The 72089-nt window shown below is 37.2% G+C and overlaps 2 protein-coding genes across 2 annotated transcripts; one reads left to right on the forward strand and one right to left on the reverse strand.

Moving 5' to 3' along the window:
• The first annotated feature begins 6544 nt into the window (after positions 1-6544).
• Positions 6545-29950, forward strand: LOC121413961 (recQ-mediated genome instability protein 1-like). The gene is made up of 15 exons (XM_041606985.1): positions 6545-6593; positions 6826-6857; positions 9774-9890; positions 11515-11661; positions 12593-12703; positions 14194-14313; positions 16332-16465; positions 18403-18576; positions 19086-19458; positions 21331-22045; positions 23709-23794; positions 24484-24591; positions 25231-25272; positions 25772-25840; positions 29628-29950. The coding sequence occupies exons 3-15, from the start codon at positions 9783-9785 to the stop codon at positions 29781-29783; spliced, it is 2343 nt and encodes a 780-aa protein (XP_041462919.1). The 5' UTR covers positions 6545-6593; positions 6826-6857; positions 9774-9782; the 3' UTR covers positions 29784-29950.
• Positions 29951-43283: 13333 nt separating this feature from the next.
• LOC121413962 (metabotropic glutamate receptor 2-like) lies at positions 43284-49066 on the reverse strand. Its single transcript, XM_041606987.1, has 2 exons — positions 46546-49066; positions 43284-46212 (listed from the first exon to the last, which is right to left on the reverse strand). Exons 1-2 carry the CDS (start codon positions 48607-48609, stop codon positions 45532-45534), a joined length of 2745 nt encoding a protein of 914 aa, XP_041462921.1. The 5' UTR covers positions 48610-49066; the 3' UTR covers positions 43284-45531.
• Positions 49067-72089: the final 23023 nt, after the last annotated feature.

The raw sequence follows: 72089 nt of genomic DNA on the forward strand, positions 1-72089 counted from the left end.
CCCTCTCACATACACACACAAAAACAAATGTTCCCCCCCCCCCATTAAAAAGTAAGGACTCCCCCCCCCCAGTGCCCCCCCCCCCCTATATTCTTTGAATATCATTTTGACCTAGGACCGGGACGCGCGTTTCCGTTTTACACCCTGGCGAAGGCATTTTCGGAAAAGTAGCCAAAAAGCGACTAGTGAAGAGTCTACACACGTCGCTGGTTGCATGCAGCGTGCGACACACGTAACAGGCGAGTCCACCACCGCATGCAATTTGCACAGTTACTGAGTTCCTCGGCACTTCATGTACAGAGAGAGCGGCAGTCAGGAGTGAAATCCCGCTTTTGCAGTCGCGTTGTTTATGATAGTTTTTTTTTCTAAAAATAAAGTATTAACTAAATGAATAGAATGACAGACAAAATCAAAATAAACAGATACTTATAATGGAAAGACAAATTGAAGTTTGATGGATTGATACACTTAGAAGCTGCCGAAAGATAGATATAGAAGACTGATAAATAGATAGAGACACTGATAGACAGATAGATAGAAATAGATAGGAGAGAGAGAGAGAGGTGGATAGATAGATAGAAAGAGAGAGAAAGAGGGAGAGATGGATGGATAGATAGATAGAGAGAGGGGAGAGACAGAGAGGTTGATATATAGAGGGAGAGGGGGAGAGAGAGAAGGATAGATAGATAGATAGATATAGAGAGCCGGAGAGAGAGATGTTGTAGATAGAAATATGGAAGGACAAAGAGAAAGAGAGAAAAAAGACAGATGCTAGAGAAGGAGAGAGAGAGAGAATTTGAGAGACAGATAGATAGATGTTAGATAGATATGATTGAGAGACAGAGAAGATAGACAAATTAACAGATAGATAGATACATATATAGATAGAGAGAAATAGAGAAAGACAGACAGATGGATAAATAGATAGATAGATAGCGATATTAAATAGATAATTAAAGAATGAGAGAGACAGAGAAGATTATTAACAGATAGATAGATACTCTAGTTAAAAAATAGATAAAGAGATAGAGAGAAAAATAGAGAAAGACAGATGGATGGATAGATAGAGATAGAGAATTTGAGATAGATAGATGTTAGATAAAGAATGAGAGAGACAGAGAAGATTATTAGATAGATAGATACTGCAGTTACATAGATAGATAGAGATAGAATTTGAGAGATAGACAGATAGAGAGAAATTAAGACAGACATCAGCAAATCGGCAAGGCAAATGATCAAGGCAAACATTCGTATTGAACCTGGAAAGTATAAGCTCAGCTGCATTTGCAAGTACGGTATGTTCTGCGGATAACTTCGGTGCGGACTTTGGATCGCGCGCCCAGCTGATAATGTAAACAAACGTAGACGTAGCCTCTTCACTAGTCGCTTTTTGGCTACTTTTCCGGAAAATGCCTTCGCCAGGGTGTAAAACGGAAACGCGCGACCGGGACATTCAAAGGAAATTTTGTCATTAGAATATTTTCTTATCATTCCTTAGCGCGAGATCAAACGTGTCGATATTCCATTCTGAAAAAAGGGCCCATATTAGGAATACATGGAAATGCTGCTTTTATTTATCAATCTAATGAATTATATGCTGAAAACCGGACATTTCAAGCGTTTAGTGATTATGAATAGAAAGTAATATGTTTTTAATGACCGTCGATTAATGCAAGCGCAATATCATGGTAATGAAAAGGGGATTTTAAAAGTAGCTTGTTATAAATTAACATCGAGGGATCGAAAGATATAACTTACCAATCAAAATGCGACCCGGACAAAATTCCAATTGAAACAAATTGAACACCCACTGAATTTCAAATTGGTTTCAATTACATAGTTTTAAATTTGATTCGATTGGTATCAATGGGTTTCAATAGGTCCAATGGGTCCAAATTAGATGCAAATTGAGGTCCTATTGTAGGGCCAATTTGCCCCATTAGAATTAAATGTGGGGACCAAGTGAAGTCCAATTTACGCCAATGAATTTTCAATTTATTTCAATTTGGATTCAATTAGACTAACATCAATGCTGGGTTTCAATAGGTCCAATGGGTCCAAATTAGATATATTGTAGGGTCACTCGGTCAAACTAGCCCCGTTAGAATTCAATGGGGAAAAATTGAGGACCAAGTGATGCATAATGGGGCCAATTTGTCGCAATGTGTCTTCAATCATTGTTCCCGGCCAATGGAATTATAATAGGACCCCTGCAAAAGCCCCATCGGTTTCTGACTCGTTTTGATTGGACCCACGTACTGGGCCACTTGGTCCCCGAATTGCCAACTCACCATGCTCACTGCATGGGTTCAACTGCATGGGACAAATATATGAATGTCATGTCATACCGAGGTTTTTACCTGACTGATAGAAAGCACGAATGCCTGTGAGCAAGCAACCAGGGGACCGACGACTTAAGGTCCTCTCCGAGGGACCTCGTAACGAGGATAAATGCCTTACCAAAGGGCACTAGCGCACCACTTGGGAATCGAACCCGGGTCACCGGAATCCGAAACCCCCGCTCTACCGACTGAGCTATCGCGCCTCCCTAAAATTTATTGGTTTCAATTGGTATTCATGGGAATCATGATGATCAACTTATTTGCAGAAATAAAATTTTATTGTTTTTGGCAATGAATGTACTTTTTAATCATTGACCATTTCCAGTGATACATTAGTTTAAGAAAACAAGTAAATAATGAATAATGAAACAGTGATAAATGGCTCAATTGCAATAGATTAAAAGTTTATTAGAAGAACACACTAACCATTACCAAACTACACCAAACAAGATACATGCTTCAAGCAACTGCTCTTCTCCGAATGGAATATAATATATTGTATATATATATAAATGCAGAGAGACAGAGCATGAGCAGATATTGGGAAAATTTCCTCATTTCCTTCTGAGATGATATTTTTCTACTAATTTTAATTGTGTCAAGTAGAAGTTCCCATTTATAATTGATTCCATGCAATTGGTTTAAATTGGTGTTCAACCAATAATGGGGACCAATTGAGACCAAATGGCTAATTTATTTCCAGTTGAAACCAATTGGTTCCAATAGGGACCAGTATAAGTCAATTTGTTTCAACGGGTACCCATTGTTTCTTTTTCCTTGTACTAAAAATTGAAACCAATATTGCCAATTGGTATTCAATTGGAAATTTGTCCTGGGGAGCGCGCAGCGCTAGCTGATATGCCTACGTTTCGACAATCACACCTGAAAAAGGATATTTTGAGAACTTCATGGAATACAAGAAGACAATAGGAACTTAGCAAATCAAATAATGCGACCGCGCATCGTGAGCAGAAAATGTTGATAATAGTCCATAAAACGGATAGTTTACAGAGCACTTAAAAAACTGTATATTTTGTATATTGACCCCTCCCCCTTGGATCAGCCTTTTATGTGTGAAAAAACATAGTGATTGTTATTATTTTCCCCGTTTCAAAAAAATCTGTGCTCTCACTGTCAGAATTTGTATAACAAGCAAGAAATGTAAATGATGCTGTAACAATTAGGCCCTACCAATTTTTTTCCAGCAGAATATTTTTTCTCGGGGGGGGCACACATAATCTCTAGGCACATGCCCCCCGCCCAAGCTACACCCCTGCACTCATCCAAGTTTAGCTTCCAGTATGACATGTATGATTCCTTCATGGGTTCAAGCCTGGACCCCACATGGTTCAAGCAAGGAATCAAAATACAAAAGCAAAAGCCTAGCAAAATCAATTATGATGGGGTGACCATAATTTGCGCACATTTTCAAAATAATAATGAAGTTGATTTTCAATCAAAACTTTTTCACAGTTCACACAAAATTAATCGAAATCATAAATACCAGAAGCATGTGACCAGAATGAAGGCAAGATCCCAAAGTCAAATTAGCTTGACAGAATTATAAGAATAGGTCAAGGGCTTCGCTTATTAAAGTATCGCGATCTTAAAATTCCATTGCGATCGACTGGTGCGCGCTTGGCTGAAAAAGTTTTATAAGAAATGTGTGACCTTAATTTGCGCACGATTATTTTGCAAAGCTTTAGAAAAGAAATACCCCAGACAAAAGTAAGGTCCGGGGGGGGGGGGCACTCAGTATATAATGCATAGTGGGTATATGTCGCGGAGGGGACCCCCATTTTTACACTCAAATTTGCGTTCCGGCCGGCAAGGCATAGCATTTTTGTTTTATTGAGAAAAAGAACAAAGAAAGCCTCTCCAAACCGGGGGGGGGGGGGAGGCCACTTACATTGACGAGTGGATACCATGCGCGACCAAAAAAAAACACGTAAAAAGGATGTCTTTTTCACGATAGGGCGCGTTACGTACGTAACGTGATAAGGGTGTCAAAAACACAAAAATAATGAAAAAAGAGTATCTTTTTCACTGGGAAAATTACGTGTTTAGGGTCGATTTTGCGGGGATGATAAAACAAAATTAAAATGTTTTATAAAGGATGTCCTTTTTGCCCCAATACTTCGTGTTTAGAGTCCGATTTGTGCGAGGTGTAGTCGTACTAAACCAAATAAGGTAAAGCCGACGACCAAAGGACCCTTAACAATAAAACATTCCTGTACTTGTTTAGGGGTTCATTTCAAGGCGGAATATTTGCCAAGAACGGTTTTGTTTCCAATACTTGTTAAGGGTAGGATTTCACACGCCAATACTTGTTAAGGGGTGCATTTTCAGAATTTGGAAATTACGTGTTTAGGGTGCTTTCCGAGACCCCATGGTCGCGCATGGTATCCACTCGTGAATGGAAGTGGCCCCCGGGGCTCCAAAGCGTAGTATTTTCTTCTTATCGAGAAAAAGAAGAAAGAAATCCGCTCCAAAGCTTCGCATATCTTTCGTTACGCCGTTCCGGTCGCAATGATCCGCTACAATGAACTGCAATTTTGGTGAGAAGCGGCCGCAGAGCACTGTCCGACCATCGCTTCTGCGCGAGCACACCCGGTGGCCGTGCCGCCGGACTAGCTGCATCATACACGCATACCCGTTCCATAGGGATGCATACGTACTCACACGCTGTCGATCCGTTCCAAGGACCGGGGCCGTCGCCAGGGGGGGGTGCGGAGGGTGCGAACGCACCCCCTTCAGAACCAAAAAAAAAATAAATAAATAAATAAAAAAAATAAAAAATAAATAAATAAATAAATAAATAAATAAATAAAAAAATAAAAAAACAACCGGAAGGGGGGGTAGGGATACTTGAGGGCTCTTTTGAAAAAGATCTGGCCGGCGGGCTATATAACTGCATGAAATTGAGTTAATACATTGTTTTTTGTGTTTTTGTGTTTTTTTTTCATAAAAAGCACCCCCCCTAGAAAAAAGCTGGTGACGGCCCTGGGACCCCCGTTTTCACAAACATTTGTAGTTCTGCAGCCCGTTCCCGAGGACCCTACTTTTTACAATAAGCCAGCTCCAAGGCCCCCGTTTTTTGTATCGCCCGCGGCACACTTTTTTGGTCGAGTGCCCCCCCCCCCCGGGTAAGATAATATCAGATGGAGGTTAAAATGCCATAATTTCGGTTGGTATCATATTTTACTCACTTATTTGGAGACCGTCTGCTAGTTTGCAAACTGGTGATTTCTTGTTGGCCCGGGGTGCACTTCCATTGACGAGTGAATACCATGCGTGACCATGGGGTCTCGAAAAGCACCATAAAGACGTAATAACTACATTCTGAAAATGCACCTCTTAACAAGTATTGGCGTGTGAAACCCTACCCTTAACAAGTATTAGGAACAAAACAATACTCTTGGCAAATTTTCCCTGAAATCCTAAACAAGTACAGGAATATTTTATTGTTATGTCGCGGGTCCTTCGGTCGTCGGTTTTCATATGGTTATATATAATAGTACCCATCTTCCACACCTCGCACAAATCGGACTCTAAACACGTAGTGTTGGGGTAAAAAGGACATCCTTATTTGTAAAACATTTTAATTTTGTTTTATCATCCCTGCAAATTTGACCTTAAGGGCTTATAAAAAAAACACGTAACTTCCCTAGCGAAATAGATACCCCTTTTTCATAATTTTTGTGTTTTTGACACCCTTATCACGTTACGTACGTAACGTGTCCTATCGTCAAAAAGACATCCTTTTACGTGTTTTTTTGGTCGCGCACAGTATCCACTCGTCAATGTAAGTGCCCCTCCCCCCGGGAATTAAGATCGGATTTTCTTGGAGCGGACGCAAAAGGTAACACAATTTGCCGATGTTTTTCCAATATTTTGACAAAGTGAGACCTTACCTTAAAAAATTTGAGTAATTTTGGTGATTTCAAGGGTTTCAATTAAGTTGGCGATAATTTTTTCAAGATTTTGATTCGATAAAGAGATATTCGACCGTGCGCAAAATTAGGTCACGCGCGAAATAAGGTCAGACCGCCATACTATTGTTTGTGCATCTGACCCGATCTGACCCATTGACTTGTTCCACCACTTCTCCCCACTGATCTCTCCTTTAGGGGAGAGATTAGTGCTTCTCCCCCCTTTCCCTCCAGACCTCCTCGATCCTCCTCATTTTTCAATTTTGATTAGACATTTTAACGCCACCGACTGTTTACATGCGCGCGAGATTCGATTGGTATGTGTGAAAGGGGTGGAATACCTGAACAAGAACCAGACTTCAGACAGGATAGTTTTAAAGTCACACAACATTAAAAGGCTTTATTCTATAGATAACTCATAACCAAGACCATAGCTTTAGCAGCTTTCCCAAAAGTCGCACTCCCCTCCCTTACATGTATCAAGCAGTCCTCAGTAATATATATGAAAGCTTCTAGTGCAAACAATACTGTGTATGTCTGTAAACCCTTACATGTGTGATGGTCCAAAATTCTAACGTTAAAGGTAAGCCTTTACTTTTTTGTGTTTTACTCTTCATTTTTTGGGGGTGCAAAATACTCCCGCTAATACTAGTGCACAAAAGTGTGAAGTTATGACCGAACTTAATGTTGTCAACTTGTGATGAAGCAGGTCTGACGTCTGCACAGTGGCGGCACCAGGATTTTCAAAGTGGGGGGGCAAATGGGGGCAAGAGACATTATTGGGGGGGCAAGGGCAGTCAAAAAATTTTTTTGCATGTGTGGAAAAATCGAGCGCGAAGCGCGAGTTTTAGTGGCCCCAATAAACATTTTTTTGTTACACTTGATATAAACAGAAATTTTTGTAAAATCAGGTAATGCTTAATGGAGCAAAGTTATTGATCAAAACTAGATCATGAACTGAACATTTACATATATGTAATCTTAAGGCGTAGACCTATTCTACTTTTACATTTTTGTATCACATCAGAAAAAATGCATGATCGCATTGTAAAAGACTTCAATATTTAATTTCTGTTCTCTTTTTCATATCTTATTTTTTTCATACATAGGCCTAATAATTTTCTTCCGAAGACAGGAAAGTTTTTAATACACAGGGTAAAGTTTATTTTCAAATATACTATAGTTGGGTGTCTTGTTATGAGAATATAGCCTAATAGATACAGACATTCCCCTCGTGGAAAGGTCAAAAATTTAAGAGGGAGGGGACAGAACACCCATCGCAGATTGCACATCTTTACATAGCCTATTTACTTTTTCACTAAAAACCATGACGGTGACAAATTATGAACGAAGAGTTCAAGCATTCTTATTTGTTAATGAAGCAAATCGATGAGTTTAATCCAAATTTTACATGAGTAGATGCATATTTATTTCAAGGAAGGGGGCAGACTTTGAGTATTTGTCCTCCACGCCCCCCCCCAAAGAATAAACATTGCTGACGACAGAATACACGCCATGTACTGTAGTTTAACACTTACATTAGCTTGTGTATCACACATTGAAATGTCTGCCTTAATGCAAGATATAACAAGCGATATAAACTTATTACAAACTAATAGTGTGCGAGGAAGCCAACAGCGACTAAGTGAGAAAATTTTCAAGTTTTGAAGAGCAGAAAATGGTATTTTAGAGCACTTCACAGCTGAGCTTGAATATGTAGTACGACAGCATCTACTTATTTACAAATTACTGTATAATTTTCTTTTAAGTCCTCAAAATTTCTGGGGGGGCAAAGCTTCTGAGTGGGGGGGCAAATGCCCCCCCATGCCCCCCTTGGTGCCGCCACTGCGTCTGCATACTCTGCCTCTGCTACCGTGCATGTGCTATGCTAGGGATTCGCCGCGCCGGCCTGGAGCTCGCTTGCTCCCCCGGCAATGCGGGGCGGCACGGGCTTCTCGCCCCGTGACACACGTCGGTAGGATGGCCGATGGTGGTGAGTAGTGCCCGCCAGTACTAGTAGTGGTACTGGTAGGATGGGGGGGGGGGGGGGTCGGTGCCGGACACTTAATATTTTTGAAGCCTTCTTTTTTGTCTTTGGATTACACTAAAAAGTATGAATTCAATACTCTTCTATTTTGTTCTCTATTACTTATTAGGCCCTATATATTTCCTTACTAACATGACTAACATTTTAGAGTATGATGTAAAAATTGATGAAACTTTACTTGTAAATTCTTCGAAATGACTTTCTAAATGGATTGTCCGGGGGGGGCACTCGACCAAAAAAGTGTGCCGCGAGCGATACAAAAAACGGGGGCCTTGGTTGGAGCTGGAGCGGGCTTATTGTAAAAAGGAGGGTCCTCGGAACGGGCTTCGGAACGACAAATGTTTGTGAAAACGGGGGTCCTTGGAACTGATCGCCAGCGTGTGAGCGCGTATGCCTCCCTACGGAACGGTCATGCATGCATGATGCAGCAAGCGCGGCCTAGCTCCGTCGAGCTCTGCGGCCGCTTTTCACCAAAATTGCAGCTCATTCAACGCGATCGGAGCGGCGTAACGAAAAATATGCGAAGCTTTGGAGCGGATTTCTCTCTTCTTTTTTCTCGATAAGAAGAAAATGCTATGCATTGGAGCGGCTTTCTGTGTTCTTTTTCTCAACAAGGCAAAAATGCTATGCCTTGGAACGGAAATTTGAGTGTAAAAATGGGGGTCCCCTCCGCGGCACATACCCACTATGCATTTTATACTGAGTGCCCCCCCCCGGTGTCCGGAGACACTGCAACTGGGTATATAGTAATGGTAAGTTCCCCCAAGACTGCGTAGTCCCCCTTGCATTTATATTAACTGAAAAATTTTGTGAAACATAGAAGAAATTCATGTTAAATCTTGTTAGGTGCGCAGACTTTGGGCCCAAACTTAGCGGACGGTCATTGTCTAAAAAATAGCCAATATCTTTGAAATTTGTGAAAAGCGACCTACATTTAGCTTTGGCGTACGTGTCAGCATTATCCTGATTTTTTTTGTTTAGATTAAAAATTAAACTCCACAAAAAACTTTTGTCTGCGGAGTTAGCTCAGCTTTTGACCAAAAGATTCAGTCTGTATTTTGGTTGTTCCCTGAACTGCGTTGGCTCCACTCACCAATACATAGACTGAAGAGTTGGCCTGTACATGTACGTACAGCCAACGTGTTAGATCTAACTGATTGCTAAGAACTTCCACCAAATTGATTTGATATTAATAAAGAATATGTCAACAAGTTGATACACAGATAGCTGATATGGCAAAATGTGCGCTATTGATTTATTATAGAATTTGTTTGCACAATTTTGTTAGATCCAAATGCAAAATGTGGGGCACTCCTTCAGCCAAACCTCAGAATGCCTTCAGTTGTAGCAAATACATGTTCCTTGGAGAGGACCAGATTCATTGTAGTGTATGAAGTCATGTTTATTGTGCATGGTATTTATATTCATTTTTTAAATATATTTTCTTTGCAGAATGATAAAATGGGTGTTAACTGTGATGGTGTGAAGGCTTGGTTAAAATCTCGTCATATCTCTGTTCTAGGAGAATGGGTAGAAGCCTGTATTGAATGGATACAACAAGAACATCAGGTAATTTTACAGGGATCTTCAAACTAAAGGAGTATAAAACCTTTGCAACAATTTAGCCTGCTTGAATTGAAAACAGAAAAAAGGATCAAAGAATGAGATCAGTAAATTGGACAATTTTGACATATAAATGATGAGAAAATTATAAGCATTGGATGTCAAGATCATTAGATTTAGATTCTCCCATCAGTAATGTAACCAATTAAAGCCAATTGGTGTTGCAAAATGGACGATGAGCATTACATGGCCATTCTGTTGAAACTTGGGGCTCGTTTTTCAACACCTGGACAAGTTCAATATCCCTGGAGTTAGTTCCAATCTTACTAAACCTGTTTCACGAAAGGCTTCCTAACTACATGTAGAATCCCTTGATATCGATAGAATCGGAAAAAAGGGCAGACGACACGTAGCCTTAGTCACTGCCACTCACAAAATGGCATAATTGTCACGAAGTAAATTGTGAGAAAACTGCAAGTATTGTGATGAATTTGGAAATACATCTAATCAATAATAGCAGAGGCAAAATATGCATCATACATACTTCAACCATGTAGATGGGAGCATTCAATTGTTGAGAAAATGAAATTATGAAAAATTTATTTCATGACTAAAAGATCACATGTGGACATTGAGATGGGTACCCCGGGGACATCAAATTTCAATAGTTTACTTACGGAAGTAAAGCTTAAAGGTTTTTTTTGTAAAATGATGATAATTATACACTTTATTATGATTCCAAACATCATCAAAATTATAGTGTAACATAAATTGTTTAAATCTTTCGATAAAGAAACATGCAATTTTACAAATTCTCTGCATAAATTAGAGATAACATTTATTAGAATACTGATGATAAGGGTCTGAAAACTACAAATATGAGTCCAGTTATGGATGACCTGATGTGGTAGATTCTTTATCCATTCAATTATTTTACTATTTCAAAATGAATGGTTTTGTGGCATTTTACCAACAGTTTTTAAAGTTTCTGTACATTACAATTATTAGTTAATGATCTATCCCACTTGTTTTGCAATGTAATTTCAACTTCTATGATAGATTATGTAAGATTATAATTTCAAATTTCGAGGCACTTTTGCATGTCATAGTCTACCCACGTGATAACACTACGTCATTAAGAAAGAAGTTGTGACAGGTTCGTAGGTGTCATAAATAATTTAGTGAGGTTGTTGTACCCGATCTTGGTAAAGAGGGCTTCGTGAAACGTTCAGCGGACAAGGAGCTCACCATCTCCAATTTAGTCAAGAAGTTAGACTTATGATGGTGTTGAGAAACGAGCCCCTGTATCCTTCTATGTATTATGTACAAAATGATTTCAAGGGGCAAAGAAACCAGTGTTATTTTCTGATTTCCAGTGAATCTGTTTCTAATAATAGCGGGGCCTGCTGGGAAAATGGTTTTCAGAACTGAAGTGGGTTTCCTGGGTAAATATAGCGATATATTATTATAAATTCATAACACTTCTAAAAGAGCACATGATCTTGGTTTTGCAAGGAATTAGGGAACTTAAAATTCATTTTATATTTTTAAAAGTTTCTTGAAACGCTCTGTCATTGAACATGTATCTCCTCAGGAATTCATATTGCCAGACTTTTATTTTTTTCTGCAGGGTACAGCATTTTCTGGGAGTCAGCTATGTAAGATGGTGTATGAGCAATGGTTAGATTCAGACCTAACTGAGATTGCCACCCCATGCCTGCCAGCTGGGATCAAACAAGCCAAGAAAACACAACTCAAGGGAAACTATGCCCTACAGGTGAGAAACATGTCACAACTCATGAACTTTAGGCCGTTTTCATACTAAAGGTGAAGTGTAGTTACTCCAGAATAACTTTGGATTGAGTTGACATGCTTGTATGCGGACTGACATTACACCCCCTTTCAAACTGGCAAGCTCCCCAGCGGAGTATTTGCAGTGGTTTCCAGGCATGTGACGCGGAATCTCCCCCTTGCGGACATGAATGAAGTTGCCATAGGCGATACCGCACTACCGGTGCGGACTAACTCCATTTGTATTGTAACCCTCTTCTTGAAGTGGGTTGAGTACTCCTTGAATCCTGATCAAAATAATCCTAGGATTTTCCTGCTGCCCTCCAAAGTGGAGTAACTTCTTCTGGACTCCGGAGTAACTCAACTTTTGCTGTCAGTATGAAAGTGGTTAGTGATATCAAACAAATGAGCTCACTTATGCTTTTAAGGACAGGTGGTGTTCCACAAAGAGGTACATGTAAGTCTGACCCAAAAAGAATCATATTGAATACACCTCCACATCAGATACGGTCCTAAGGGGGTTTTTCACAAAAATTTTTAAGTATGACTTAAGTCGCACATAAATGCCGACGTGAACATCATATGCAAGAGACAATCTTCTTTATTGATAGGCAAATATACCCAAATTAACCAAAACTGTTTCATGTTTGTCTTTAATATGTTTGAATGTTTGCATAGCTGCATGTTTGTTTTAGTAGATTTATGATAATATGTAATACTTTAACTCTGTATACATTGATTTTGTTCTCTATCTATATTGCAGATGATTTCCAACCATGTATATGCCCTATTCATGTGCTTCGATGCATGCAAGCATGTTGTTTATTGGTTTTTTTTTTTAGTTTTTCAATTTTCATTCTCATGTAATACTCTTACTTATGTAAACATTGTATTTATTTTGAATGAATATGTTTTAGGTGAATTGTATTCAAGATATTTCCAGCCCAGCATATGCTCAACTCACCAAGCTGCAGGGTCGAGAAAATGAGAATGCCTTGATCACAGCGGCCCCACCTACTCAGGGAAAGGTAAATGTAGATGTACAGGGACAGTACCTCGAGCGAAGTTAGTGCAGGCTCCACTCCACTTCACTAACGCTACGCTACACTGCACCTACCCAAACTCCGGGACTGTGAACTCGATCTGATATTCCGAGTGACAAAGGTGGGATCAAAACGTTATTCATTGTAAAGATTAAAGAAAAAAAATATAACGAGAAAGAAAAATAGCTTAACTGATTCATTGAATATTTTCCTAAACTCTTAGAATATTTCTGGTATTTTCTGAGTCATCCAATATCATATAAATATTTATGGTGTTTGACCTGCGACCAATCAAATGCGATGTTTTTTTAAATTGGCCATGAATAATACATGTGAGGAATTAGATATTGGCCCAAAATCACCAATTTTGAGGATAACAGGAGGATGGACACAGAGTGAAATAAGGGTGTAGAGTAGGATATTAAGCTGTTTTTCTTTCTCGATATATTTTTTTTCTCTAATTTTTACAATAAATAACTTTTTGATCCCATCTTTGTCACTCGGAATATCAGATCAAGTTCACGGTCCCGAAGTTCGGGTAGCGGTAGTGAAGTGGAGTGGAGCCTGCACGAACTTCGCTTGAGGTACAGGGATAGGAGAATGGGGAAGGGGGTGTTTGAGGAAGATTCCAGAGTAAAAAGAAAAAATCCAACAAGCAAAACACTGAAAATTTCATCTAAATTGGATGTAAAAGTTGTAACATTTTTAAGTTTTGCATAATTTCAGAAAAAAAGGTTATATTCACATCCTGGACGGTATGCAAATTAGGGGACTGATGACATCTCTCACTATTTCTTTTATATTTTATTATATGAAATATTCAAGTTTTCTCCCCTTTGTCCACTGAACATGTGGTATTACCATTGTTTTAACATTTTATGGTTCAGTCAAGTTGGTCCTTATTGTTAAAGCTGTAAAAATTGAAAAATTGTATCATTCAAATGATTAAAAAAAACAAAAGAAATAGTAAGTGAGGGACATCATCGACTCTCTCATTTGCATTTCACTGAGTTGTGCATATAACTATTTTGTGAAAAATAAGTGAAACTTTAAATTGTAACTTTATTTTACATCCAATTTTGATGAAATTTTCAACATTATGCTTAATGTTTAAATGTTTTAGTGTTTAATTTTTTTTTCTATTGATTGATATCAACATTTTTCTGGGTTGAACTTGACCTTTAAAAATGGAAAAGCTGCACAGAGTCCTGATAGTGTGATCCTAGACTTGATTCCTTATATTTCAGTATTGAAAATTTGTACAAACACATTCTTAATCTTATTTCATTTGAACATCATAGTTGTCTTAAAATTCTACCAATGTTTAGTGTATTAGGAAAATTTATTACCCATTTGAACCTAGAGTAAGGTGCTATGATTTGTATGTGTATTTCTGAAATCATTGATGAATTCTTGCATTCCGTGTGTTGATAGTTAAAAAGTCAGTGATCTGTCCTTGTCTTTTTCTTGTTCAGTTTGAGCCGCCAACCAGCCGATTGTTGATGCTATCTTTGACCGATGGACAAGAGACTATCCAGGCCATGGAATACAGGCCAGTGCCATGCTTGACCTCTAAAATCAATCCAGGAGCAAAGGTCAGTATGTTAAAGTTGATTCAGGGTCATCCTTTCGACGTGAATATGGAAATATACGGCATGTTTAATTTCTGTGAAAAATAATTTTCCTTCTCACTCCATTCAAGCCTTGATAATCTTAAAGAGATATGCCAGTATTTGCAGTAAACACTGATTTCATGAGAAAGTCTGCAAAACCAGGCTAAATTGTCAGTATATCATCGAAGATCTAGATCTGGTACAGTTACATAAATCAAATTTTGTGTAATCTTGAAATCTACGCTGAAAAATGTTTACACGGAAGATCACCAACACAGATAAGCGCACATGGGACAGTGTATTATTATTGCTGGAATATAGACCCAACGGAAGTGCCCAAATCCTCGCTTATTTTGCTTATTTCTCAGGAATGACACAATTTCTTCCAGAATCCTTTGGCACATATTTTTCATTCATACAAACAGATGCTTTGGTGGTCATTTCATTGGATTCTGTATGATGTCATTTTGATATCGTTACCACAACTGGCATTTACCTTTTAAAGCATTATCGTTTTTCATAAACTAGTAAAAAAGACAAATCTTAGGAAAGAACCACATAAGAAATTTAACTTCGATATTTTACCTGTACACATGTATCAATTTTCACGTTTTAGGCATGAGACTTTGAAACTTGTGCTCATCCCCCAAAATTTCTTTCTCACGGCTGTATCACAGTCTATCCCTGTATACATTATACACAAGGCCTATCATCTCACACACAGCTGGACCCCGTTTTGAGTTATGATTTATCCGATCAATCTTAACTGTATGGAAATCCACCCATACCATCATAACAATGTCCTTTATGAACAAAGAGATGCATGCTGAATTCTCAAAGAAATGATGAATGTATGAATATACATCATATCTAAAAAAATATTTTGAACAAATTTGCATTTTATATGTTGACGTAGCAGTCGTAGCTGGCCATCCAGAGCTGTGGTTGATCGGATCAATCGCAACACTTTGTAAGATGAGGCCCAGGTCTTTGAATTCATCAACTCGGATTCTATGGAATGGCATATCCTATTTTGTTCTAAGACCTATGATTCATAACATGACAGTGCATATACCTCCCATTCTCTCTCTTTGATTCACTCTTGCTTATTTGCATTCATATTTTTCATTATATTTTGATATCATTAAAAAAATATAGGCCTATGATATTTTGTATTCAAATTTGAATTTAATTTTTTGAAGGTCTGCAAGTGAATGATTTTAATGACATATCACAGCTCTGGACAGCCAGGGGAAGTGTCCGAGGCCCCATCTTTCAAAGAGTTATGATCAATCCGATCAATCGTAACTCTATGGAAATCCAACAATGTCATCATTTTTTTCTTTCTGAGATTTGTTTGATGTCCTTTGAAAACAAAAAGAAGCATACTTGAATTGTCAAGAAAACAGATAATGTATGAATATACATGTACACCATTTCTAGTAACAATTTTGAACAAACTTTTTTTTTTGATGATGACATTGCTGGCATTCCATAGTTGCAATAGATCAGGGCCCTGTCTTACAAAGAGTTATGATTGATCCAATGAATCTTAAGTATGGAAAGCCAGCAAAGTCATCTTATAACTGAATGTTTGTTCAAAATATCTTCTAGATATTATGTATAATCATTAATTCATTATTTTCTTGACAATTTGGAGTTTTCCCCTTTGTTTACAAAGGATATTTTGCAAATTTCCTGAAAAAAAATGATGGTATGGATGGATTTCCATACAGTTGAAATTGATCAGATAAATCGTAACTCTTTGTAAGACGGGGCCCAGATCAATCGCAACTCTTTGTAAGACGGGCCCCAGAACTTACATGGCCAAAACACTGATGATCCATAGTGTGATTATGAGGAACCAATTCACATTGGCGGAAACAAGATCTTTCTTTTTTTTGTTTTGTGGTAAATTTCCATGGTCCCTATTCTCAATTGCTAAAGAAAAATGCATAATAAACGTCTTTATGTCTTTCGTTTAACCGTTCCCATAATAGATCATATTGTCGGGTGATATGCAGTGTAGACTTGGTGTAATCCTAGTGACACCTACCCATGTCAAGGTCCTTGGTGGTGAGGTAGAGGCACTGAAAGAGGCCAACAGTCAAGAGAAGATACTAGCAAGAGCGATGTAAGTAACCAATGGTCCAGCAGCCAATCCAGTCCAGCTGAGTGTATAATCACATTTTGACATCTGAAAACTTTCCTTGATTTTGATTAGCTGAGAGGTACTACTATCATAACTGTCTGATTTTGCTGGATGAAATGTCCAACAAGTCCTTTCATGGTACGCTTCCCTGGACCCCTGTGAAATACAAGGGTAAATTGCCTATTCGTCTACTGCCGACTCGTCCACTCACCACATGGTCTACTTTCATTTAGTCTAATGCCATTCTGTCCATTAATATTTGGTCTTACAACCATTTGGTCCAATCATCACTTTGTCTAATCACCATTCCGTCTATGACCATTTCCTCTCATAACCAGTTGGTCTAATATCCATTTCATTTTCATTCATTTTGAACAATTTAAAACTTAGTCCAATTAGACTAAATGAAAGTAGACCATGTGGTGAGTGGACGAACTGATGATAGACCAAATGATAGTAGACGATTTGGCAATTGGACAAACTGGCATTAGATGAATAAGAAATAAACCAAATAAAAGTTGCTTTGTGGAAACTTTGCCATCCCTTGATAACTTCTAAAGAACTTTTGATTGGCTGACAAGCATCATTGCCAATTTAGTTACATTTGGATGGTAAAGCTATCACAATAGTAAACTTTTATGCAACAGGACCAATGATTTATAAAGTGCCAGTATCTAGTTGCCTAATCAAATGCATTGATGATGAGACCAAATATGTCATTTCATGATTACAACATTAAAAGTACATGTAGGAATAAAAAGATATACCATAAATATGTGTGTGTAAAACCGCACTTTTTAAATAAATTGAATTGAAAATTTTTCCCGAAGGAAAAATGTAAAAACAGGGGGATGCGGTTGATGAATCCATACAGAGATATTAGGTACTCATAATTACACACACGGATAAGAAAAATCACTGCCGAAGAGAAGACAATGCCTTGCTAAATTCCTTTTGATCTGAAGTCTTAATATTCGTAACATTTGGCTGAAATAGGTTTTGGTTGTTTGCATAATTTGCTTTCGGAACTAAACTAGGGTAATATTCAGCCTCATATAACTCTTAAATAAACGTCGGAATTGTTTCATATTTTTTAAAGAAAGTAAGGGAAACATAAGGAGAATCATTTGTTTATTTACCGGTATTTTTTTTTTTTGAGGCCGTAAATTGGGGTGTGTTTTATACACAAGGGCGGTTTGTAAACGATCTGTCATCAGTCAAATAGTGCTTAAAGTGGAATAAAGGGCACCATTTCATGAAGATTGTAGGCACTGGCAAGTCTCCTTTTCTGAAAGTTACTATGGAAACAGTGTGAGGTCAGTGCTTCCCAGCCAATCAAAACCAAGGATTTCACCAAACTTGTCAGAGCTAAAAATTTGGTCAGTGCTGACAACTTTCATGAAACAATCTGTGGCCACAAGAGAGCAGATCTTACCACAGAAAAAACGTCCACTCCGTGATCAACATTTGGCACAATAAGATTGGAAGTTCTTTTATTAAAAATCTAAGATTTTAATGATAGTTTGGAGCCCATTCCATATAAAATAATGATATATGCAATATGTTACGCGCCATATCCATCTCATAAGAGAAGCTCAATGCACAAAAGGGGGGGAGACAAAATTACAAGTAACAGAAAATCATTGATGATAAGAGTTATAGAGATTCAATATTGAAGTTCTAATTAAAGTTGCAACTATGATAATTGAGTTAAAGAGTTGCAACTATGGTAATTTTGCTATTATGACAACTGCCATAGTAACGGGAATCGGTAGTCAAGAAACTTTTCCATGGCAGTTACAGTAATGGCAAAATTACTGTAGGAAATTGTTATTAAATGGGTACCAGAACACAGTGTTACCAGGGACTTTCTGATAGTCGTTTGATCTCTATTTTATTCATCTCTCTTTCATGAGCAGTGGAGTGACTCCCCCTGACAGACCAACTGATAGCATCAACCAGGATGCAACCAGCAACGCTACCACTGCTGCGATCACAACAGGACAGGCCACCTTCACCGCTGCTGCACCACATCAACCAACCCCCAGTGATAATCAGCAACAGGCCTGCCATCAACGCAGTGCACTTCCGAGGTGAGATTTCTGTGGCATTGCCTGAAATCTCGCATGAGGAATGAACATCAGCTCCTAACCATGCTGATTTATATATTTTCACGATATTCTGAACAAAAAAGTAAAATAATTCAATATACTGAACTCGAATTTAACAATCTCAATAAAATGAAAGATTATCATCGATTTGTCATGGTCTACGCTGGATCCTCAGTTTTATATAAGATTCTTGCATGATAGGATCACTGCCAGTTGCCACCTAAAGTGATATCCAATATTTAACTTGTATTTGACTACAGCAAGGTTACGATGATACATCGTTCAATGAGGTCTATGCATTTATACATGTAAGCATTAATACTTTTTTTAACCCATTGGTGACTAAGCTTGCATTTATCCAGCTGGAGTCTATGGAGAACATGTCTTATAGCAAAATGATTTACATGTAGTCGTTAACAGGTTAATACTATAATGTATATTAAAGTAGTATGAGCACATGGCAATGTTCATGAATATATGTGTACTTTCAGTTGGCACAGCAAGGCTCCAATAAAGCAGGAGCCACGAACCAACCCTTCCACTCAACAGAGACGGAGTCAAGGGCATGATGGGTCAGTCTCTGACAGGAAACCGACCATTCATCAAGGATCAATTCAAAGTCACTCCATGACAAACCAAGACATCGACCCCGCCGGTCAACAGGGTTGGAATCGTGAGCACCCAAGGTCAGTGCAAGATTCCAGACATGCTGGTCATCTCCGAACCCACCAAGGTCAGTCACGGTCGAACCAAGACTTCAAGACTGCGGGGATCCAAGATGCTTTCTTAGATGATGACTTTGATGAGGGGTTGGATGAACTCATGCTAGAGGAACTGGAGAATATGGAGAAGGAAGCACAGAAGGTATGTTGGTGTACTTCAGTCTATTCAACAAATCTATACTTCAAAATATTTTACATTATATCTTACATAGATTGAATCCTGTATAGTGTTTGGTTCAAGTAGCATCATGTAACCGAAGATATTTCAACTATGATGTTGCGTGACGGCCAGCGCGCTCTCTCTTCCGGCAAGTCCAGCGATGCGTCGGCGCAGGCACTAATCTGCGTTCCGCTGAGCGCAATGGCTCGGAGAAAAGTAGATAATTCAACTCAAGTAACCGGACTTTGCAAGCTCAGTACAGAGATTTTGGTTACAAATTATTAAAAGTAGGATATAAAACATATATATCAGGCGTTTCATTCGAAAGCATAGTAGGAATTATTAATCCTCGGTTGGACTGGCAAAACTACTATATTTCCCTCGGGGCTTCGCCCCTCAGGAAAAATAGTACTTGCCAGACCAACCTTGGATAAATAATTCCACTATACTTTCTCAAAGCCTGATATATTTGTTTATTATACATACTTGCTTAATACAGGTATCTAGCACTTATAACTTCCCAGCGCTCTTCAGAGATGTGAGAATTAGTTTGATGACTTAGCCAAAGTATATCATGTTCTTGTTGTGTACTTGTATGCAAGGCATCAGATTTGTCATGTAATGGTTTACCATTTAGCCCTTGAAAATGAGGAGAGTGAAATTAAGGTAGGAGAATCGGGTTCAGACAGTTTGAAAACGATTCTTAACTGATGGACTGCTAATTTCTGTAATTCCCATAGTCTTTAAACAGGTACCATCTGATTTGAGTAGATTATGGGTTAATCCATGTATCAGAGGTTTGTTTGTATCCACTTGGTCTAATAGCAGATGGTCTAGTCCCCTGGTCATCTAACAACATGGCTGAACCCTTTGGTCTACCATCAATTTGGTCAAATTACCGTTTGGTCCAACCAAAACTTGGTCCAATATTCACTTCATCAAGTGTCATTTAGTCTAATGCCCAGATGGTCTGATATCTGAATTGTTTCCTTATTTTATTGCAATTTGTCATATTAATATGGTTAATAAGCAGTTAAAGGGAAATGAACCCTTTGGAACAAGTGGGCTTGTGTGGAAACAGAAAAATCAAGGAATAAGATCAAAGAAAGTTTGAGAAAAATCGGACAATTAAAAAGAAAGTTATGAGCATTTGAATATTGCGATCACTTTATATGCTATAGAGATCCTCCAATTGGCACTGCAACAAAGATGTGTGATGTCACATGTTAACAACTTTCCCTTCGATGAACTACATGTATAAGATACCCAGAAAATTGTCTCTTTTTGCTCTTATGGTGATACACAACTCTTCATCCATCATGTATTCTTTGAAAATCTGTCTACATGCCCTCATATAGAAAGAATACATGATCTACTGATAGATGTGATAAAGGGAGCAGCATTATTAATGGGAAAGTTGTTCACATGTGACATCACATATCTTTACGATACAGGAGGGTCTACATTACAATAATGATCTAAAGTTAAGTGATCATAACTTCCTTATTATTTATTCAATTTTTCTCAAAATTTTGTTGATTTATTTCTTTGATTTTTCTGTTTTCGCACAAGCTTTCTCGTTCCAAAGGTTTCTTTTTTCCTTCTAGATAGCGACTAAGCGGTCTTAGACCAAGTGGGTTAAAAATGAAATAATTTTATCCTAACGGGAAGTAAGACAAAATAGTAATTTGGCGTAGTAAAAATTAGACAAAATTGTTATTAGACAGGGTGTAGATTAACAAAGAATAGACCATGTGGGATAAGATATTGAATTGAAAAGTAGAATAGAGTAGGTGTAGACTAAGGGGCATCTTACCATATCAGACACTGACCGTCTTATTTCATTATGTGTAGGTTAAGACGGAACCTAATATCGCTCATCAAGATTGGGAAGTTGAGGATATTGATGAAGAGGAACTCTTAGCCATGGAATGGGAGAGCAGTAATAAACCAGTCCAGAACAGACAAAGACCAAACAATCCTACTGAAGATCCTTCCCATAGACCTAATACTGCCATCGGACCAACTGACTTTGGTCACACAAACCGGCAATCAAGCTCAGTCAAACCTGTCTCAAATGCTAGCACAGTATTTCAAGACAGTGATAGGACTAGTAAACCCTTTGGCAAGTCCCAGCTTGCTACAGCACCAAAAACATCACCTGTATTTGCATCGAATGTTGTGCCCCTCTTTAAGCGGGAGATAAAGCCACCTGGCCATGCAAGGGACAATGCTTCAAGAATGGTGCAAGGACCTCAAAGGACAGTATCACCTGAAGTCCAAGCCATGAACTCGCCAAGAACACAGCATACGAAGCAGGGTGGCGAGCATGGGTTTGATAGAGGTGTGAAGCAGTCTGTGAATCCTAAGATGGCTGTTGCTACACGGATCATCAAGACAGAACCGGTCTCCCAGCAGGGCCTGGGTGATGCCACCCATAGGACTCTTGGGAAGACCAGTGTTGATCCTGTGCCAGGAGGTCCAGAGGGTAGTGACTTTGTTTCAGCTCAAAGTCTTGTGAAGTCTGAAGAGGGGGAGAATGCACCCAAGAGAATGAGAATGCACTCTGGTGAGTTACAAATACATTCAAACCAGGGCCCTGTCTTACAAAGACTTACAATTGATCCAATCAATCGTAACTCTATGGAAATCCATCAGTGTCATAATTTTTTCTACAGGAAATTTGCACAATGTTTTTTGTAAACAAAGAGAAGCACAGCAAATTTTCAAGAAAACAATAAATGCATGAATATACAAAATAGTGAGAAAATATTTTGGATAAACATGCATAATAGATGTTGATGTTGCTGGCTTTCCATAGTTGAGATTGATCGGATCACTCCCAACTTTTCGTAAGACTTGGTCCAGGGTTTGTTTAATAAAACTTGTTATAATACCAAATGATGTACGCAATAACAGTTTTAAAGCTTAGGAAACCCTTCTGAATTCAATTTGAATGGATGATAGCAAAATTTGTCATCAATATTGTTCATTTGTTTTTGTTATCACAACACATCTTTATGAAACATGATCCTGAACACATTGCTTGCATTCAATTCAATTCAATTCAATTGAATCGCTAACCTTTGTGTTACAGGACACAGGTACAAAATAAAGACCCAAATTCACACAAAGGTGGTTTTGAAAACCCACAGTTGAGTCCATGGCTTATGCAGATTTCCTGTATAAATTATAATTATTTTACCGCATATATTAAAAATGTCCAATGCTGATGCACGCTTTTGTCAGTGCTCCAAATTGACGCCTGTTGCCTTGGTTATCTACGCTCTTTCATTCGTAAGTCCACTGTTTTGAATTAATGAGTGAATAAAATAGCGTATCCAACCATGGTAACAGGCGTCAATTTGGCACACTGACAAAAGCGCATCAGCATTGTACATTTTTATACATGCGCCCGATACGTACTTAATTAAGCGTAATTTATACAGAAAATCTGCATAAACCATGGATTCAACCGTGGGGTTTTCAAAACCACCTTTGTGAATTCGGGCCAATATGATTTGCATAGACAAAGAAAAATCAGACAAACAGAACACAAAAAATTTGATCAAAATTGGATAAGGAATAACAAAACTATGGAATTTTAAAGATTTGCATTATTCCGGTGAAACAGTTATAGGCATGTCTTCATGAATATTCAATAAGCAAACTGATTATGTCATATCCCCACTTTTATTCTGTTACATTAAATTAGAGGTTTATTTAATATTTTTGTACCAAGAACTAAAAAGAATTGATTGAATACTGATAGTACACTAGATTTTCATTGCTGCAACGTATTTCATTATAAGGGAGACATGTCATTCACACATGTATAAAATAATGAAACAATTATGATTTCATGTAGTAACATAAGAAAAGGGACAGTGGGGATGTGACATTATCAGCCCTGCTGATGAACATATCCTGACAATGTGGATAATAAGTGTTTTCACAAAATATTGCTAAACTTTAAAATTCCATAACTTAGTCATAAGTTTGTAATCAGATTTTGATGAAATTTTCAGCTTTTTGCTCTGTGAATTTTGCTCTATATTTTCAGCCTGGAGTGCCCCTTTAAAACATCGGTTTATGCTTTCCAAGAATATATTTTACTAGACTTATACATGTAGATGGTGTTAATGTATAACTGTTATATATCAGTGCCTGTGGGCATACTCAGCATATTGTATGGAATACATATATCATAAATATTACATTTCTTTATCCAGGTCCTCAGTGTGCCCGTCCTTTTGTCTATCTCATCAAGATGGTCAACCAGCTGGAGAAGAAAGAAGCCTGTCGATTTGATGTCAAGGTACCTTGTCACCAGAATTGTATCTGTATAACTTTATCATAGTATCATTAGTAGGGTTGACAACAAGAAGCTTTGTAGTTATAATTGGGAAGAGGCCTGACACTTTGCCATTTGCAAGGGGGTTCAAGGGGTACAAAATAGTTGGTTAGTCATTTTCATCGCTATAGGAGTTGATCTGTTATTGCAACGTTCCTACTGCAACTGGTAGTCTTCGTCAGGCAATGTGTAAAATTGCCGCTGCGCGCCTTTCATGGTGTACATGTAAGCTGTGTGCCGAAGGTGCCGAATCCGCTTCGCTGTGATTGGTCGGCACAACCGACCAATCAGAAGCCGCAGACCTGCGATCGCCAGGCAACTTGTGGACGTCTGGGAAATCTTGTTGGCTGCCGGCGGCGAATTACGGACGTTGAGGAGTCACTGGCGGTAGCATTTTCATATCATGTTCTTTGTCAGTGGGACAAAAATCTAAAGCTATCTTTAAATATGTCAATCTGCCATTTGCATTTTTGTAATTGCAGAAAGACGGACTGTCAATGGGAGCCAAAATGTGCTTGAAGACAATGGCTCTGTTTTAAGTGAAGAACGGGGGAAAACATGGGGTCAGCCGCACCAAAATTTGAATATTCTATGGAAATGTCCAGAAACTCTTGGTAATTGATGTATATATTTTCATAAATATTTGTTTACAGGGTTTTATAATGACTCTTGTATCAAGCCTGTCTCATAACCCAACCTGGAGCCTCGCTGCTAAAATCAATGATGGCACCATGTCCTTGGATGTAGATATCTCAGACAAGGTAAATGCTGATGATCTGTGAAAGCCTATATCGTCGGCCTTATGCCAAAAGGGCCTTAACCCGATTTTAGGGGTTCTGAATATTTTATAATAAATTTAACACATTTCATGTAAAACTTAATAACTTAACACGTTTATCGAAATTGGCTTCAAAAGCAAAAAAAACGACCACAAACTTTTGATTATTAGAGAGGCCAAAACCTTTAAACGCCATTATCTCGGAATGGCCAAACGCAGTTAAGGCCCTTTTGGCATAAGGCCGACGATATGTAGTATGCCTAGCAATTGAGTCTTGGAACTCTTGTTGGAATGCTTCCCATGGAGCGGAGAAGGTGCATACATTGTATGCGGGCATGCAAGGATCTGATGACCGGGGTAATAATATGTCTGTAAAGCGCTTAGAGACGTCGTTCCGATGTATTAAGCGCTATATAAATGTGGAATATTATTATTATGATTTTATTTTTATGTTTTATACTAAATATTATTCACAATGTCATTTTGTGAAATTAATAGTAAGACAAAACACTGAAACCCCTTTCACAAGTTTGTTAATGTATTTATGCTAGGGTCATGCCCAGCGTCATTAAAAATTCAAGTAAAACATTCTTTATCTCTTGATATTCTTTTTTGTTTCAAGGTTTTGTCTGACATGATTGGTTTTACTGTCTCTGAAATGATGGTAAGTTAACTAAAATCTCAGTATTTCCAATGCCAATTAGATTGTTTTACATTACATTTTTTTAATGTTTTGTGATACTTTTTTCTGTTATTATAGTCCCATCACTACTAACTTCCTATATGCATATACATGTAGTCCTATTCCCTTTTAATTTTTATGATGGTATTTTTTTTAAAATAATATTCAATTTTGATAATTATAGCAGACAAAGTCTGAATTGCAGTTTTATTTTTACAAAGTAAAATACAAAGTATACTTACTCTAAAAAGTATTTGCAAGAATGGAAACATGATTGGTGAAAAATTTTGCTTGGTAAAAGAAATTAAATATAAAGGTAACAATGAACTCTGCTTAAAGATTTATAACCATTATATAATTCTGTGATACATTTTATAATGGAAATCGCCTTCTTATGAAATTGGTGTGATCAGTTTCTGCTTCATCAAATAATTCTTATTCCCATTTTCATGCATTTCTTTGTTTTGTTTTTTTTCTAAAGGAGATGAAAGCCAGAATGAAGAAGTGCGGAAAGGAACAGGTCATTGAAATCAAGGAAACTATTAAACAGGTAAGCACACATTGAACAGTGTATCCTTATTTCTTGGAAAAAGACCCAACGTCTGGTTGGAATAATAATAGTATGTAACATTTATATAGCGCGTAATACAAATATTTCTAAGCGCTGCGTACTATTACCCCGGCTTTAGCATGGCTTTCCTGATCTGACCCTCGAGCATTCAAGGAATTCCTTCCTACCGGGTACCCATTTACAACACCTGGCCAATTCATATAGCTGTTCGTAAGTTAAGAGTGACTTTAAGAATGGCTGGTGATCCTTTCTTGTGGTAAATGATATTCACCATTAAAGTCTGATTGGTGATTATGTAGCACGTAAGACAGGTTCATCAGTAATTCTTAAAGTCGCTCTTAACTTACGAACAGCTTTATGAAACACCCACCAGGCTGGAGAGTGGCAAACGTAGGTAAAAGTTTTGCCAATGGAGGCGAGTGCTGCGCTGGGATTTGACCCCCAGACCTTGTGGTTTAAAGTTTGGAGACTTATCCATTACGAAAATTTCCCGTTTGATTCTCGACCTCACTTCGGACTGCAAACTGCGGTTTTATACCCCGATTTGTGTTTGGAATATCTCAAACAACTTTTCCAACCCCGATAAACCCATCTTGGCCAGGTAATCCCCTTGTCTCGATTTCACCACCACGGGCCAGCTAAATGAGCGTTGAGCCAAGGACGAAATGATAAACAACGCTGTGCTATTACGTAAGACTTGTCTGCCTGTAGAAGGATCTTCGGAATGAAATTATTGTATTCGATATTAATCACGTTTTCAAAGGCATATTACATTCAGACATCCAATACTAGTCCATTTTCAATTTCGAACGAAGAAAATCGACCTTGAAATAAGGAAAGTAAGCGAATAAAAATTACGGTATGCTTAGCATGCAAGGACCGCGATGCATGCATGGTTTCTGTCCGTCCAGCAAGAAAATGGGTTCACTCGCGCAATGATACAGTCTTAACGTTCGAAAAATAGAAGTAATGGCATACCAACATACAAAGTATAATAATCATGCTGCTGATATGCACAAAAATATGAAATCATTATTTTTTTTTACCCCAAAGTCTTATTCATAATTTAAATACAAACTATGCCTGTAACTATTTTTTTAATCGCAAACGTATTATTGCACCATACGTGGTTCTCCGGTAAACTGCCCATGTGCGCTGCATCCATTCCACCGTTTGTTTCGGGTCGTTTATACTTTTAGTTTCCACCATTAAATGTCTAACTTAGATATGTTGTGCTAATTTTTTTGTAAGTCAAAATGTTCATCGTTGGAGAGCGAGTTCAGGCGATTGATGAGTTTGGAAGATGGAGTGTTGGAAAGATCCATCACGTGTCTTAGTTTACAAAACCGCGTGCCCGTTGAACCCCGATCCCTTCAGTGCCCATTTTTAATATGTTCCCCTTCCTCAAGTACATCTTGTTGAATAATCACTTTAAAAAAAGTTGTTTTTTTTGCCCCCCCCCCCTTAGCCCCCGTTTCATAGTGAAAGTTCTTTTGCAGTGTCCTTTTTTATCTTTGATCAAGCGACCCATTTGAACATGCCCATATTTGATTGTGATAAATGTCTGTTTTATTTTCTAGTTCAAAATTTGTCATTCTGCTAATATGAGGTGATTAAAATTAGCGCCCTGTAGTTTTTGTCGGGAGAAAGAGAGAGAGAGAAATAGAGATGGGGTGGAATTTCCACCCCATCTCTATTTCTCTCTATATATCTTTAACAAGGGCGCCGGAAGCGAGGGGGGGCAGGGGGCACTTGCCCCCCCCCCAAAAAAATTTTTTTGGGGGGCAAAACGAGATTTTGCCCCCCCCCATGTGCCCCCCTGAAAGTAGAAAAATGATAAATTTTTAAATAATTAAAGGACAAAAGTATACGATGAAGGCACTTTTATGCCCAAAAATTGTCATTTCTATTGTCAAAAATGAACAATTTTGCCCCTGACGGGGCAATGACATTATCATAGTAAGCCTGGCGTCTTTTGACGAACAGTTCCTCTGTGAAACATACCTTTGAAAAGCCCCTTTTCCATCTTATTACAGTGTGATAACGTTTAACCTTTTAATGAATACATTTCAGACTAAAACCGAATGGCAAGCTAATTTTCTTTAATATCTAAACCTACAAATTATGAAAAAGATGGATATCTTCTTAGATAAATGATTTGATTTTATATACATGTATTTCGATCCAAAAGTGAAAAAAAAATCAAGCACGTTTTGAAATAAAAAGATGGCTGTGTATTTATGCAAAGCGCAAGCGATTTTATTATTTTTATAATATGTCCTGAAAGTTTTCTTTTTTCCCAATTATTCACCTCCCTTCCATCATTCAACTTTCTTCCCGGTCCTATCTTATTTTTCGCCTCACCTTCCGCCGCTTCGCCCCTTGATCTACCTATGATGACCCCTCCCACGGCAGGAATTTTGTGTAAAAATGGAGTATAAGTCTCGTTAATAGTCAAAGAGTGTTTAAAAAACAAATTTGGGGGATAAAGCATAGTTAAAGTTCATTGTGAAGGATTAATCATAACTCATGAAAACTATTCTTTATACTGAGTACGCAAACAATGAAAATATTCTCAGTATATTCCAAGTAAATTTGGAATAAAGGGAAAGTGAATTGGATTAACAAAGGTATGATTTTACTGGGTATGGAACATTCTCGTCTAACCGTCTATGCACTAAATTCAGAGGCGATTTTCCTTTTTCATCATTTTTATTAGTTATGAAATTGACAATGGCCATCGATGTCATCAATGTCATCACTCTTTGGCTGGTATATAGGGCTAGATGAGAGCTGGAGAATAGTTGGGCCGGTATGCCTTTTCTTTTCCTAACCAAGTTCTTAACAAAAACTCCCGGCAAAAACTATCTGTTTATATATATTTCGAAATTCGAGGATACATGTGTATAATTTCGATTTGAAATTATGTATTTTTTCCATAATAAAAGAGCACAAATAGTAGGGGGACATTTGATATTATGTACCCCTTTCCAAAATGGTAGGGGGACGCGTCCCCCCTGTCCCCCTGGGATTTCCGCCCATGGTGATGGGGGAGCTTTTGCATTTTCTAGAATAAAATTGAAAGATTTCGTGCACACTTGGGTGAATTTTGTGAATTTTGCCCTCTCGATCGGCGGCCCCCGGATGCATACGGTCATGTTTGTCATCTTAAAGTCTTTAAAAGGCCTATATTACATTGGTTTGAAACAATAGAGTTTGCAATAAGGCTCGTAATTTGCTGGAACTGCGACCCTGATCATGAAGAAACACCAATCTGGGTCAGAAGGGAGGAAACAGGAGCAAAAAGAACCCCAAGACTGTTTAATTCTCAAGAAATTTATTTTTGAATGCTCTTAGAAACGCAACTTTTACACTAAATTTTTACACCCTCAACCACACCCTCTCCCGCTCGATCGCTTCCGTATCTCACGCTTTCAAAAATATTGTGCCCCCTTCGGGATTTTGCCCCCCCCCAAAAAAAAACACAAGAAAAACTGAAAGGGTTCCGGCGCGCCTGGGTGGAAACAAATCTGAAAGAAAACATGAAACCAAGAAAGGTATTTCAGAGGGAGGTTTACCGTATACACATGCTATTTTTTTACTTTTAATGGATTTTTAAAGTTTTGAATTTGTGATGTCATTGTTCAAATCAAAGTGACATCACGAGTAATAACGGGAAGTGATATCAGTTGAATTTGAAATTTTTGTCTAACATGTTCCAAATTTTTTAATGTTATTCCTTCATGTTTTCTCATCTCTTTAATAGGGCATTGGCCGTTGCCAGCAAACGTTGATAGATCTTTCCTGTATCATGACAATCGAGGTGAGGCCAGAATGTCCTAGGCCCTTGCTGATCGCCGTGAGACAACCTACCATGGATGATTGCAATGCCCTCCGTCGGTGCCTCGAGGAAAGCTCGTGACGTCTCCTATTGCCCCTGATAGATATTTACTGCATTATGACAATTGAGGTGAGGCCAGATCCAGCCAATTCATATTTGTGATCCCTATTTGAGCTCTTGAATCGGATACAAGTCACTAGGATCGTCATACGATAGAAAAATACAAGAATAAACCCAAATGTCTAGACCTCCAAAAGTTCCAATGGCTAGCCACCCAATGAACATTTTCAAGTGGTTTCCAACATTTACCACATAAAAAAGAAAAGTAGTTCCTATCCTGCTACTGTCTAAAACCTTGATTGGATAATGGCCAACAAAAAGTCCAAATTGAAAAATATGTTGACATATTTACAAAATTTTCATCATGAAGTCTTTGAAACAATTGGACTGCATTTGCAGTGGTGTTTACCGCAAAACTTCCACTATGCATTTGCTCTATTGGCCTAATTACAAAAAAGACATGACATTTATACAAAATTGACATCACATTTATTTCATTTTCAAGTTAATTTTTACCCCATTTTTATAGAAATTGATTTTAAGTGCATTTTGTTGCTGGTAGTGGTAATTTAATATTCATCATCAAACACCAATTCATCAACGCATTCTTTGCAAAGGAAAATGAACATGTCACCTCAAAAACGAGTGCAGATGTCATGAAACAATCTCTTTCAAGACCTTCAAACAATCCATTACACACATCCTCATCCCTGGCATGTTGCATTTAGCACAAAAATTTTCTGTAATGTCTGCGTCATGATCACCAACTGAAGAATCTAGCACATTTTAGTTATTAACATTCTGTTGAGGTTTTGATGCACATATCTTCCTTTTCTTTGCCAGTGGATCTTTTATTTTGTTTCTTTCTTTCATTTTTTCTTCTCTTTTATTTGTTGCTTTCATTCTTATTTCTTCATTTTTGTCACAATCAACGTCTGAGCTTCTGAGGCGGATTCTGATATCCTCTTTGTGAAAGTTGTTCCGTAATTGCGGAGATTTACTCACGATCAGATCTTCATGAGCTATGATTTCAGAAACCATCACCTACACTTCCCCCTGCACATCCATATCAACCATGTATCTAATGGCTACACAGATGATGTGCTTGCCCCCATTTTACTTTGAAAAGCATTCCTCTGTACAAAGTTATGGGAGCTCTTTTCACTTTCAGCTATTTTCAAGTCTTCAGCTTTTTCAGCGCTTTTTATTTGTGATCACTTTGGTCCTGGAGCAAAAGATATCCTATGGTTAGCTGAACTCTCTTGTTCATGGAAACACACACAGTGCCTGTGTTGCTTGCTCTGTATCCCCTTTTAGCTAAGCTTTACCCTTTCCCACATCTGAAAAGCCAATGTTTTGTTTTTGTCTTTGTTGTAGTCACTTCTCAGCCTTTCCACTCTTTGCACACTCAATTTCCCTGCTACGTTTTCTTGAAATGTATTTTCGTACCCCACAGTCAATCTATATGTCATACAGTATTCCCCTTAATAATCCAAGTGATTGGTTGCCCTTCCTTTACAGAATTGGTTGCTTTCCTTGAAAGCTTGTGTATAGTTTTGGTAAATCCACCAAAATGCACCTATCACTATTCCAATTCATTGCTAGCTAATATGAATGGATATGCCCTATAACAGTTATGATGTGGAGGATATGAAATGAAAATGTGTTTTACAGGATAAATTTTGCGATTTTACATGGAAATTTAACTTGATCGGGTCACCCGATCAAATTAAAATATCTGTGTGTTTTTGTCTTTCAATTAAATCCTATTCCAAATCATGGAATGGGCTGAAACTTTCAAGATATGTTCTTTGTCTGTAACTTTTGGATATCTAATCACTAAATTTATAAGATAAGTGCTTGAATGCCCATTTTTTAAATTTAAAACAAGCATCGCCGAGAGAGGGCGCTATATATCCAAGATTTGAATATTTGAAATTTTCTCAGAGAAGTGCAGTTGGAAAAATATCTAACGGTCTGTACGCTTCAGTAAGACTGTCATATTAGATGATATTCGATTATCAATCACATTATTGACCCTTTACCACAGCTATACACAGGCTTTAATAAAGTTATTTACATGTGTCTTTATTTGCATGAGGGTTCTACCTCCATTTTTTTTTTGCAAGCTTCTTCCAGCAATTTTGTGGGAGGCATCAATCTTTTTTTGATGTAGTATTTCAGCATGTTCTTAAACAACTTCATTTTTCCTTCTCTGACCAGCACTTCCCGTTGTGTTTTACATGCAGCTCAGAAAGTCGTACGCAAGTCTTAAATGGGTGCTCCTGATTTGTTGAAAAACAAGATGCGCTTGATTTTTTAGAATTGTTCTTGATTGAGATTACTTTGGGAGATCATGCATTTGCCTGCGCAGCCCCAAATTATTTTGATTCATTAAGCCATTAAGCATTGTGTAATTCTTGAATTTATTATCATGTATTGTACAAGAAGATTCTGCAATTCAGCCTATGGATGCAGATGAATGCTTCCAGCAATTTTGTGGGAGGCATCAACTTTTTTTGATGTAGTATTTCAGCATGTACGTAAACAACTTCATTTTTCCTTCTCTGACCATCACTTCCCGTTTTGATGTACAAATTATTCTGCAATTCAGCCTATGGCTTCAGATGAATGCTTGAATAATCCATTACCATAACCATAGCTTGCCATATGAAATTAGATCTTCTCCATCATTAAAAATGTTCAAACTTAGACCAAAGACTTGTCTTTTCTGTTAATTTCTAAACATTTTTTCTTCCCTTTGAATATACTTTTTCCAAGCGTATAGGAGCTCCTACAGACACATATGCACATAGTTCTTGCACTAAATCAGTGTATTATTTAATTCTAACTCTTTCAGTGGCAACAACAAATTATAAGTCTTAACCCTATCTAGGCCGGGGGAGGGGGCATCGGAGGCCCCCCCTCAACGAGTCGCGCGATATTTTTGCCGCGCAAATTTTTTTGACCGCGCTGCTCGCTGACTTTTTATAGTCAAGTCTTGCGCAACTTTTGAGACCAATTTTGCGTCATCCGGGTACGCGGTTCCGAAATAACGCAATGTTATGTAAGTGCATGTCAGACCAAAAATTGCTCAAAAACGTGATTTCGTGTACAAAGTCAATGTAAATTGTGTTTTCATCCATAAATGTATGATTATTTTTAGTTTTGCTGGCCTAAAGGTATGTATTTTATGCTGTTTATGATCTTAGAAGAGTCCCCAACGAATTTCAATGAAAAAACAATGAAAAAGAAAGGGTCCAAAAACAAAGAAATACATAAGAAATTGCAAAAAACAATATAATACATAAGAAATTGATCTGATATCACAATTTTTTCATGTACATTTGCTAAGAACATCACAAAGAGTTTCTATGCCAAAAATTAGAACATTTGGAGCTTTATTTATGGAGTTAGAGGAAAAAGTATGATTTCGCATACTAATTACGCATAATTTAGCATAATTACGTAATAACAATTTGCATAATATAAATTACTATACAATTTTGTAGATTATATCCCAGACAACCTGCGTGCCAATTTTCGGCACGATCGCATTGTCGATGGCCGAGATCTCAAGGGGGGCCTGGGAGGCCCCCCCCCCCGGCCATATGAACTCCCAAAATACCCTGGCCTAGATAGGGTTAATTTGTACATACATGTAGTCAGACTTTGCAAATCTCAATGGAGTCATGTCATGTAATGTAATTATTACCTGGAGATGTCTCCTATTAATAAAATACATTAAAGCCTTTTATCATGCAGATATCAGGTTTATTGCATGTTTCCCCAAACCTGTTTTCCTTTTGTATTCCAATCGCTTGTAAAATTCCATATTATGTAGAGCATGTTTTACCTCTATCCCCTGTACTCCCACCCATTGGGTATTCAATAACATATCAATGTCACATCATTGTCCTGTGTATTATGACACTCATTGCTGGAGGATTATGGTCATGGGGGATCTGGCCTAACATAAAGTCAAGGTAATCTACTTTGAATACAAAATTAAAATTATGTACCAATGCACAGCATGAGATTTAGAGCGCGAATGCAATCAATACAATTGAATCTACAGGCACTCTATGTTATGTGTCTGTCGAGTATTGACTACCGGAAGGTTGACTGGCCGAATTAGTGATGATGATGATGAATATGGTGATGATGGAGGTGGACCATAGTGGGTAGTATTTGATAACTGAGATCACATTATTCTGGCACTGTAAATTTCATCGATGATATAATAACTCATATTAAATAAAGAAAATAATCCTGTGAAAATATCAACTATTTAAAAAAATATCCTTTTTAGTCATTATGAGATTGGGTTCTAGAAATTCCAGGTGATTTTTGCATATGTATTGCTCATAATTTTTGTGATCCTGACAAGAACAAGATTGTTGTTTGTTTCAAGGTAAAGTACTTCAAGTAGCTGCAATTCATTTGTTTTTTTTATTTGTCAAACTGTTAATGACAAGCTCTTTCAGTTCCATTGTATTTTACAACAAAACTGGAGGACTGGTAGTTATTGTTATTTAAGCTTTTAGGAAAATGATATCACTTCAAGTTGACTGCCCCATTGTGAAGCAAATGTATATATATCTGACATACTTAATATCTTAACTTTAACCCTATCTAGGCCGGGGGGGGGGCCTCGGAGGCCCCCCCTCAACGAATCACGCAATATTTTTCGCCGCGCGAAATTTTTTGACCGTGCCGCTCGCTGAATATTTACTTTCAAGTCTTGCGCAACTTTTGAGACCAACTTTGCATCACCCGGGTACGTGGTTCCGAAATTACGCAACATTATGTAAGTGCACGTCAGACCAAAAATTGCTCAAAAACATGATTTCGTGTACAAAGTCAATGCAAATTGTGTTTTCAACCAAAATTCATAAATGTATGATTATTTTTAGTTTTGCTGGTCTAAATGTATTTATTTTATGCTTTTTATGATCACAGAAGAGTCACCAAGAAATTTCAATGAAAAAAACAATGAAAAACAAAAGGTCAAAAAACAAAGAAATACATAAGAAATTACAATAAACAATAAAATACATAAGAAAATTATTTGATATCGCAATTTTTTTCATTTACACTTGCTAAGAACACCACAAAGAGTTTCTATACCAAAAATTAGTACATTTGGAGCTTTATTTAGGGAGTTAGAGGAAAAAAGTATGATTTCGCATACTAATTAACCATAAATTAGCATAATCACTTAATAGCGATTCGCATGAAATAAATTACTATACAATCTTGTAGATTATGTCCCAGGCAACCTGCTTGCCAATTTTCGGCGCAATCGCGCGGTCGACGGCCGAGATCTTAGGGGGGGCCTGGGAGGCCCCCCACCCCGGCCATATGAACTCTAATAATACCCCGGCCTAGATAGGGTTAAATAGGATTTGCAACAACAAAAATGATACAATACTACATATATTTTAATTAACTCTGGAGGTGTTCGATAGTGCAATGCACCCTAAATTGTGAAAATGCATAGCTCACAATTTTGTGATCCTGATATTACCAACAAAATTGTTATTTGTTTCTTGGTAAAGTACAACTGGCGGTGCAGGCCATGTTTTTTTTTTTTTTTGAGGAGCTTTTTTTATTGCAGACCCTTTCAGGCTTTTCAGTTATATCAAACCGGAGAGGGGATGGTAGTTATCACTTGTAAGATTTCAGGAAAACGATATTACTACACTTCGGCTGCCTCAATGCGGAACAATCGTAAACATGATATACTTGATATCCCGACTTTCAATCACTTTTTGCCAGAAGAACAAACAAGAATCATGATAAATGCAACAATACATACTGGATGTTTCAATTAATCAATGATAATGATAATAATATATGTGATTTGTAATGCGCCAAATCCAATATGCAGATTGCCCATGGCGCAGTGAAAGTTACTTCTGTAAATATTATTGACACAGATTAAAAATTTACTAGTTTGGGAAATTATTAACAATAATGTGATTTAAATATCTTATTGGCTTGGTGATACTATTGAACATATGGCCTTTTGAACTTTGGCATGCCTTCTTTGTGAACAAGGTTATCACTGCTTGAAACTAGGAAATATTATAGCTTGTCCATTTTTCCCCTCTAAGAATCGCCAGAGAATTAATTAAAAAATAATAATCAAGTTACTAACCCACATATAGGTCAATGGGTTGAAAAACTGATGAAAGTTGCCAAATCCATACCCGATTTCGAAATTTGCAGATGAGATATTTTATAGGGAGGATTTAATAATACTATTCGTAAGATAACCATGCTATTAAAAGACGTTCAGCATATTGCTCTTTGATTGATGTATAAATTCTATATGAAATATCCAAAAGTTGACATTGCCTTAGCATACATTTAGTACTGAATCACTGATATATTATACAATAAGATTAGAAGAAAATATCGATGTACTGTATTTCGTAGTTTTTATAGAGTTATACAAAGTGTCAAAAATATATTTGCTATATATATGTATTTTTTTTGTTCTAATAAAATAAGTATAACGTATTTGAAAACATGTGTATACTGTATCATTCTGTCATTAATGGTAATAACTATAAATTAGATAACATTATGCAAAGTACATTTCACCTTAGATCTTATTAGATCAGGGGGCCATTTCATAAAGCTGTTCGTAAGATAAGAGCGACTTTAAGAACGACTGGTGAACCTTTCTATCGCGCTAAACCATCGCCAATGAATATACCATTTACCACAAGAAAGGATCGCCAGGCGTTCCTAAAGTCGCTCTTAACTACGAACAGCTTTATGAAACGCCCACCTGTAACTTCATACAGAGAGGTTGTTGCCTAATTTATAATTAGCATTTGAAAGTGCAGGGGGTTTATACACATTGAGCACCATTTGTGAAAATAATCTTTCTCTATGGAAAAGAATTGTGATACAGAGGATGTGAATAGCGGGGTACTCTATTTAGATCAGAGACGTCAGTTGCGTCCCGTTTAGATCAAGAAGCATGTTGATTATTTTGAAGAAAAAAAAACCTGGAAGATATCGAAGAGTAGAGTAAGAGAAAAGAAATGGTGGATATACATGTACAAGCTTCTTTGAAAAAGGAGGTGATGTGTAGCCTACATATTGAAAAAAAAGTGGGTCAACAAGAATATGAGTCGGAGTGAGTTGTGGGGGGGGGGGACAAAATATTTTCTCAGTATTAAAGCAGATCATTCATGTTTTGGCACAAAGTTGTACACAAGCAGGGTTGGTGCGTTTTAAACGGTGTGTTTTACAACATATTTTAAAACGAGTTTTAAAACACCCTTTATTATTTAAAAAAAAAAAAAACGTGTTTTAGAACACCGCACAGACTTGTGTGTTATAAATTTGCATGGATGTGATTTTAGATGAAAGGTTTTTTTTATATACTTTTATTTCTTAAGTGGTGTATTATTTACTTCTAACTAAAACTAAAACTCTTTATCAACACCACTCCTTTTCTCCTCTTTCTCTTTCCCCCTTTATTCTCCCTTTCTCCATTGCTTTGTCATGTTCCTTTCCTCCATGTTCAATTATGCACATCAATCCATATTAAGAATATTCTCGTTTTAAGTTAACAAACATATCTGAGTGTTGTGCTCACTTTTTGTTTGGACAGGGAAAGAAACACTATTTAAAATGAGGTCAAATACATGTATAGATGTAGTAGTACTTGAATGAAATGGAAGTGTTGCACAAGCACAATTATATTTTACAAATAGACTAAAACTGACATCGTACTCTTGAGGTACACACGAAAGCAGGTGAAACTTTGTGCTTCGTAAAGATGAAGAAAAGTACATTATAAGATAATCAGCTAGCTTACCTTAACCCTTACAATCCCAGGGGACCTTCATGAGCCCCCTCAAAAATTTATATGATAAATCCATAAACACAACAGGGCCACGCCATTTCGTTCAAGACTATTTTTGGGATGCATGTATGGGTATGTGGTTAAGATATTACACCACAAGTGCATATTGGACCCCGAATTGCTAAAAATACTTGATTTCATGTATAAACCCAATGTGAGTTCTTGCCAAAATTTGTATCTGTATCATTATTTTTACTTTTTGTTAATGATTGGCAAATTATTGCCAATAATTTCCTTTAAATTATTATTTTAAAAATGTAAAAAAAACTGTGCTTAAGAAATGTTATTTTAAAAAGTAAAAAAAACAAACATTTTATTCCGGTACTGATTTTTTTTAAATATGCATTTGATCAGAATTCCTCAATTATAAAAGTAAGCAGTTTCAGGGCTTTATTTATAGATTGAACTCAATTGGTATTTCATGCACTAAACTTAGCATAATTGATTCAAATGAAATAAAGCATATTGATTTAATGAAATTGAGCTTTGAAACCCCATAAATTAATGTATTTCAATTTCTTCCATTGTACAAATTCTTCTCCCCCCCCCTCCCTAGGTTGACAAGACTCAATATACATCGGGACTATACATGTACATGTATATGTAGTCCCGTATATGTATAATAAACAATGCGCCTCGGAATGGATGGCGCTATATAAATGCCTTTATTATGTACATGCATTAGGAATAAAATGTCAATTCCAAGTACTTTTTGGTAATTTGGGGGAAATATGAACTTTTCTTTTGGAAATTCATTACCAAAATTGGAATCTTCTCTTCTTTAAAACATTAAAAGCTTAAATCATACTGTACTAGGTGTATAGTTTAATTGAATTACAGAAAATTATATCCTTTGTTGGGAAAAACCTGTTTTATAACAATAAAAAACGTGTTTTTTATGAAAAACGTTTTTTTAATACAACCTTATAGACAAGTAGTACCTTTGCTGATGTGGTTTAGGTACACCATGTGGAGTGTTATAGAAACAGTCTCCTGAAGACGGACAGTCAACCTGTCCGAAACGTCGAGTCTCTCTACTACTCATCATCTCTACTCGCCGACTCAAGCCAGCATCTCCTCATCAGCTCTACTACTCAAGCTGTTCTCACTCAACATTCCTTCTGGTTTACAGTCCTTTTCAGGTCTACTTTCAAGAAAGAATACTCTACTCTCAAATCTCCACTTTCTCGCCTATCCATTTCTTCTCTTCTATCCACTGTTTCTGTAACACTCCACATGGTGTACCGTAAACCACATCAGCAATTGTACATGCCACCATGCAAACCTTCAAACAACATCTGAAGTAGTACCTTGTGTGGGTATAGAACCCCACCTTCTTGAAAAGCTGAGAGGAAGCCTTGTGTGTGTGTGTGTGAAAATGGTTCTTGGCCCTCTTGTCAATTTTTGTTTTGAGAGAGAAAACGTGAAAATGTTTCTAGACTTCTAGGCCCGTATTCTGAAGTCGGGTTTAGCTTAAACTCAGGTTTAAAGTTGTGGTTTAAGTATGGCCAGCCAATTGTTACATAATCACTAACAGTAGAGATATCATATTTCAGCTCATTCGGCTCTCAAATCATTCATAATTGTGTAGGAAGTATAAATAGATGATTGTCTTCACCATCGATGAATCAGGAAAGAGCACAGTAAACATAAGAAACATACAACTTAATAAAAAATTTGATACTTTTGGCTTCCCATACTTAAACCACAACTTTAAACCTGAGTTTAAGTTAAACCCGACTTCAGAATACGGGCCCTAGTGTTGGTTAAAAAAAAGGTCTGCCGACCTCTCCCATTCTGAAATCCTTGAACTTTCCCTGAGTTGGAATCATAGGCCTTACTATGACATAGCCCCGTTACTAAAGTTCAATCAATATCTCTGCATTTTACTCTCCCCTGCACATTCCTTTTCTCGTAAGAAAACATTAAAAAATCAATATCAAAAGTATTTCTTAAGAAATGGAATCATAGGCAGAAAAAATAAAATTGTATGTATGGTTCAAATATTCTGAAAGGTTTCTGAAACGAAATTGTACGCACACCCATTAAAAGATCATAGCTTTGGTAGTTGCTTCTCATTGTAACCTGATTATAATGTAAGAGGGATTCGTATGTTAGTACATCATATAGGCCAAGGTTACCTTACTATATGAAAGGAGAATATACAGCTAAAAGAAGAAAAAGGAAAGAAAGTGGGCTGGGGTGAATAAGGATTGTGGGAGTTATTTGGAGTGAGATCGGAAGGGAAGAGTAAAGTAGTGAAAGAATGATTCCGCATTAGGAACGAGATCGGGCACAGGTTCTGTGTTTCTTACCTTTAATAAAATGGTTATTCCAGGCTTAAAATTATCATATTTTGATAAATAGACCCAAATTCACCGAGCAATATGCTGAAAATTTCATCAAAACCTGATAAGTGACGAAGTTATTGAATTTGAATGTTTTGTGAAAACAGTTATCTTCGTGAATATTCATTAGGTGGGCTGATGATATCACATCTCTACTTTCCTTTTTCGGATGTTATTACATGAAACTTTCATATTTTCATAAAAAGTGTGTATAATAAGTCTCCCTTTTCATGAGATTACATGTAGGTGCAGCAATGAATTTCTAATGCTTTAAATCAGTTGCCGATCCACTTTATTTTAGTTCTTAGAAAACGAAATTTGAATGAACTTAATTTAATGTAATAAAATACAAAAGAACAAATGGAGATGTGACATCAGTTTGCTCATTTAATATTCATGAAGACATTAAACTGTTTAACCGAAATAATGCACATCTTTAATGTCTAACTTTGTTATTCCTTGTGCGATCTTGATGCGATTTTCAGTGTTGTCTGTTTTTTTTTCCTTTTTTGTTTAATTCATGTTATTTTCAGCCTGGAGTACCCCCTTTAAAGGGATGCTCGAGGCTGAGAATATCTTTATCTAAATAAATAGAGTATAAAATTCACAGAGCAAAATGCTGAAAATTTCATCAAAATCGGATAACAAATAAAAAAGTTATTGAATTTTACAGTTTAGTTTTTACTTATTTTGTGAAAACAGTTATATGCACGTCGTCATGAATATTTATTACGTGACATCACATCCGCACTTTCCTTTTTCTTATGTTATTACATGAAATCATATTTGTTTCATATTTTTTCATGTATAAATGATGTGTCTTCATTATAATGGAATAATTTACAGAAATGAATAACTAATGAACTTAATCATTTGTCAATCCAATTGTTTTAGTTCTTGGTAGAATAATTTTGAATAAACCTAATTTCATATAATAAAATACAAAAGAAGAAGTGGGGATATGCCATAAATAATGTAAAATTTTACAATTCAATAACTTTGACATTTGTTTTCCGATTTTGATCAAATTTTCAGCATTTTGATAATGATAATAATATATGCCCAAGGCGCAGTGAAAGAAAGAAAGAAAGAAAGAAAGGAAGGAAGGAAAGAAAGAAAGAAAGAAAGAAGAAAGAAAGACAGAGAAAGAGTACAAATATATTAGAAATAGATTCAGGAACAATTAAGAGTCGGAAGCATTAAATAGACGAGTCTTAAAACATTTAAATGTGTCAATGGAAGTGCATTCACAGATAACCAGGGGAAGATCATTCCAGAGAACAGGGCCAGCGTGAGCAAAAGCCCCCCCCCCATGTCTTAACGGACCTAGGAATAACTAGGGAACCAGAGTTGGAAGAACGTAGGGACCTGAAAGGAGTGTATTTGTTGATTAGATTAATATTGTACTGTGGAGCAGAGCCGTTAATTGCATGGTTGCTGTGTGAACTTTACTCTATTTGTTGATATCTTCAGCCTGGAGTATCATCAAATGCTATTCATAACCAGTCTCCTCTTCCTCTGTAGGTTTTCCTTTTCTCCTGCCTCTCTCCCTCGACTTTCTTTTTTCCTCTCGATCATTTACTTGCTTTATCTTTCTTTCTTATACCTTCTCTCGTCCCCATCTTTCACCTTTCTCCATTCTCTCTTCCCCATCCTTTACACCAATGACTTCTGTGTACATCTCTCTCTCTCTTCTTCCCTGCCTGTCTGTCTCGTATACTCACTCTCTATTGTGCTCATTGTCCTTTTCCATCTTTCTACCTCTTTTACCACCTCTCTCTCTCAAATCTGTCATCATCCACTTCTCTCATTGTCTTCTGCTGTCTATCTGCCTCTTGTACCTTCTCTCCCTCTTACCACGCTTACTGTCTTCCAGGTCTAGGAACGATTTTTTTTGAGTGGGGTGCTGAAGTAAAATTGAAAAGCCCCCCAAGGGTTTTCCCTACAAAATTGATATCAAATTGGTCCCGAGAAATTTGGAAAGCCCCCCCCCCCCAAAAAAAAAAAAAAAAAGTTTCACTATAAAATGAAGATCATTTTGGTTATATCTTTACGCATCTTCCAGAAAATATGGGGGTGCTGTCTATGGAGAATAATACACGCAAGAACCCCTAAGGTTGCTTCAGCACCCCCGCTTCTCGGGGACATGCTGTCTTCATCAACGTCCCTCCCAGGAATATCTGGCTGTCCGCCTTCATCCACGTCAACCACTGTCATTTCCGTCAGTCTCTCATACCTCCCTTTCTCCCCTCTTCACCCACGTCTCTCTTGGGCTCCGTAACACAAAGGTTTGCGATGGATTGCAAGTATGAAAGAACTGCACTGATTGGTCCCTGGTCAGTATTTTAAACCAATGCGCCTGTAACATTGATATTGATTGGTCAGTTCATTTAGCGATTGATCGCTAATCTTTGTGTTCTTTCCTCTTCCTCGTCTACCCTCCTATCCTCTCTCTTTTTCCATCTCTCCCTGCCCATCTATATCGCCATTTCTCTGTCTCCTCTCTGAAGCCAACCGTACTTTTCCCTCACATCCAAGACCTTCAAATAACACTTCAATGAAGACGTGATGTGGTCTTCAAATACCCCTTCTTGGAAATATTGACGAGACACAAATTTAACCTATTCAACATTTATTGTCTTCATAGAAAATATCAACTGTGGTAAAGGAGTGACAAAATCAAATAAAGCATGATGAGATTTGTTGCCCACTATCTAGCTATACAGTGCGTATCAAGAAAAAGTTTACACTTACAAACAATGCTGTAAAATTCTGTATTTGTAATATCCTTAAGTTTTTCCACATTTAAACATTGGTACAGATATCCGATTGTCGAAAAATATTGTCGCTTGGGTGAGCACCACTTACGTTTAAAAAGTTCGTGAAAAATGATTTGTGCAGAACTTTGAAACAATTATGAATAAAAGTAGATGTTAATCATGAAGAACACATGGAATTTTACAAGAAATATTGATTTGAAGATATTTTTCGCCTTTTAACTTGTTTCCTTGCCCAGAACACTTCATAGAGCGCAATTGTGCCCCCCCCCTCTCCCCCCCACACCGCGGCCATCGTAATGATACCCTTCACACCAAGCTGTGATTCACATGAAATGGCTTAGGCTTGATTTTAGGTTTGTTTGTCATTGTCAAGCTTCGGAAAAGTGTGGAGAAACAGGTATTAAATGAAATATGAAATGTAAAGTTTAACGCACTTTAAATGATAATAACATGGTGAAAGAATGCCGGAGATGTCTGTAATATATTTTTTTTTTACATTTAGTTGTGTTCTCTGATCCACCTGGCACAAAAAAGGGTAAAGGTTGTGCTTACCAAGGATTAAAATGTTAATTTGGGTGGCAAAGTTGTTACAAAACATTTAAATGTTACCTGTTCTATTTCAATTCGTTAGAAATGCAAAAGATATGGATGAATAAGGTACCAAACGGTCAGTTGGTTTACGCATTTTTTCCTTGACACAGCGTGAAAATTAGCATTTCTGCGCAAACCGATTTATGCGAGATTTACAAAAATGGACAGTGCTCACTCAAGTGCAACATTCTGTCAAAATTTTTATTTTCATTTGAGAGATGAGACCCAGACCTAAGAATACATGTGAAAAAATTACCCTCATGATGTAGGGTACCCTATATTTCTCAATTCCCAGGACTCGAAGTATAAACTTTTTATTGATACGCACTGTATAGTGTATTGGAGGAATTAGCGTATCGGACACTTCTCATGAAATAACCATTTTGAAGTTTTTAATTATTTACCCCCCTTAATATCATATAGCATGTATTTGTGAGTCCGTTATTGCAGTATTTTCACTTTGCATAGGCCCCAAGGAGTAGAAATCTCCCCCAATTTGATGAATTATTCACATCACAGAAATATCACCAGGACAATGCCATAGGCCCTACACGAGGTATTATGCCTGATACTCCAGATCAGTGGTGAAATTTCTCGTTTCATTTGCAAGTTATGCATGCCACCACAAGCAGCATAATTGGATGATCACGGGAATTCATGCCACTCAAACAGTCGAGCTGAGCATCTTCCAAACCATGTCTGGCCCGACTATCCTTGGATAGAGTCACGATTTCAAACCTCAACTTTCTTGTAACAATCATAATAAAAACCAAGACGTTTGGTCGGAAACCTCAATGTTTCATGCTTATAGGCTTCCAAAACTAATTAATATTCATTTTCTCTCTTTTTTTTTATTTCGTTTTGATTTTCATGAACTTGTACATCTTTACAGTCTTTTCCTACCTCACGTTATACAAGTGAACATCAGTGCATGATATGATTATATACAAAATGAGATAAAATTTTCAAGTGTATAAAAATAGACAATTCAAGGCCGTCGTGACAGTGTCCTTTGGGGGGTCATGTGCAATGTTCAATCAAATCAACCAGTTTAATGGGACAAAATGTATCGATACTTCTGATGGTGTGGTGGTTGTGGTTGTGATAATGGTGTTTTTTGAGGAATTGATGGCGATGACGACAACGGTGATGACAATAATGATGGTGCGAGTGAAGAAGATTATTTTGACGATAATGATGATGACGACGATGATGGTGGTGTCGGCGATGAATATTGTGATGAAAAAGAAAGAGGGTGGTGATGTTTCTAGCCGTTGGGGAAGTGGTAGTGATACCATGATGGTGTTGGTCGATATTGATGATGGTGATGACGATCATGGTGATGAATCTGATGATGACCATGTTACTCCATGTCAAAAGACAACAAAACTATCGGCAAGTTCATCGTAACTATCGTTATCCTTATCAGCATCATCATGTTGAAGGTACCGTGGCCGAGTGGTCTAAGGCGCCTGGCAAGACCTATGAAACTCTGAGATTCGATCCCCGGCCACGGCTCCTATGCCCATGGGCAAGGCAGCAAATCGACTGTGCTCTTTTATCAAAATAAATATAAATGCTTTTATTGACCAGAATTTGTGTAGCTGTAAAAAAAAATCATCATCATCGTTTTCATTACTATCATAACGCATGTATATAAATCTTCCCATGTGATTGCTCATGACCTCATTCATTCATATTCATTAATATCATGTGGAATGAACTTTTTGATGGAGTCAAAGTGCACATAGAATAATCATTAAGAAAACAAAACGTAAAATTCCAATTCATTTCTACAGCTCATATAGCTATTGCCACATTTTTTTTTCTAGATTTTAATCTATTAGCTACAACATGGGCAAGGAATTAAGGCAATGAGATTAGCTATAGTGTTAGAAAAAAGACAGATAAACCAGAACTATAAACAGTATGGGAGACAAGACATTGTTCTGAGGTTTCAGTCGAAGGCCTTCATCAAGTACTTTTATTCTGACGTCGGGATAATTATTTTGTGTTTATTTGTGCTCTACTTCCGTCTATTTCCCTATTCATCTAACACCGAAAAAGAACTTCCCTATTTCAATCTACCTCATCGTGTAAGAATTCAACCATCGCCACGGCTATTTTATGTCAACGAATTATCCTTTGTTGCGCTATAGTCAGCTGCAGCTGCTTTCTGATCCGGATATAGTTGAGCACCTGTCCTCTCGAGGTGAATTCAGACGTCCTTTTGCAGTTTTCTCATTCGACGCTACGCCGTAAGACTTCTTTGCCTGGATGCCCTCTCCCGATGGCCGAACTTTCGCCTTCCGAAATTTGGAGATCCCTCTTTTCTCGTCTCCGCAACCGACCCCTTCCTCGACGTGGACATCGATATCTTGCTTGCCCTCACTGGTCTCTCCAGTCGTGGCACCTCTGGCGGATCCGTCGTAGGTTGTAGGGTTTATGATGACCTCCTTCTCGAAATAGATAGCGTAAAGCTTGGACAGGAACATGAAACAGAGAGTGATGGTCCCGTTGCAGATCATGGCAAGAGAGAGGACGACGACCTTGAGTTTGGAATCGTTGATTGCGAAGTAACTGGATATGAAACCGATCCAGATAACGAGAACCGTGTAGACGCAGAGGCCGATGAACCGAGACTCGTTGTAGTTGTTGGGCACCTTGCGCGTCAGGAAGGCGTAGCTGCTGCACAGGGTGATCAGGATGAAGTTGTAGCTGAGCGAGGTGATGATCTCTTCGCTTGAAAAATTGCATATGAGTTCAACTTGTTGTGGGGCAACCACCTCCTCGATAGCTGCAGGGGGTACGATGATCAACCATACAGTATTCACCAGAACCTGATGAAGAGAGAGAGAGAGACAGAACGAGAGAGGGACGGATGGTTATTATTATTAATTTATTTTTTATTATCATTATTATGAAATGAATTTTAGTCTGTTAAGTTTCTTGCAAGCATGTGCGATAGGCATGACATGGTAGAGTTATAGGAAAAAAAATCTTATATTGGACAGCCAGAATAATTTGATAACCGAGACCCCATTTGGACTATTCATTTTATCTGAAATATGGTAGCTTGGAAAATCTGTTGATTAAGATCATTGGTGCCAATAAATTTTCCATAGACATTTACCTTCTCATCATATCGATATGAATTTATACTAGTCACTAACCTGGATGCCAATAAGGATGACGGCAATGGTTGCCTGGGATGTCGGGCTGATGCAACCAGGTCTCCTAACCGACCTTTGGGCTCGATCAAAGATTCGGTATATCCGGTTGACTCTCGTCAATATAGGCGCGTAGATGATTGTAAAGGAAAGCATGAGCATCATGCGAGAGACGAGACAGAAGCCGAAAGTCGGCTTAGCGATTAGAATAAAGACCAGAATGTAAGAGAGATAAATCCCAACTAGAATGATACTACATAGTTCGCGACTGGAGGCTTTGATTAATAAGTTCTGTCTATTGCGGACGTACAAGTAGAGCACCATCGAAACCAGACAAAGTCCGCCCACCGCTAAAACTGTCAACATGATCGCCAACGGGTTATTCCATAGGATGTACTTGGCTTCTACGGGAATGCAGCTTAGGCGTTTATCATCAGGAGCAGCACTTTTGGCGCATTCCATACAAACTGTCTGATTCAGAATAGTGATCTCATCCTCAGAGCAATTCAAGCATGACCAGCAGCAGAAGTTTTCTCGAGGGATGTATATTTGACCAATGCCGCAGGGATCGCTACAGTACGACATTGGTGCAGTCCCGTTCATGCGATGATCATCTGGTCCCCAGATCACATCGGAGTCGTTCATCAACAGTAAGTTTCCCCGGATTGCATTCCATAGACCAACCATCACCAACTCATAGTTGCCGTCTTTGACCTGAATATTGTCAATGACATAGCGACCGATGGCATCGCCACCACTGTCAAAGATCACATAACCTGACTGACCCTTAAATGATTGGTTAGTCATGTAGTCAAAGAGAAGTGCGGTATCCAACGGCATCATTGCTTGGCAGATCCCAGGCTGGCCTTCACATAGGTCATTGTGCATTTCAGAAAGACCCAGAGCCAAGGTGGTAACTGCATCTATCACTAAAGATACCGCACTTCCAGCACTAAAACCTGGGCTTGAGAGGCATGATGCCCCATGCTTGATTAACGAACAGTTCCTACTGGAATTCCAGTAGTCTCCAAACCATGGATTCTCGGGTGAATTTGACGGCGTCAGTTTCAGGAAATGGTCTTCAAACTCCTGCACGTGAGCCGAGAAAAGATGAGTTTTGAGTGACCCGAGAGCTCCCCTTCTATTCAACGGCTCAATTTCCCCTATACTCATTCCCCATCCATCACTTCCTAAAATCTGATATTCACCAACTGCTCCAATTCTCCTCACTGCGGCAAGAAAGCTGTTAGCATGTTCAACATGTATAAAGAGGATCACGACCTTTGCTTGTGGTCTCATCTGCATGTCCAAGACAATATCATCAAAGTCTTCCTCTGTCAAGTGAGGTCCAATTTCAAAAGCTTCTGCGAGACAGACGCCGATGTCATCTGCACCGCGTACAATCTCTTGGTAAGCGTTTGTCCCATAGTTGTCATCAGAATACAAAAGATATATATACGACCATCCATGTGTCCGGATGATCTCTAACATCGCCTGAACCTGAAGTCTATCAGGTGGGACTACTCTCAAGAAATACGGAAACTCTATCATGTCGGATAGATCATCGCTTGTTGCGTAATAACTAACAACAGGAATGTGATTTAAACCAAGAAGCTGAGCTGCGGACATCGTTGTTTTGCTCATCTCCGTTCCCACTACACCTATGATTGGGCTACCTTCGGACATGTTCTGGTTGGTCTGCACGGGACAGACGTCATCGCGGGTGAACTCTGACGGAAGGAATTTCAAGGCACCAATTTGCGTCATGGAGACATCGGAACAGGTGTCCCTGATCTCGAAGCCAAGCTGAACCCCAGGCAGTATGTCTGATCGGTTGTTGAAGTCATTTATGGCCCACGCCATGGCTTCCAACCGATGCAATGTCTCTGTCTCCCGGAGTTGGCCGCACCTCTGTCCCGATGTACCCGTCTCATGGACTGGGAACAACCCGCCAATAATGAGATCACCATCCTTCCTGTACGTGATATCATGGTGATTGACATGGTCACCTGAAACATCGAAGAATGTCCACATCATCCAGACCAAGGCCACCAATTGCAGTTCCATGCTGCGCACAAGTCTCAGAAAGTGCTTGTTCAAAAGTCATTATTTATGATTACTTGGTTATTTTCAAATCCATTTGACATATTTGAAATAATGTTTTGCTATTTTAAGAAGGGTATGTTTCTCCGACACGATTCGTACCATATGAAGTTCTTCACTCAGTTCCACCAAGGTCGATGTCCATATTTATGAGTGTACAAAAAATAACCAACTAATTTTGTATGTGTCACATGGATGTCATCCGCTGTGCCATCCCGTTACCATGGTTACCATACTCCAGTTGTCCTCTTCACGTGAAAATTGCTGATAGATTGCTCGTTATGGTTTCTCTGTTTCTGAAAGGAAATGACACAGAAAAAAACCGTAGATTAAGAAGTTTTATAAGATTAATAACACGATTCATATTAATTAATAACACGATTAATAACACGATTCATAGTATTCTAATAAAATAACTACTTTCAGACAGAACTGTACTCGAGAGGAAAAAAAGAGGAAAAAAAACATGGTGAACATTCATTAGACCACGCCGACCTAGTTTTATAGAACAACCTTCCAAATCCCTTTAAAACAATAAATTACAAATTTAAACAGCTCTTAATAAATGTTACTTATTCAAAATATACCTCTCTTCAAAGTCTCTCAAAATGGATTATTATCATCATCATCATCATGATTATTATTATCATCGTCATAAGAGATAAGAGATTCTTTTCTTATTTGACAACAATAGCTAAGTTGGAATACAACGTTGACCAATAACAGAATTGCATTTACTTAAAGCCCACAAAGAAACCGGACGAGATTTATTTCTTACAATTGCTTTTTGGTGCATCTACAAATGTATACTTATATGAAACAAAACAGGAAAAGATTGTCGAGAATTTAATTTGGAATATTTGTTTGAAAAAGAAATATGTTAACATGTGATGTGACTTCGAATGTTCAATTATGTATATAATAAATGCCCATGTGGGTTTAAAAAAAATATCATCGTCATCATCATCATCATCATCATTATTATTATTATGACGACTACTATCACTGCAGTATCATTCAAACAAGTATTAATATTGATATATTAAATTGTATCTATTTCTTGATTGTCTACGAAAAGATTTGGCAAAAGAAGATTACAGCAAATAGGCCTAATATGATCATAACTCATTTTACGCAAGTTAACTTTTTTCTTCTTTATGTTGTCGAAATCCCACATATTGCAAATGACTCCTTACCATGCTTACTCTGAGAAGAAAACCATACGGATAATATAATGTCTAATGAATTGAAAAGATGATTATGATTAGCAATAAAAAAAGCTCGCAAGGTTTGATGAACCCCTCTTAACACAACCCTTCCACTCATTTATTACCGGGTGTGAAAAATCACCCTCATCCAATAATTGCAATTGAACCAACAATAACTGTACATCAAACAGCCGACTAGCTTTACGGCTATAATTTATATTACTCTTAAGTAAGCAATCGGGATACAGTTGAAGTATATGCTTTATAAAATGATGGAGATCATATGAAGACTATTTGATGAACATCACTTCTATTTTATAAGGGTAAGGACAGAATTCTACAGAGCGGTATGGAGAACATTCCTAACTACTTCCACTTAGGAAAGATTAATAACTTGGTTGCCAGGGTGATAGTCGTAAATATTGATCCCAAAGGTTGATTGTGGACGTCATTTATTTTCTAGTTATTAAACACGCCACATGTTGCGTTTTTCGTCGAGATAAAGTAATCTTTGAAGAAAGTGTGAAGTATTATATTCGATGAAGACTAGTCGTATAAACTGTATACTGGGCTAGTGGATTATTGTTGGAAAGCTACTAAATTTAGATTTAGATAATAAATGACAAGGAGAAAGAAAACTCTTGACTGAAGTTGACGCATTATTATATTCTATACATTTTCACAACAGTATGATAATGATAATAATATGATGATAAATGTGTATAGCGCAGCATATATATATATGTATATTATGTATTATATATGTATATATATATATATATATATATATAAATACACTCTGCTGCAATTTGGTTACTCCTGTTTTTTATACTACTTTAATACTAAAAATGATGATCTACTTAAACGCTTCCCTAAAGGTCCATCAAAGATGTGCACCCAGCCGAAATAATGTTTGAACATGTAAAATGAATGATCCTCTTAACATTGAATTTCAGTCATGCATAATATGATCAGGGAAGTTTCCATCATTAGTCATTGATCAATGAAATGGATACATTGCATTCGATGTAATGGAGTATAAAGAATAGTATCATTCGTTTTTTTTTTGGAGGGGGGGGGGTGTCTGGGTATATATCCCCATGATTGCCGTCGCTGATCCGGTAAATTGCCATTTCGTCTATTGCCAACTTGTCCACTCACCGCATGGTCGTTTTTTATGTAGTCATGCCATTCCGTCCATCAACATTTCGTCTAAAAGCCATTTGGTCAAATGATTGATTCGTCTAATCCCCATTTCGTCCATGACTATTTCGTCTTATAACCAGTTGGACTAATATGAATTAAAACTTAGTCCAATTAAGCCGAATGGTATATGGACTAAATGGCTATTGGACCAACTGGTTATTAGACGACATGGTGAGTGGACGAATTGGCAGTTAGACCATATGGATAGTGGACAAATTGATGATAGACCAAATGATAGACGAGTTGGAAAAACCGCGGATCCTGCATGGGTTCGATCGGGATTAGGCGACACAAGTCATGTCTCCCTCTTGTGCAGCTAGAGCTGTACATGATAACCATGCGATAGTATACAAATAAGCGCATACAAGGCCAAATTATGAATCATTCGCGAGAAGAGCCAATGGACAATGGATGTACCGCATCGAAGTCCGCAGGACCGAGTGCGGCATAATTTGGCGAGTCGAGCACAGAGTTCATTATTTAGGTCCTATGCACAAGAATGCGTGCATTGTTTGATTTATAACGACCCCCTTCCTCCCCATGCTATTGAGTTGCCCTGAATGCTATAATTTCATCTAAATTCTAGATAATTTCAGACATCGCACTATCCTGCACTCTGACGTCAGAGTGCAGGATAGTACATTTGGTATGACGTCAGAGTGCAGGATAGTGCATTTTATATGCAATGGTGCAATTCGCTGAATATCACGTGATCCGATTTGGACCAATTTTATATATATATATATATATATATATATATACTGTATATATGTATGTATGAAATACAAGTCCAAGATATAAATTTGATTCAAAGCCTCCCAAAACAGCATATATTATCGTCATTCCCACTGCCCTCTCGCGTCGGGTGCGCAAGTATACTGCAAAACAAAATCGCAGAATGGCAGTGTCTTCCATGCACCCTTCTGACCTTCCGCATTTCCTAAGGGAAATTATACAATGCACCAATTCCAATCCTTTGAAAAAGATAGACATGATTTGCTATTGTTCGTCTGGTGCAAATCTTTGGATGATCTGCTGTCCACTCCACTAACTTTCGACAAAAGCCACATTTTGATTTTAATTGCTTTTTTTCCTAAGGAATCGAAGCGTTTTTATAGTACCCATTTTCACGCTTCCTTTCATTTATAGCCACTTGCTGTCAGTACCGAAACTTGCCAGAAAACGTATTTATCACGGTTATGGGCCTTATGACGACACAACACACCGCAACAGAACTATATCTCTTCAAAGATGGACAAAAAATATTACACATTAAATAAGCAAATTCATATCATCGATGAAAGTGATTGGTTAACACTGGTTTGACTTTAAACAAAATCTGAGCTAGGTCACACTTGTCACCTGTGTCTGTGATATGTTACAAAAATGAAGCCCAGAAAAAATTGCGTTCGAAAATTATTATTTAGTGCTTATTCAAAAAAAAGAAATACAAAGTGACCGGAAACACCATCTTAATTTCATCCCATGCACTTATGTGTACTATTTAGGTGTCTATAAGACGCCTATTTACAAAATCGGGGTTTGCCTTAATATAGTTTTAGCTTTTCATTGTCAATAATGGTTGTTTTCAGGGTTTATTAGTTCTAATACATGCACTTGTACACATGTTTCATCTTGGTTTGAGAATTTTTTAAATCGGCTGCTCACAAAGTTAAACAATACCTTTAAGTGATATACACTATAAAGATGTTTATGTTTCTAAGTCAAGTTTGACTCAATTTGGCTCAATTTTCTAAACGTTCTGTAGCAATGAAAAAAAAACATATGGAGGCTCTCCTCTCATCTAAACACCGCTGACTTCTCTGGTGGTTGGCACAGTTAATTGTTTAGACCGACTAGCCAACTAATCACTGTTAGACCAAAATACCATATTTCATATTTTCGAATGGAGAGATTTGTTATATAAAAATATCTTCGGCATACTAGGCTATACTTGGATTATTTAATGAAATGTTTTCAATACCACGCGGTGTATTGTCCCCCACTTCAATTACGCGAACGCAAAATTTTATGCATTATCCGTACAGAATAACTGCCAAAGCATGGACCTAATTTAAAGGGTACATGGTCAAAGTGAGCATTTTCATCCCCATATTGACATTGTGGATCCTGTACAAACTCATGCACATTTCTTAATTACATTTTGACAGGGATACACAGTACTATAGGAAGTTGACAATCTCTTCCGTATATTTTCAGGCCATCTCCGATGCCGATCCAGACCCGTCAGAGAGTTTCATGCCGAAAATGAGAATATGTGAGGAGACAATGGCATTCTACGAAATCAAGTCATGTTGAGTCCCCGGGGGGGGGGGGGCACTTACATTGACGAGTGGATACCATGCGCGACCAAAAAAAAACACGTAAAAAGGATGTCTTTTTCACGATAGGGCACGTTACGTACGTAACGTGATAAGGGTGTCAAAAACACAAAAATAATGAAAAAAGGGTATCTATTTCGCTAGGAAAATTACGTGTTTAGGGTCGAATTTGCGGGGATGATAAAACAAAATTAAAATTTTTTATGAAGGATGTCCTTTTTGCCCCAACACTTCGTGTTTAGAGTCCGATTTGCGCGAGGTGTAGAAGGTGGGGTCGTACTAAACCAAATAAGGTAAAGCCGACGACCGAAGGACCCGTAACAATAAAACATTCCTGTACTTGTTTAGGGGTTCATTTCAGGGAATAATTGCCAAGAGTATCGTTTTGTTTCCAATACTTGTTAAGGGTAGGGTTTCACTCGCGAATACTTGTTAAGGGGTGCATTTTCAGAATATGGAAATTACGTGTTTAGGGTGCTTTTCGAGACCCCATGGTCGCGCATGGTATCCACTCGTGAATGGAAGTGGCCCCCCCCCGGGGTTGAGTCTTATAAAAGCGATATAAGTAACGGAAAACAAAAGCCGTCTTGATCAATGAATCTTACCCCGGCTTGCTCACAATACGCACGTTCTTCCAAAAAGCACCCGACATGCATGCCCAAAGCGATTTTTTTAATGACAGTTCTTATAGGGCCTTTTCACACGTGAATCTTAAAACATCATCGTAATGGTGATTGCAATTCGTCTTTAGAATCATCGGACCTTTCACACGGAAAATTTTTACCGTAATTTGAGTGAAACTTAATGGGAATTCACCTCGGGAGTAAAATTTGAATTCGTGATTGTAATCTGGGGTCCGTTGCAGAAAGAGTTACGTTTAACATGTTTAAACGCAAGTAAACAAAAAATCAATCGCAAGTACCATATGCGCGCTGTTGATCGGTTGAAAATCAAGTTGCGCATGATTTTTAGAGTTGCGATTAATTGCAACTCTTTCTGCAACGGGACCCTGGTTTCACACGTGCTTAAAATACGTCATTAGCCTGATTTTTTTTAGTGGAATCATCATATTTTTTTTCAAATTACGATTTTTTTTCCCGTGTGAAAGGGCGGATGGTTTAATTAAGAAGAGATAATCTATTGAATCATGGAGATGACCGCTCTTCCAGTGAAAGGTTAATTGGCAATACCCGTAGCACAGGGGAAACCCCACCCCCTTTGTAATTTGATACTCAACGTTAAAACCGACTCAATAAACTGATCGGATAATGCAACAATATTATTTGCTGTAAACATGCATCATTTATATCAGAAGTAATAACATCTTATGTTATTCAGTATACTAACAATTTTGTTTTCTTTTAATATTTGCACTTGAAAAAAAAAGTATTAAAAATTTACCCAATATTGGGTAGAAAGGGAACAAATATGTTTGCGGTGTAACCCCCCCCCCCCCATATTGAGCAAAATGCAAGTTTAAAGCCTGTGTATAGCTTTGGTAAAGGGTCAATAATGTGATTGGTAATCGAATATCATCTAATATGACAGTCTTACTGAAGCGTAGAGACTGTTAGATATTTTTCCAACCTCACTTCTCTGAGAAAATTTCAAATATTCAAATCTTGGATATATAGCGCCCTCTCTCGGCGATGCTTGTTTTAAATTAAAAAAAATTGGCATTCAAGCACTTATCTTATAAATTTAGTGATTAGATATCCAAAAGTTACAGACAAAGAACATATCTTGAAAGTTTCAGCCCATTCCATGATTTGGAATAGGATTTAATTGAAAGACAAAAACACACAGATATTTTAATTTGATCGGGTGACCCGATCAAGTTAAATTTCCATGTAAAATCGCAAAATTTATCCTGTAAAACACATTTTCATTTCATATCCTCCACATCATAACTGTTATACACTGTTAGAAAAAATAAAAGAAGTTCCTGCAGCAGAGTCTCGAGAACACCTGTAATCTAACCGAATTGCGTAATCTTACAGGAAATTGATAAAAAACCCGTGATTTTACAGAAAATAAACAGAAGATTTTGTAGAAAGCAATAACAGAATCATTCTGTAAATTCATAAAACAAGAATTTTTCTGCAATTTAACAGAACAGGTCTGTTTAAAAAGGGGAAAAGGGTGTTTTATTCAAGGAAATTTGTAAGATTCCATACATCAAATACCAATTTCCTGTAAGATTACGCAATTCGGTAAGATTACAGGTGTTCTCGAGACTCTGCTGCAGGAACTTCTTTTATTTTTTCTAACAGTGTAGGGCATATCCATTCATATTAGCTAGCAATGAATTGGAATAGTGATAGGTGCATTTTGGTGGATTTACCAAAACTATACACAAGCTTTAAAGGGCATATTTCAACCTAACATTGCGTAAAATTTACAAAGTATTTGGTACCATTTTACCCAGCTTCACTTATTTTTCACTTTTTTTTTCACTTATTTTTAACAAAATAGTTATATGAACGAGCCAGTTACATCCAAATGAGAGAGTTGATGATGTCACTCACTCACTATTTCTTTTGTTTTTTATTGTTTGAATTATACAATATTTCAATTTTTACGAATTTGACGATTAGGACCTCCTTGCCTGAAGCACAAAATGTTAAAATAATGGAATTCCACATGTTCAGGGAGGAATGAAACTTCATTTCACATGACAATGACGAGAAAATCAAATTATTTCATAATTCAAACAATAAAAAACATAAGAAATAGTGAGTGAATGACATCATCGACTCTCTCATTTCGATGTAGCTGGCTCCTTCATATAACTGTTTTTGTGAAATGAAGCGAAATTTTGAAATGTCACAACTTTCTTATTTTACATCCGATTTTGTTGAAATTTTCAGTGTTATGCTTGTTGATTTTTTATCTTTTTATTCAAATCAAGTTTTTGTTGGGGTGGACTTGTCCTTTAAACATAATTATATTACAGCTGTATAATCGTAATCTTTCATAGTTGATGTCAAATGATTTTGAAACATACGTTTGGAAAATATCAATCTCAGACGGTCAGGCCTCATTACGTAATACAGAATATAGCGTCAAACATTTTACATCATAACATAAATAATCTAAGTAAGTGGCAATTGTACGACAGGCCTTATACCCTTGATGATAATGCACGTCTGTAGTCATGGTGAATGGATGGATTTTATGTTATTTATTATGATTATATACAGGTACACGTACTGCATTTTATATCAAGTTTAAAAAATGGCATTAATTCACTAATTATTCATGCTTCTTTTAAAGTAACAGGCTAGGACCCGTTGCAGAAGTTTTTTTTTCAAATGCAACTTAACAAATCAAGCGCAAATCCTAAATGCACCATTTTGATTTGTTGATAACCAAATTGCGTATGATTTATAGAGTTACGTTCAATTGCATCTATTTGTGAAACGGGCCCGTACACAGTCCTGTTAAGCCAAGTAAACTTAATATAGAAAATAAGAATATGTTAATAAATTCAATCTAGAGCACTACCACAGCATGTCAATGACAACTTAAAAAAATATATCAGGCAAATATACCAATACTAACATAGGTTAGTGCATATATGGAATGGCTTCCAGATACGAGTGCACTATTGACGAGTCCATTTGTGTCCCCTTTTTCACAAGATGACTAAACTGGAGTTTAGCAAATTTATATTCTGTGATTGGAGAAGACAAAAGCAATTTTCCCCCAGCGACGTACGGACGATTCAATGACAGAGTCAATGTATTGAAAATGCTCGTCAAATGGCAAAGGACAGCTGGAAGGTCTTTGTCGAAAATTGGCGAACCGGAACCAGAAGTTTCGTCCCAAGTTTCAGAACTGACGGAAAAATTCCAAATAATGTCGTTCGTCCAGAATCAAGGACATACCTGCTTTTTTAATTCAACAATTTTCGACAGACTTATTTGTTCTTTGTCACATAGGCGGCGGAAGCGGGGGGGGGGGGGGACAGGGGGACGTGTCCCCCCCTAAATTTGGGGAGAGGGGGACGGTCCCCCCCCCCTTTTTTTTTTTTTTTTTTTTTTTTGCTTGTCAATTTATTTTCCTACGCCCTCCCTGAAATTTTTGGGTTGAGAATCTTTTTTTTTTTTTTTTTGCTTGTCAAAAAAATTTTGGTTGTCCCCTAAAATTTTTTGCTTCCGCCGCCAGTTCTTTGTCATGGCAATGTTATAAATCTCTATTCTTTGATACGTTCGTACACTCTAAAAAAATATTTGGTAAAAATGCTTAATGAGGGTAATTATGTATCCAACTAACACTGGGCATTTCTTTTGGGCATTTTTATTTATCCAGTGTGATGAAAATTTTGCCCATTCTAAAGTAATTGCTGCTTATTTTTTTTAAACCTTACTGGACAATATGCTTCCCGCATTGGGTAAAATACTACCCCAAATTGGTTTGACACATAATTACCCTCGTGCTGGTTAAAATTTACCCAAATTTTTACAGTGTACGCCACTGAGTAAAATCTCATTAATTCTGTTCTGTGTATACATCCCCTTTAAAGAGGACCTACATGGTTATATCATGATATTACATGATCAATTTACTGATGCAATACTGGTTAATGTCATTAATTAAAGGAACCGATCATAATACTGACTAACCGCATCAATATAATTACATGTATTCAATTATTTATCATTAGGGTATTGTTCTAATATTAAACGCGTCTCTAGAGGTTCTCTTTAACCATGATACAAAATTGTAAAGCCACAGTTATGTAGAGAGGTTTAACAGTAGATAATGATTAAATAAGGTCTCTTCTTTTATTTGCCATATCAAGGTTATTTTTATCATTGTATTTGCTTCTCTAGCCCGATGAAAGAGAATAATATTATGGAGGTTTATGGTATGGTGGTTTTGACTCTCGCCTCCGAAACACAGGGTCATGGGTTCGAAACCCGTGCAGCCATTGCGCAATTCCCTTCAGCAAGAAATTTGCCCACATTGACTGTGCTGCACCCAACCCAGGTGAAATTAATGGATAACTGACAGTATTCATTCTTTGGATGCACCAAATGCCTTATGGGTTAGCAACCGTATCAAAGCTGGGGTAATGAAATATATCGGGCGCCAATGAAAGGCAAAACTACACCTCATAACTATTTCGTAAGTCTGATATTGTGTTTTGTAAGAAATGCTCACTCATATCACAATCAGGATGAAGATGCATTATGATAGTGCTCATCAGAAGAATTAATTATAAAAAAAAATGCAAACTGAGATCAGTTCCGAACAGACCTTTTGAGTTACTAGTTAAATATATCCATCCATATCCATATACACAAAAAATATTTGGTAAAATTTTAACCAGCACCAGAGTAATTGTGTGTCCAACCAATGTGGGGCAGTATTTTACCCAATGCGGGAAGCATATTGTCCAGTGAGTTTGAAAAATAAGCAGCAATTATTTTAGAATGGTCATAATTTTCATCACAATGGATGAATAAAAATCCCCCTAAGAAATGCCTAATGTTGGTTGGACCATTATCCGCATGGAGTATTCTTACCCAATATTTTTTAGAGTGTAGTCATTATAATTATTATCATGACGCATGATGACCAGAAATATCCTCGGGGAAAACTGAAAATTACGGAGATGTGGATCTTATGACCTTAACGAGACATTTTTTTAAGAGATTGGATATTGAATACGTAATCTGATCTGACGCTGAATACGTCCCAAAACAATGAACCTCCAGTAATGAATAGTCATGGGGATATACACCAACCCTGAGGTAATACGCTCAACCTTTTATATTGAACCCAATGGCATTGATTCGTCCTATCATTATCCCTTTTTACTGTCATTTTAATTATCTTCATACTTGTCATTCGTAAGGATTAATTTGATTTCATCTTTGAAAAAATATGTAAGACCATGAAGGCAATTTGAATTTAAACTTGTATTTGGATTATTTTCTATGATTTCCAGAGCGTTAAGTTTGTTTAAAAGCCAAGCTGGTAACAAAACCATCCCCACCTCAACGTTACGCGCAAGGAGGTCATATTAAATTAATAAGGGGTGAATTGCTCCCGTTGTGGCGCTAAGCAGTCGATAGTTCATATCGTTTTGACCAATGATTATTTGATATTCTTTCGCAAGGGATTTGCCGAGAGTGGAGTTGTGAGATGGGAGTGTCAAGTTGCTTTTAAGCCGAATCACAATAATTGAAGAGTCAATAGCGATTGTATATCCGCGATGTGATGAGCGGATGAAGAATCGGTCACGGGACAGCTATTGAATTAAGTGATATTACTACTATAGGGAACCAACGTGTTCAGTCAGACCCATGAGTTTAATAATTCAAATAAAAGTGTAAATAAACCGATAAAAGTGAATAAAGGGATTTCATTTGGACAGAGCTCACACAAAATAAATTTAAAGATCGCATTAAGATGGAAGCCATGTGAGGAGAGAGAGGGAGAGGGGTGAGAGGAGGATAGAAAGAGTGTGTGCGAGAGGTGTGTGGGAGAAAGGCTACAAAGGAAAAAATAAGAAGGAGAAGTAAAAGTAGTAGTAGTATAGTAGAAGTAGTAGTAGTAGTAGTAGTAGTAGTAGTAGTAGTAAAAGAAGTAGTAGTAAGTAGTTGTAGTAGTATTAGTAGTAGTAGAAGAAGGAGTATAAGTAGAAGAAGACGTAAAAGAAGAAGTAGTAGTACTAGTAGGAGTAGTAGTAGTAGTAGTAGTAGTAGAAGTAGTAGTAGTAGTAGTAGTAGTAGAAGAAGAAGAAGGAGAAGAAAAAGTAAAAGAAGAAGTAGTAATAGTAGACGAAGGAGAAGAAGAAGTAAAAGAAGAGGAAGAAAAAGAAGTAGTAATAGAACTAGTAGAAGTAGTATGGTAGTAGAAGTAGTAGTAGTATAGAAGTAGTAGTAGTAGTAGTAGTAGTAGTAGTAGTAGTAGTAGAAGTAGAAGAAGAAGGAGAAGAACAAGAAGTAGTAGTAGAAGTAGTAGTAGTAGAAGTAGAAGTAGTAGTAGAAGTAGAAGTAAAAGAAGAAGAAGAAGAAGTAGAAGAAGTAGTAGTAGTAGTAGTAGTAGTAGTAGTGGTAGTAGTAGTAGTAGTAGTAGTAGTAGTATATAGTAGAAGAAGGAGAAGTAAAAGGAGAAGAAGAAGTAGTACAAGTAGTAGTAGTAGAAGAACGAGAAGAAGAAGTAAAAGAAGAAGTAGTAGTAGTAGTGGAAGTAGTATAGTAGTAGAAGTAGTAGTAGTAGTAGAAGTAGAAGAAGAAGGAGAAGAAGAAGAAGTAGTAGTAGTAGTAGCAGCAGCAGTAGTAGAAGTAGAAGAAGAAGGAGAGGAAGAAATAGAAGTAAAATAAGAACTAGTAGTAGTAGTAGAAGTAGTAGAAGTAGTAGTAGTAGTAGTAGTAGTAGTAGTAGAAGTAGAAGAAGTAGTAGTAGAAGAAGTAGTAGAAGTAATAGTAGAAGTAGTAGTAGTGGTAGTAGTAGAAGTAGTAGAAGTAGAAAAAGAAGAAGGAGAAGAAGAAGTAGTAGTAGTATTAGTAGTAGCAGCAGTAGTAGTAGTAGAAGTAGAAATAGAAGAAGGAGAAGAAAAATAAGTAAAAGAAGAATTAGTATAGAAGTAGTAGTAGTAGTAGTAGTAGAAGTAGAAGTAGTCGTAGTAGTAGTAGAAGTAGAAGAAGGAGAAGAAGTAGTAGTAGAAGAAGTATATAGTAGTAGTAGTAGTAGTAGTAGTAGTAGTAGTAGTAGTAGTAGTAGTAGTAGTAGTAGTAGTAGAAGTAGAAGGAGAAGAAGAAGTAAAAGAAGAGCAAGAAGTAGTAGTAGAAGTAGTAGCAGGAAGAGTAGTAGTAGTAGTAGTAGAAGTAGCAGCAGCAGTAGTAGATGAAGAGTAAAAAAGAGAAAGAAAGAAAGAAGGGGAGGGAGAAAAAAGGAATAATTTTCCTAAAAAAGGAAGAGAGATGGGGGATGTGTAAACAAATTACCAAAACAGATATATAAATAGAAAGAGAGTTGAGCGTTCGTTGAATATTTTTGTTGTTGCTATAGTATAGTATAGGCATGAAATCTGCGGATCGTAGTTAACCTTATAGTCACGACTTTCATATCTAACGAGGATGCCTATTACCCCAGTTACATGAGTGGAGGTGCCGTGGCCGAGTGGTCTAAGGCGCCTGGCTATACATGGAAAGTCCGGAGTTCGATCCCCGGCCGCGGCACCTATGCCCGTGGGCAAGGCATTTAATCTACAATGCTCTTTTAGCCTGCTTTCAAATAAATGGAAATACTATATGCATTATTGGTAACTAGGTGTGCACTTGTTTTAAAAAAAAATTACCCCTATTACATAATCGATGCCCTTCCGAGACCACTTTACAACTATATAAATTCCTCTTTATCGATTGTCGGGATAGAGACAATTAATATTAATAGAGATGGACTACCCTCTCTACAGAAAATCAGTATGGGTTACGGGTCTGATCACTTACCGGAGCCAGAAATGTGTTACCATGGTAACAGCGTTGCTGCTCTACATGATAACAACTACGTCTTTTTGTACATTTGGGTTGTGTTAATCGGGAGACCCATTCATCATTGTTTGTAGAAATGACTCGGGGAAAGCGATGAAATATCACGGTCCACATCGGATTGTCATTCGGGATCCCCCTGACAATATATTCTGATCAAATTCTAATCATACAGGCTGTGAGCACGAATGAAAATAGAATAGGGTATTATTTGTCTTTGGCTCTACTCATTATAGTGCCATGCATTTTGTGTCATCTGAGAGCTTTAACACTCTTAAACCAATATGTGATGCATGAATGCTGTACAAGATGATTAAGATATGTGTATGAAGAACTATTATTATTATCATTATTATTTTAATTATTATTAGTAATATGATTATCATTATCATCATCATCATTATTATCATTTCCATTGTCCACAACTTGATGTTCTGTTGGTATATTAAACAGCAACCGGACATCTTCCAGAAATCTAGGGTTATTGTTTTATATTCAATCAAATGAGTCATCTTCTCATTGTTCATTTCTCTTTCTAATTCAAGACCTTCCGTAGGATATGAGCTGTTCCAAGCAAGCTTGCCTTCTGTATCGTTTCAAAGGACACCTCGACTCCTAGAACAGCCAAAAATCTTCTGTGTCTTGTTGTCATTATTATTATTATTGCTTAGGGGGTTGGTTTTGTTTACGATGTATTATTGCCCCCCCCCCCTTGTTGATCAGGATGATCATGCTATGTGAGCTATGTCTCGCTTATTAATTTAAAAACACAATCATATACGCGCTCGATATACTAGTCATGTAGCTACATAGCACCTTTTTTCATGTTTTTTTGGCGAATTGCCGATCTGCCGCGAATTTAACAAGCGCGTAAATATCGACACATTTAGTAACCATTGCCAACACCAAAGCTTTGCTATATTGAAAACATGTTGTGTGCACTGCAAAAACTTCGGTGTTGATTTAACACCAGCCGGGAATCTATAAATGTCCACACCAGAGAAGTATTGAAACAACACCAGTTTGGAATCAAACCGATGCTGTTTTAATACTGATTGGTGTTGTACAAACATCTATCTGGTGTTAGACCAATGTTAACGAAACTTGTGTTGTTTAACACTTCTCCGGGCGGGTTTTTGCACCATAGTTTTTGCAGTGTGATGAAAAAAATAGATATACATCTTTTTGCATACTCATCAATATTCATTAGGTAAAATGAGGTGTAATATTCTGTTCACAAAATTCTGCACTTAAAACTATATAAAAAAAATGAATCTAAGAAAAGATCAGATCAAACTGTGACATGACGAATTTTCAGATCTAAAGGTACAAAAAAATGTAATGTAAACCACTTATTTCACATTTTCTAACTGTTCATATTTATGCACAAAATACATGTCAGCATGCACTTTGAGGAGCATATTTTTGCCTCTTTTTTTTCTTCTCTGAAATGCTGTGGAAGTCTTTGATACACCCTCCGATCGCAATTCAACAACCTGCAAAAATGTCGATTTGCGAAAAAAATTATGTACGCGAAAAGAACTGCTCTTACAGTACTTATGCATACCGAAGATACTGTATATGCTATTGCTATGTTGCGATTCATTCAAGAGTTCAAATCGATCAGGAATTCTAACTGTTGCAGCCTTGCCACTGTAGCAGTTACATAGGCGGCGGAAGCGGGGGGGGGGGGACGTGTCCCCCCCCCCTAAAATTGAGGAGGGGGGGACGGTCCCCCTAAATTTGTTGTCGATGACCTTTTTTTTTTTTTTTTGCTTGTCAATTTATTTTCCTACGTCCCCCCTGATTTTTTTTTGGGCTGAGAACCTTTTTTTTTCTTCGTTGTCAATTTTTTTTTGCTTGTCCCCTCCTAAAAATTTTGGCTTCCGCCGCCAATGAGCAGTCACCATGGTAACAGTGCTCATCATTCAAACACAACCAAGGCTTTTTAATTGCTACTTGCTACAACATAAGTTACCAAAGTTGTAACTGCTTATAAAGGAGAAGGCCTTTTTATCTTTATATCAATCTCTAGTTGAAAAACCTCTAAACAATCGAAAAGCTTAAATGTCCCCACTTGGCATAGAAATTAAACATCCTATTTTATCCAACAGTGTAAATAACAAAAAAGAGACATAGTTATACGTGGGAGAATAATACGATTATTTGTAGGTATGCCAAACTCGAAATTTACTTTTGAAAACGGACACCAGATCTTTGGAGTGGGCGAATAAAATGTCATATTGCTCAAAGTGATACATTTAATATAATAACCATTAGATTAAGTATTGAAATTCGCAGAAAGGCTCTGTATTTAATAATGAAATGTGGTGGACTTTATTGATTCAGTATTAGCGGCAGTTAATGCGCCAGAGTTGCAGAGCAATCTTAAAGGGGAAGTTCACCTTGACAAAAAGTTGATTGTAAAAATAGCAGAAAAAATGATAAAGAATGTTGCCGAAGGTTTGAGTAAAATCTATCAAAGAATAAAGCAGTTATCAGAATGTGAATTATTTGGTATGTGACGTCATAAATTATGCGAGCAGCTTTCGAATGGTAAAAACTATCAATGAAATGTCATTTTCTCAGAAAAATTCAAAATGGGTTTTAATGTAACTTCATTATATCAATAGACAAAGTATTTCACTCCTGTTCCTTAAACAAAAAAAAGGCATCACAAACCATTGAACAAATTAAATTTATGCATTTTATGTTATATTATATTATATAGCATGGGACAGCTGCTCGTTTATGACGTCATAAATTCAAAATTTAAAATTCTAATGCTTTTCTTAATATTTAATGGATTTTTCTCACAATTTCACCAATATTTTATCAATTATTTTTGCTCAGGGTGAACTTCCCCTTTAATTCAATCTACCGCTTCTTTTCCATGCCCTTCAACACGAATGTACAATTTTTGCTCGGACACGATAGATCGAGGCTAAAGCAAACAAACCGTTTACCAGTTTGCCTACACGAATTAATTGCCGAATAGAGATAATACATACATCATTAAATAAATGAATAAAACAAATGCGCATGATGTGTAAATGGACATTTATCATACTAAAGTTAAAATATAACTTCATTCTTTTTCCAAAATTAAAAGTAATCAATCAATATTGCGCTGGCTTATACCGAAGTCGTTTTGTAATCACTCTTATCTTATAGACTTGAAATTTTACTGCCCTCATTTATCAGATTATTGTTCCCAGTTCTCACACCTATCTACATTAGTCAGTTAGTTTACGACTGCAGAAGTCGTACTGCTGGGTCGTGGTTATAAATGAGCTTGTTTGCATTCCCAGTCCGTATTTTGGTTAATGAATGAAGTTGTCACGTCGCTTGTCATGAGGGTCGTGACGAATCACCTTTTATCCTCTTTTTTTATCATCGAGGAAATGGGTCCTAATCCCTTGATGAACAGCGAGGGAATTAATATCTTAGAAAATTAGCTTCTATTTCATCTATTTTGAATGAAATGAATAGCATTTATTGAGCTCTGTTGGATTCGGATAAAAAATCATAATCATGTTCTTTGCGTCTCTTGTATACTAGAATTTACTAAATATATCAGGAGTAAGCAGAAAAAAGTACCAAAAATAAGTTTAAAAAACTAGAATTGAAATCGTATCAGAACGATGTGCATGCATTGACGCATGTGAATAAAAGGGGGCAAATAACACAGGTAGAGAGAGAGGGGGAGATGAAGAGGATGATTTTTATTGACTAATTTCGATGACAATTCATACTTGAAGTTAGGTTTTTAGCGATAGTTTTAAGCTGACGTCAGCTCGTTGTCAGTTCCTGTCAAAAAGTTTAACGAACAGTTGTAGTATGGCAGCCCTGGAGATTTATTCAACCGAAAGCGGGACAAGCAAATGGCAGGAAATATATCAATCAAAGAAAGTACACTAAAAGGGAAAATAAATTTCTTAATCAATTTTCGACAACTTTTGAAGCAAGAAATCTCCCAAACTAATAATATGCAAATTTCATGACCTAATTTGCATATGTTAGCAATAAATTTCTGTTCATGAAATTTTGTTTGTCTCTTGAGCACTACTAACAATATATTTTGAAAATTTCCTTAAAAAAGCATGGTTTGGTTGAGATATTCTCCCTTTACTACATGCTATGTATAAAATGTCTAAAAATTGTGAAATAGTGTCATTTTGTAGTGACGTCATACGCCATTTCGGCAGAAGACCACGAATGATACCCGGCAGATTGTTAAAGGAATACTTTTGTCACATTTGCTCTACGGCGGCCGTACGGCGAGTCGAAACAGCTGTTATCACATTTTATGTACGATCTACATTGAGGTGGTTTGTATAAAAATGAATAAAACGACTGTTTTCGACTCGCCGTACGGCCGCCGTAGAGTATATGTGACCATGGTATTATGGTATCCAGCTATGGTGTCATCTCTTGGGCTGCCGGACTATTGTGGTTTACATCACTCCTGAAATCTGCCAAGTTGGAAAGGTTAATCCTAAAAAAAAGAAGTACGAGCGACTTGAATTCGTTTTGACATGATTGCACATTTTTTCGTATTTTGAGATTTTCAGGACCTTTTTTCCCCTTTTTAAAAAGATGTTTCGTCAGTTGTAAGGTGTATTGATGCCTTGAAAAGGCATATTTTTAAGAACAAAATAATAAGAAAGGGTACGGGTTCGACATTGCATTAAACAACAATAAGGGCCAATCAAATTTAAACATAATCAAAACATTAGAAGGTGCTATTTCTAAAAGTATTGGTCACTGATGCGTAAAACAAAGTTTAAAGGTCAAGCACACCCCAACAAAAAGTTGATTTGACTAAAAAGAGAAAAATACAGCAAGCTGAACACTGAAAACTTCATCAGAATTGGATGTAAAATAAGAAAGTTATGACATTTTTAAGTTTCGCTTAATTTCACAAAATAGATATATGCACGCGCATCCCGGTCGGTATGCAAATGAGGGAACTGATGACATCATTCACCCACTATTTCTTTTGTATTTCATAATATTGAATACTCTAATTTTTCCTCATCGCCCTTTGAAACAAAGTTTTATTTCTCCCTGAACATATGGACTTACCATCCCAACCATGGCGTAATTTCCTTCAGCAAGAAATTGATCCACAATGTGCTGCACTCCACCCAGGTGAGGTAAATGGGTACCTGGCAGAAATTTATTCCTTGAAACGCAGCGCGCGTAACAGCTGCACTGCTAAAGCCAGGGTAATTATGCTGCATATACTGTAGAGCGCTTAGAGACTTCTGACAAAGTAAGTATTAAGCGCTATATGAGCAAGTATAATTATTATTATTATTACCATGTTTACCATCTTATGGTTCATTCAAGTTGGTCCTGATTGTAAAATCTGTAAAAACATGAAATATTTTATAATTCAACCCCCCCCCCAAAAAAAAGACAAAGGAAATAGTGAGTGAGGGACATCATCGATTTTCTCGTTTGCATGTGACTAAATTGTGCATGTAATTATTTTGTGACTTTCCTGTTTTTAGGAATGGTGTACAAATGTACTTGAAATTTACAAAATGGCGCCTGGATGGTCACGCATGAGTGTCACTCATGCGTGACTATCCAGGCGCCATTTTGTAAATTGAGTGATGTTGGATAACGGAATGTCAGGAGCACAATTGGGGGTGCTGGACAGCATTCCTACCAAAAGGGGCCAGGGCAGGAGTCACAAACTATGTGTATTAAAGAAATGGGATGGTGGGAGGTAAAGACGATTGCGGAATAGGAATAGAGAACAAGAACAAGGCATTTTAGCCATTTGCCGTCAATGCAAAAACCTCTGAGACAGGTGAAGCGAAACAACCCCTGGCAATCATCTGGCGAGTCTAACGGTATAAAGATCAATAACCTCAGCTCTATTCATTGTTATTACTGTAATATTCCCATCTTGTGATTTTAAGTTGCTTGGTAGATTTTGCTTACACAGCTGGGTAAATAACGAGTACATCACATTAATGTCGGGGAAGAAAGTTGTCTCATTATCATGATTATCATATCGGAAACTGTTAGTATGTGAAGCTTGTTTGTTCAAGAGAACTGTTGCTGGGTTAGCGCCATGAGACGGTGCGTGCGTTTATTGATTGTCAATATAAATATATTATCATCATTATCATCACAATGATTATTATTATCATCACCATAATTTTTGTCTCGCTCACATAATATCAGAGCGAGATCATAGGCGCCGCTTTTCCGACGCCGGCGACGTCGACACGATATCTTAACCAATTTGTGTGTATTTGAGTTTTGTCAGACGTGTATCAATCAGATATGATTGCGACTGGACCGACCTTTAACATCACCATCCGAAAGACGTGATAAGGTCTCGAACTTCTGCATCAATTTGTAAACTCCCCACAGCTTGGATTACAGGCGCACGCCACAACGCCCAGTCAACCAAGGTTAAGTTTTTGAAATGTCATCATAAAAAAGAAAGTATGCGGACCTAGTTTATGGAACTTGGACTTAAGTATTCTGAATATCTTGCCTGAGTTTCAGTTCACATGGCTAAGGTCAAAGGTCATTTAGGGTCAATGGACTTAGACCATGTTGGGAGAATCAACTTTGAAATTTTAAACCATGGTTAAGTTTTGAAATTTCGTCATGACTTTAAAAGTTTATAGATCTAGTTCATGAAACTTTGACATAAGGATACTGATGTGTCACTAGACATTATTTGAGTTTCGGGTCACATGACCAAGGTCAAAGGTCGTTCATGGTCAACGAACTTTGGTCATGTTGGGGGTAATTGTTGAATTGCCATCATAACTTTGAAAGTTTATGTATCTAGTTTATAAAACTTATACATAAAATGAATCAAGTATCGTTGAATATTCTCCGTGAGTTTCAGGTCACATGACTATGATCAAAGGTCATTTAAGGTCAATGAACTTTGGTCATGTTAGGAATTGTTGAATTGTCATCTTAAAGGTATTGTTTAACTTTGTGAGCAGTTGATTTAAAAAAATTCTCAAACCAAGATGAAACATGTGTACAAGTGCATGTATTAGAACTAATAAACCCTGAAAACAACCATTATTGAGAATGAAAAGCTAAAACTACAAGGCAAACCCCGATTTTGTAAATAGGCGTCTTATAGACACCTAAATAGTACACATAAGTGTATGGGATGAAATTAAGATGGTGTTTCCGGTCACTTTATATTTCAATTTTTGAAGCACTTAATAATTATTTTCGAACGCAATTTTTTCTGGGCTTCATTTTTGTAACACATCACAGACACAGGTGACAAGTGTGATCTTCTAGCTCAGATTTTTTAAAAGTCAAACCAATGTTAACCAATCACTTTAACTGAAAGTTTATGGAACTGATTCATTAAATAAGGACAAAAGGGCAATCAAGTATCACTTATAGTTTTTCACGAGTCTTAGGTCACAGGGTCTAGGTCAAAGGTCATTTAGGGTAAATGAATATAGTGTTTTATATGAATGGTGTTTTTGTGAATCGTTATTCAATAGTCGTCTTCAAAGTCAGCACTGTTGCTATATTGAATCGCGTAATGCAGGCGAGACTACCAGAGGCGTTCCACTTGTTGGTATTAGTATTGTTTAGTATTTCTCATACCCTCTTCTGAAAGATGTCTTTCTTGCTGCATTTGATGAAAAAAAATCTACAAACTACAAAAATCATTACAAAGAAAACTTGTTCCTAATTAATCCCACTGCTGCAACTGTGAACATACAGACAAAAATGTAATTTGAGATATATATTTTTCATTTCGAGAATTTACAATGTATTGTACCAGTGTCAACACAGGAGCGAGTATGAAAATTGAATTAAATTATTGATATCAATCAACTACTGGGGGGATTACAATCCCCGTGCACGTCGCTGCAATTTATGCGATATCATTTAGTTATCGCTTGCATTGTATAGTACAAAATATCAACCGGCCTTCCGTGGATTATTTGATTCATTATATCCTCCCGTGGATCGATATCATAATTACAATGCACACTCTATGCATATTTTCCAATCATGCAAATGGATTAGTAGCCGTTTGAAGAAAGAGTTAGTGATTCAACGCACTTGGTTTTCTATATACAGGTCTTCTCTTTTTAAGAGATTGGAGGTCAAGGATTTGTTCCATCTACGTCTACTTTGGATGATCTTTTTAAAATATACAGTATATACTTTATTAATAGTCATCATCACAATGCACTTACCACCACCACCAATACCAACACCATGCACCACCACCAACAAGTTTTATACAACTATCACACAGCAAAAACTGTGGTGTTAACTGGAGTACATAGACATGATAGAGGACCACACCAGTTATTTTACACCGGTGTTAAATTGGTGGTGTTAGTTTTACACCTATAGGTGTTATTACACCTTTTGTTGTTACATTTACACTCTTTGGTGTTATAGGTGTAATTTTAACACCTCAGGGTGTGGTCTTCTATTAACACCAATTGGTGTCAGTTTTAACACCACAGTTTTTACAGTGCACGGTAAATTGCTAATTCGTCTACCGCCAACTCGTCCACTCACCACATGGTCTACCTTCATTTAGTCTAATGCCATTCCGTCCATCAACATTTCGTCTAACGCACATTAGGTCCAATAACCATTTGGTCCATTCGTCACTTCGTCTACTCACCATAATCAGTTGGTATATTATCCATTTTATTTTCATTCACTTTGCATAATGAACACTTATTCCAATTAGACCAAGTGGCATAAGCACCAAATGGCCATTGGACCAACTGGTTATTAGACGAAATGGTGATTGGACGAATTGGCAATTAGACAATGGTGATAGTTGACGAACTGGTGGTAGACCAAATGATAGTAGATGAGTTGGCAATTGGACATATTGGCATTAAACAAATCGGAAATAAACCACTACTACAATGGAGCTATTAGCTCTATGCTACTACTATTGCTGCTACTACTACTACTACTACTACTACTATACTACTTCTACTACTACTACTACTACTACTACTACTACTACTACTACTACTACTACTACTACTACTACTACTATACTACTACTACTTCTACTACTACTACTACTACTACTACTACTACTACTACTATTACTACTACTACCATTACCACATAAAAAAATAAACGAAAGAATCGACCCTATGTCCACAATTCGTACTTCAATTTTAAGAAAATTCTTTAAAATAATCTAGCATCGATAACGTTTTTTTTTTCTTGCTGCCAGTCCATTTTCCTTTAATATCTTATGTTCATCTATCGAACTTTTGTACGTTTTAGTATTGATTGATGTCACTCACGCAATTTGGGAAGCATGTCAAATGTGCACTACATCAGGGGAGTTGTGCCCAGACGAGAGGAATAGAGTCCTGCGCGCAGTGTCGTAAATAATGAACATCCGCCTCTCCTGACATGATTTTTTATCTACATTAATCCACTCAAGTTATCTTAGCTTGAGGTATTTCCTGAGATAAAGTAAAAGTGGAGAGAATGGGGGTCGGGTGTGCAAGAAAACCCCGGGAAGAAAACTTAATAATGAAGATGTTAATAATACATCTTATTTACCCATGGCACAGTTCAGCTCTTATAATTTTTTTTCCCAGCGGCCCCTGCATAACGTAATGTTATTATTGAGCCTCTCGCTTCTAAAACGCCTGACAAGATGGCAGAACGTCCCATTTTTAAAGAATAGTCTTCGGCATGACTGGGCCAGGGATCGAACCCACGACCTCTCATCCACGAGGCGGGCGCTCTACCACTGAGCCACTAGTTATGTCCGGTTCATAAAATGCCTTCATTGTAATGTGAAAGGAAAGATTCATCTAACCCTTCCCAGCATGTTAACATCTACTTGAGATTAACTTTAAAGGGGAATCCAACCCAAATAAAAACTTGCTTTTATAAGAAAAAGAAAAATCAGACAAGTCGATAGGTGAAAGTTTGATCAATATTGGACAAACAACAAAAAAGTAATGAATTTTTAAATGTTGTAAATATTGGTAATCACTATACCCATGGAGACTTCAAATTGGCCGCATATGGGATGTCATAGTGATGTAAGGCAAGGACTACTCTTCCATGTACTCCAATACATATTATGGCTAAAATGTCATTTTTCCAAAAAGTTTTATTTTAAATTGTATTTTTCGTTCATGAGGACATAAAAC

This window comes from Lytechinus variegatus, chromosome 4 (genome assembly GCF_018143015.1).
Source record: "Lytechinus variegatus isolate NC3 chromosome 4, Lvar_3.0, whole genome shotgun sequence".
Taxonomy (NCBI): Eukaryota; Metazoa; Echinodermata; class Echinoidea; order Temnopleuroida; family Toxopneustidae; genus Lytechinus; species Lytechinus variegatus.

Coding starts and splice junctions, on each gene's coding strand:
- LOC121413961 (XM_041606985.1), top strand. CDS start 9,783: ATGGGTGTTAACTGTGATGGTGTGAAGGCTTGGTTAAAATCTCGTCAT. Junction 19,459..21,330: donor TGGAGAAGGAAGCACAGAAG/GTATGTTGGTGT, acceptor CATTATGTGTAG/GTTAAGACGGAACCTAATAT. Junction 25,841..29,627: donor TCAAGGAAACTATTAAACAG/GTAAGCACACAT, acceptor TCTCTTTAATAG/GGCATTGGCCGTTGCCAGCA.
- LOC121413962 (XM_041606987.1), bottom strand. CDS start 48,609: ATGGAACTGCAATTGGTGGCCTTGGTCTGGATGATGTGGACATTCTTC. Junction 46,213..46,545: donor TCATCCTTATTGGCATCCAG/GTTAGTGACTAG, acceptor TCTCTTCATCAG/GTTCTGGTGAATACTGTATG.